This window comes from Rhinoderma darwinii, chromosome 13 (genome assembly GCF_050947455.1).
Source record: "Rhinoderma darwinii isolate aRhiDar2 chromosome 13, aRhiDar2.hap1, whole genome shotgun sequence".
Taxonomy (NCBI): Eukaryota; Metazoa; Chordata; class Amphibia; order Anura; family Rhinodermatidae; genus Rhinoderma; species Rhinoderma darwinii.
Genome location: NC_134699.1, coordinates 41055164 through 41127252, shown reverse-complemented (window position 1 = coordinate 41127252; position 72089 = coordinate 41055164). Strand labels below are relative to the sequence as shown.

General features: G+C 40.8%; 1 protein-coding gene across 1 annotated transcript; it reads right to left on the bottom strand.

Annotated features, from left to right (window-relative positions):
- Positions 1 to 25921: 25921 nt before the first annotated feature.
- Positions 25922 to 70973, bottom strand: LOC142665835 (bactericidal permeability-increasing protein-like). Its single transcript, XM_075845612.1, has 15 exons — positions 70859 to 70973; positions 70670 to 70778; positions 70458 to 70586; positions 67610 to 67765; positions 67237 to 67300; positions 66330 to 66390; positions 50360 to 50451; positions 49998 to 50174; positions 46874 to 46927; positions 39673 to 39840; positions 38417 to 38487; positions 35107 to 35149; positions 34758 to 34821; positions 34603 to 34679; positions 25922 to 26089 (listed from the first exon to the last, which is right to left on the bottom strand). Exons 1-15 carry the CDS (start codon positions 70956 to 70958, stop codon positions 26021 to 26023), a joined length of 1434 nt encoding a protein of 477 aa, XP_075701727.1. The 5' UTR covers positions 70959 to 70973; the 3' UTR covers positions 25922 to 26020.
- Between the last annotated feature and the right edge of the window lie 1116 nt (positions 70974 to 72089).

The following is a 72089-nucleotide window of genomic DNA, read 5'->3' as shown; positions in this document are numbered from 1 at the left end:
GAAAACACATAAACGTTCGCGTTGTCGTTCCCTGACACGTCGGTCAAGTCGTACCGCTAAAGCCATAACCTGGTCTAGGGAGTCAGAAGAGGGATAGCTAACTAGCAGGTCTTTCAGGGCATTCGACAGACCCAACCTAAACTGGCACCTTAAGGCAGGGTCATTCCACCGAGAAGCTACGCACCACTTCCTAAAGTCAGAGCAATACTCCTCAACAGGTCTCTTACCCTGACGTAAGGTCACCAGCTGACTCTCGGCAAAGGCAGTCTTGTCAGTCTCGTCATAAATGAGTCCGAGAGCAGAAAAGAAAACATCAACGGAGGAAAGTTCAGGGGCGTCAGGAGCCAAGGAGAAGGCCCATTCTTGGGGCCCGCCCTGGAGCCGGGACATAATTATACCCACTCGCTGGCTCTCAGAACCTGAGGAGTGGGGCTTTAAGCTAAAGTAAAGCCTGCAACTCTCCCGAAAGGAGAGAAAAGCCCTCCGGTCCCCTGAGAACCTGTCGGGCAACTTGAGGTGGGGTTCAGGAGTTGAGGTGAGGGGAACTACCAAGGTAGCCTCAGGCTGGTTGACCTTCTGAGCCAGGACCTGGACCTGTAGGGAGAGACCCTGCATTTGCTGAGCCAGGGTCTCAAGGGGGTCCATAGTAGTGTCAGGGACCAGGGTAGACTAGGTATATGGGCTTGTGATTATGTAATGATAGGGGTAGGGAAACGGACAAGTGAGCCCTAATCTACACGCCACTCTGTCCCTGCCTACTTGCAACGACCCGCCCTAGGCGACGGGGTACAACTGGGCGGCGGTCCCTACGCTCAGTAAGTGCACGAGACAAAACATACAAGGGAATATAAAGCAAAGGGAAAGGGGCAGTTGCCCACGGCAACACCGTGAGCAACAGAGTGGTGAACGAGCCATGTCAAACCAGGAGAGCACGAGGTACCAAACGCAGAGCAGAAGAGTAGTCAGAAAGCCAGGGTCAGAATGGAGCAGGATCAAATGGTTAGGAGCTGTAGCTGGGCCAGGAAACCACACGGAAAGAATCACAAGCAAGGAGGAACAGGAAAGGCAGGTATAAATAGACAGAGGGCGGGAGCTAGCTGAGTCTGGCCAGGCTGCGATAGCCTCTCCCACTGCTAAGCCTGCCAGCCTGAGTGGTGGAAGCTGGAGTCAGTCTCAGAGAGATAGACTCAGGTGAAGACTGATTACCTAAGGAAGTTAACCCCGAAGCTGTGCCTGGCAGATCCTTTACACTGAGATTCACAATCTCATGTAATACACATATTTGATAACATGTATATTTATACTCTGTTCACTTTATGACTATAATTATGTAATTACATGTCATATGCTGTCACGTTGGGTATGTGGACCTACTGGGCCGTATCGCCTTGACAGTATGGCAGCTGGCCAACAGGACACAGGTCACAGTCTATAGTTCATATAGTGTACCTGTGGTAGCTCCGACAGTAGCAAGACAGGCTCGGCTGGGTCTAGGCAGCAGGCAGGCGCCAGGTGTGGTGTAGCCGGACAGGCGTGGTACACAGCACAGCACGACTTCAGCTCAACACGGCACTTGACCAGGATAAGGATAATAAGATGGAGCAATCTGTTTCCAGCTCATAATACTGTTTGATATTGGTGCTGAAGATGGCAGATGATATCAGCTGACCGTGGTGGTGCCAGGTGTCTGAACCTCGCCAATCTAATATTGATGATGACTTCTCCTCCTAACTAAGGATAAGTCATCAATATCTAAAGTCTTGAAAACCCCTTTACTTATCTTTTTTTTTTTTAAATCTATTTATCTTTATTTTATATATGTGTGGTACTATCAAATGGAATTTTAAATATGTACAATAGTGCCCTATGTTTCTGATTTTGCATGGTATTGGTATGACTTTATAAAAGTATGTTGATTGTATAGTGAGACTGCACAGATCCTGTGCTACAGTATCCTTGTTGCTATCAAGCTTGAAAAAACTTTGAGAATTTGCATTATGTATTGAATATATGAATTGTATGTTTAGAGACATGTTGACCTATGTAAACATGGTAAGCACGGGATACAGGTTACAGGTAGCAGGAACAGTGAACACTGGGAACTGGAAAACACTTAGGAGACCATTTGCATAGACATACTAGGATAACGACAACAAGGCTCAGGCAAGGCAGGAAGGGGCAGAGCCCTTCTTATAGTCCAGGGTGCTCTGGGAGCAATCAGCTCAATCTCACACCTGTGTGCGCTCCAAGGCTGGACTGAGCTCGCGAGCACACCCTGGTGGTCACTGTGGAACAGGATGGATGCATGTGCAGACATCTCTGGGGAGAAGGGCGTCGACCAGATGGAAGGAGTTCGTGGTCAGCGACCACAGACGTTACATATGCTACATAAATCACATGATGCACATTGTTATTACTGCTTGAGAAAGACCCATGCTGGGGCTGAAATGTTGCACTGTCTATGGTGCATGAATAAACTGCATTTTTTTCACTTGAAGTCGCTTGGTGTGGAGTGCTTTGTATTTCTACAATTAATAAGCTAATCATCAGCCTCATCAGTCAGTATGCGTCTAAAATTATAGTTGCAAAGTTTACAGTGCATATGGTGTTAGCAGTAAAAGATGTACTCGTATATATGAAGCATACCAAATCTTAAATACATTTTCAAACCTACAATTTACACCTTCAATAATATGCACAAGCGCATGTTTCCAATGTAAAACATTTTATTCAAATAAATACTATGCATTTGGAAAATATGCCTATTAAACATGTAAAAGGAAGGGGGCGCGGCCTAGCGGCGAATGTAGGTGGACGGGTGCGGCCGGAGCTCCCGCTGTGCCCATACTGTAACACTCCGAACAACCCACTGAAGCGGCCAAAATCGTTGCTTCAATGGACATAAGGCTCGGGTAGTCTGTGCTGGAGTGCCTTACCGTGATGACCCGCTCCAAAAAATGCCACCGGCGAGTCCAAGATGGCGCTGGGGAGAAGGAGAGCTCGAACAGAGGCGTCCGGATGGATGCAGCAGAAATGCTGGAGATATTCACCCGAACACCACAGGCTGGCATTTCAGCAACACATAAGCCCGTATCGCCTCTGGGATCGATTGCTGACAGCACCTTGTATGGCTCATGCTATTCCATGCTGGAAGGTTACATGGAGAGTGAGGAGCAGGTAAGCGGGACCACGCAGGGGCAGTCACATAATGGTGGGATACAGAACAGCGGGAGAGGTAGAGCACTGGAACCTTCCCCGACAGAGATTCTAACTGGAGTAAAGAAGTATTCCTCAGTTCTCTCCAGTTAGAACCTGTCAGATAGGGGGGGTCTAAAGGATGACATTTTATTATTGAGGAATGGATGCAGAAGGTGGCAGAACATACCACAACAGTTGAAGGGAGAGTGTCAGATATGGGGGATGCTATCCCAACTATAAGGCAAACACATTCTCAAGCAGTTGCCGTATTACAAGCAAAGGCTGATGACATGGAAAATGCGACTAAATAATGTCCGCCTAGTGAGAGTACCAGAAAGGGTGGAGGGCAGTAACCCCAACGACTTCTTTGAATATTGGCTGATCGACACCGTCGGCCGGGACAAACTGACCCTTCTGTTTGCGGTAGAGAGGGCCCATAGGTTGCCTACCAGACCGGGCCCCCCCAGGAAGGCCACTGAGAGCAGTGCTGATTAAGATGATACACTATAAGGACATAGATCGGATACTACAGAAAGCGAGAGAACGTCGGGATATTTCCATTAATGGAGTGAGGGTAAACTTTTTCAAGAATTTTCTATGGATAAACAGAGGAAAAGGTTACAATTCCTTGATGTAAAAAAGCGCCTCAGGGCCTTGAACGTCCAATACTCTATGATGTATCCGGCGAAACTTCGGGTAGTCTCCCTAAGATCCACCTCTTTCTTCAAGACGCCTAGAGAGGCTGTGAGATGGCTGGACAGCCATGAAAGTCAACTACGCCAACCTGCAGGAGCTGATGGAGAGTGAGGACCTGCACGGAGACAGCCTCTGATGGAAATGCCGACACAGTGAGACTCTAGAACTTATTGTGATCTTCTGTAATTATTGCAATGGTTAATATCCACTCCATGTGGTTTTCTTTTTTTGTATCCTTACAGAGGACTGACAAACCGATTGGAAGGATACGGTTTTTGGTTCTTATATGTTCTATATGATGGTTAGTGGGATATGTTCATGGCAGCGGGATCAACTGCCTAATGGGAAAGGGATTTGTACAACACTGTTATGTTATGGATAAGCACAATATACGAGTTGAACAAAAGTCAAAGTGCACCTGCATTGGCTAGGGGGGACAGTATATGTCGCCCTGACCCTTCTAGAAGGAGAGGTTTATTTGATTGAGGGGGAGGGCGTGGTTGAGGGTGTTGCACAGCCTAATATCTCAGGGACCATAGCATAAATATGTTATCTTCTAGTACATGATGGGATCCCTTAATTGTATGTCCTGGAATGTCCAGGGACTGCGAGAAACTAGAAAACGCCATGCTGTATTTGAATGTATCAAGCAACAAGCTGCTTTGTTAATAGGGCTACAGGAGATGCATATGACTAGAGAATCAGTGTCCCTGATTCATAGAGTTTGGATTGGACACACTTTTCATATGACTTACTCCAGGGGAGTGAGCCCCATGATACATAGAGCGCTTCCATTTGTGTGTCATTCCTCCTTTACAGACAGAGAGGGATGGTACGTGGGAGTGCATAGTACTCTGTATTACTGGGAATGCATATTGGTGGTGGTGTACATTACTCCCCCTTATTCAAGTGGTCCTCTAAAGAAAGATTGTGGAAGACCTATCTAATTTACCTGATTTACCGCTGATTATGATGGGAGACTTTAACGCTGTGGTGGATGGAGGGTTGGATAAATTCCAAAGGGGGACTGTGGGAGGGGACAACAGCTTTTGGGAATCTCATTATGGAGAGAGGATTGAGCGATATATGTATGGAGGGACAAACATCCGGGAATAAGCCAATATTATGTGTTTCCTCCACATACCAGTCCCTCTCTCTAATAGACCTCGTTTTATGCTCCCCTACAGCTGTACCTTTGATTGCACGGATAGAATATCTACAAAGAGCATTGTCGGATCATTCCCCTACATTATTGAATTTAGTGGTAGGAGAGAGACCAGGAAGGGACCCGGGGAGCTGAAAATTAAATGCATTCTGGTTGAAATTGATCGATAGTAAGAAGGTACAAAATAAGATAAAAGAGCATTACCAGTTTAACATTAATACGGTACCAGAGGGGATCCTCTGGGATGCAATGAAGGCCTGGTTGAGGGGGATATTCATTCAGAACATAAAGACAATTAAAACGAAATATAAACAACTTGGGGATAGTGTTGTTAGACAGAGAGGTAGAAACCAAAAACAAACATGTGGAGGATAGCACGCCAGATTCCCTTAAGAGTTGGGTAGAGGCTCAGAAATTATTGAGGCGACATCAACTAGAAAGAGAGGATAACAAGAAAATGTTCCTTAAACAGTATTATAAGGAGGGGTAAATCACAGGAAGGTTACTAGCCAGAATGGCACAGGCCCGGAAGGGAAATAATTACATACATACTATAAGGGAGAGGGGGGACAGCAAGAGACAGACACGGGACAAATTCTGCAAGTGTACAAGAGGATTTATGCTAATCTGAATGCATCAAAAGTGCAGTACACCTAGCAGCAGCTTGAGGAGTACTTGGGAAGAATCCAACGCCCCAGACTGGGTCAAGAGGAGAGGAGTACGCTGGAGGAACTTATTTCCTTGGAAGAAATCACACTGGCAATAGGAAAACTGGCTAACGAAAAGGCTCCAGGGCTGGACGGCCTACCGGTGGAAATATTAATGAAATATGGGGAGGGGCTTGCTCCACAATTACTAGATACCCTAAGGCTATGTTCACACTGAGTTTTTGACGCGGAAACCGCTCCAAAAAACTCGTCAAAAACGGCCCGAAAATGCCTCCTATTGATTTAAATGGGAGGCGGAGGCATCTTTTTCCCGCGAACGGTAAAACCGCCTTGCAGGAGAAAGAAGCGACATGCCCTATCTTCGGGTGTTTACGCCTCTGACCTCCCATTGACTTCAATGGGAGGCAGAGAAAGCGTATTTCGCTGCGTTTTATGCCCGCAGCGCTCAATGGCCGCGGGCGAAAAACGCAGTGAAAAACGCCGCGAAAATCAGCGTGCAGGGAGAGGAAAATCTGCCTCAAACTTCCAAACAGAATTTTGAGGCAGAAATTACGCCTGCAAAAAACTCTTTGTGAAAATAGCCTTACAGATAGTTTTGAAAGGGGGAGACTTCCAGACTCTCTCTATGTAGCGACAATAGTGGTTCTGCCTGAGGAAGGTAAAGATATATAACTACCGGAATCTTATAGGCCGGTGTCTCTATTATCCTCTGATATTAAAATACTGCCAAAAGTACTGGCGCACAGATTAACTAAGGTAGTGAGTTTGGTAGTACACGGAAACCAATTGGGATTCATGTCCTCAAAAGCGACAGCTGTGAACCTAAGACGCCTTTTTCTGAATCTGCAAGTGATCCCGGATAACCCTATAGGAAGAGCTATCTTGACGCTAGATGCTGCTAAAGCATTCAATAGTGTTGAATGGGATTATCTGTGGACTATCCTGAGTAGAATGGGATTCGGACCTAATTACATAAAATGCATATAACTGTTATAAGTGGCCCCAACTGCTAGGATAAGAGCGAATGGAGCATTCTCCAGACAGTTCTCGCTAACTATGGGGAGGAGACATGGCTGCCCGCTATCACCACTGTGGTTTGCTCTGGCAGTGGAATCACTGACTTGTGCAGTGCGCCAACATGGTCAAGTACGGTTTCTGAGATATGGTACGGTGGAAGAACGCATAGCTCTATATGCAGATGACAAAATACCCTTCCGATAGTTATGGAAGCAATTAAAAGATTTGGTACATGCTCAGGATTATCGATAAACTGGACAAAATCAGCTATTATGCCAATAGACCCGGTTAGAATCCCCAATGATAGTGACGAAGCCCACATACCAGTCGCAACTGAATTTAAATACTAAATTAAGGGGGTTAAGGTGACTGCCAAGGTGTTATACTAATTGGCCCTTAATGTTTTACCAATGCTACCAAAAGATTAAAGCCAAGGTGGAGGCTCGGAATAAGCTGACCCTTTCTGCCTTGGGGAAAACCAATTTGATAAAAATTATTCTCATGCCCCAGGTTCTATATGTAGTTCACAATTCTCCATTATGGATTCCCAAATACTGGTTCAGAAGACTACATAACCTCTTAAGGGACTTGGAGTGGAGACGGGGAGTGCCTAGAAAAAAATTGGAAGCACATACCTACAGGAGGAATGCTAGTAACAAGCCAACGCTACTTTTAATGCACAAAGTGTGGTGGCAATGCAAGCAAATACTGGGGGGTGGGGGTATGTAATAAGTATACTCCGCTATGGAACAATCCATTTCTGTGGGAATTGTATCAATTGGAGGGCATGCATGGACGGGAGTAGAAGGGCATAATGAGGTTAAGACAACTATTTGATGAGACAACCCTGAAATCCTTACAGCAATTAAAGGACCAGTTTCAGTTGAACCAGAATATGTTTTACCAGTATCTGTAGATTCGCCATGCCGTACAGACACACTCGAACTCGGTGGATCTGACAATTAAGCCCTTGGGAGTGTTGAATTATATGGCATATAGAAGTATATTATCAAAATACCTAGGGGATCTCATGGAACCCATTAGAGATAAATTGGAGTGGGATGTAGGCCCCATACCCAAAGACCACTGGGAGGAAATTTTAGCGTCACCAGGCACGCTGTTCATAAATATTGCACAGAGAAGTTCACTACTTTTTCTGATACACAGGGTGCATAGGACTGCATGGGTTCTGAATAAATTTAGGGATCTGGGTTCTGAATTAATTTAGGAATCTGGGTTCTGAATTCATTTAGAGGTCTGGTCTGTGGTCTGAATTAATGTTGGTGTTTGGTTTTGAGTCTTCCCAGGTGATGTGGGTGCAGGATGTGAAGAGGAGATGGAGACTTTATTCAGGCGTGCTAGAGTGGGAGATTTTGGAGCCTGCAGGAGCCAGAGGCAGCAGCCAGCAGAGCATCTTGGTGAGTGACTGCTCTGTACCGGCAGCAGCATCAGTGCAATAATTTTTTTTTAAGGCAGTGTCAGTCTGCTCAGCAATGGCATGGGCTGTTCAGTGCAGATTGAAATATGCTGCACTGAACTAGACGGAGCTCTCCTTATCTGACAGGCTCCCTCCTCCTCCCTCTTTCCCTTTGATGCTCTTCTACTCTGCCCCAATGATGTGCAGCTTCTCTCCCCTGATGTGCCAAGCAAGTCTCCTCCTCCTGCTCTCTGGTCCGGTGATTCAGCGCAGACCAGCGTCCAGAGGATTTATAGTGTATGCAAGTTCAAATTGTGGACTTTCAAAGAGGTTCCCACTGAAAAAAGTGGTCTTTGGTCAGATTAGGGGGTGGTCTGCTTATAGGGGGTAGTTTCCATATGCTATAATGGTGGGAAAAATCGGTTACAGAAAAATTCGGTCTGGATGAGGGGTCTTCTCAAAGCGGTGCCTATATATATATATATATATATATATATGTGTGTGTGTGTGTGTGTGTGTGTGTGTTTGTTTATAAAATACATGCAGTATATATAAAATGGATAAAGCCTTTATCTACTTCACGCTTTATTAGTGAAAAGGGTTGGGTAGCATTCCATGGATCTTAAATAAAAGTCTCAAGCAAAATATTACTTGACAGGTTGTCATGGAAATGACTGGGGTGTGAACCAGAACCAAATTGCAGTGCCAAGCCTCACAGGTTAATGTGCTCGTAGCTTAAGGAGACACCCTACACCTACTATGACAATAGGTAGAAAGATGCAGACTTTATGTCCTTCTAATAAGGAAGCAATTATATAGTTAGTATTCTGAAGTGATGGTGCAATAGTTATTTACAACAATTAGCTGAAATGTCAAATTTTTTACTACTAATTTTACAGTCAGTTCATGCAATGCCTTATACTATAAGCCAAAGTTGGACAGTGGTCCCTTTGGCTCACCAGAAGAAATTATGGGCACCGTGCTACATAGGCATGATGACCCTGACATTAGAGGCTCAGAAAAAATGGGTTAAGCCAGTCAGGGAACATTTTGACTTACCTGGAATTGGCTGTAGTGTGGTCAGATGGACCCTTCCCTACTTTCTGGGAAAGGGGGAACATACCATAGTGGCAGACCATACAGTTGCTATTCGGCCCTTAGGGATCCCCGTGTCTGATAGGTTGTATGTAGAAAATAAAGAAATGGTCATTCACCCAATCTGTCCTACAAAAAAATAGATGAGTTTTAAAAATGCTGGCCACTCCTGTCTTGGGTTTATAGGGCAATGTCACTTGAACCAACACCAGCAAGAGTGATCTATTTTTATTTTGGGGCTTTGCTGGGTCTTATTTGCCCACACCCACAGTACGCTAATATCTCTATCGAACTATAGAACTCAACTATAGAATTGAACTATATTGAGATATTTTGAACTGGTTCATATCCAATTTTAATTCTTGCACACACAGGCAGGGGCGTAACTAGGAAAGACTGGGCCCCATAGCAAACTTTTGACTGGGGCCCCCCTCCCCTGGGTGTCACACAACCCGCCCCCCTTGTAGATAGTGCCTTTTTTACAGCCCCCCCTGTAGATAACGCCATACAGTCCCCCCTGTAGATAACGCCATACAGCCCCCCCTGTAGACTGTATGGCGTTATCTACAGGGGGGACTGTATGGCGTTATCTACAGAGGGGACTGTATGGCGTTATCTACAGAGGGGGACTGTATGGCGCTATCTACAGAGGGGGACTGTATGGCGTTATCTACAGAGGGGGACTGTATGGCGTTATCTACAGAGGGTGACTGTATGGCGTTATCTACAGAGGGGGACTGTATGGCGTTATCTACAGGGGGGACTGTGTGGCGTTATCTACAGGGGGGACTGTGTGGCATTATCTACAGGGGGTACTGTGTGGCATTATCTACAGGGGGACTGTATGGCGTTATCTACAGAGGGGGCTGTATGGCGCTAACGCCATACAGCCCCCACTGTAGAGAACGCCATACAGCCTCCCCTGCAGGGAACGCCATACAGCCCCCCCCTTCAGGGAACGCCATACAGCGCCCCCCCCTGCAGGGAACGCCATACAGCGCCCCCCCTGCAGGGAACGCCATACAGCGCCCCCCCTGCAGGGAACGCCATACAGCGCCCCTCCCCCTGCAGGGAACGCCATACAGTGCCCCTCCCCCTGCAGGGAACGCCATACAGCGTCCCCCCATCAGGGAACGCCATACAGCGCCCCCCCTGCAGGGAAGGCCATACAGCCCCCCATCCCAAAAAAAAATTTGACCTATAGTGTGTCCTACAAATAACATGCATCCCCTATCCACAGGACAGGGGATACATGTGTGATCGCTGGCAGCGATAGGGAGAACGGGGGACTGAAAGTCCCCTGAAGTTCTCCATGACTAACCTCTGACTTCCGGTGTCTGTGTCGGCAGCTCTGTAGAAATGAATGGAGCGCTGGTCACGCATGCGCACAAGCACGACCGGCGCTCCATTTATTTCTACGGAGCTGCCGGCACAGACCCCGGAAGTCCGAGGTTTGTGATGAAGAACTTCAGGGGACTTTTCAGTCTCCCATTCTCCCTATCAATGCCAGCGATCACACATGTATCCCCTATCCTGTGGAGAGGGGATACATGTCTTTTGTTTAATGGCAGAGTGGGGAGATACCTCCCTGCTCTGCCGTAGTGTTCAGTGGGGTCCCGCTGTAGCAGCCATAGCGGCTGCTAGTGGAGCCTGCGGCCATGGTGGGGGCCCGTGCCGGCGGGCGACACGGCCCCCTCATGCCGCGGGCCCCAAAGCAGTCGCTACGGCTGCTACGGCGGTAGTTACGCCACTGCACACAGGTGATATCATGAATAAAGGACTTATAACCTAAATACATAATTTTTGTGAAATTAGCAGGCCATGCCATTGTTATGGGGGCATGATCTTCAAACAAGTCTAAGATTATGCCTCGAAAGTTGAACTTAGATGCTGGATGTTTTGAAATGTAAGCCACCACTTGCTGCTTTGTGGCTGTTATGGGCACTAACTAGGGTGGGGGTGCAGGGATCAGCTGATACAGCAAATCGACGATAGGTTCGGGGTAAGGAGGTTGGTATGGCTGCTGGGTGGTATATCTGCAGAAAATGCACAGTGGAGTTTTCAGAGAGCAGACAAGGTCTTGTGGGGCCCAGTTTAATTTTGCCATGGGGTCCTTTTTCACGGTGTTTGACCCTGGTCTTCCTTTTGTAGCCCATAGCTCATTGTGTCACAGCTTTCTTTAAGAAGTGATGCAAGATGGTTGTGAAGAGGTGGTTGGGGTCACCCACACCACTGAGGCAATAAAACTATGAGGCCCATACTGGTAGAAATAATACTAATGGAGGTAATATACTAATGGCAGACTATGCATTGGACTTTAAGGCTACCCATGACAAGTAGCCTCTACTAAACATGTAAATTATGGAGTTTATTAAATTATAATTCCTGTAAATTACCTGCTAATATATTGGTAATTACCATGAATTTATCATTTCAGTAAAAATGTGAAAGTTATTGGGAATCTCAGACAATGAGAAAAAACACCCATCTGATTCAGCCTACACATTTCTGTCTGAGACCTTAACAAGCTAATAATGCCATTGTTCACACAGTATGGTCTGGGTGTAACGTATTGATGTATACCTCAGCTGGTCCTGCTGTGATCAAATTGCTTGTTAAGAAATTCATATTCAGAAATCAATGCATGTAAAAGCTGCTGACTGATGAAGTTGAAAATGGGATTACTAATTTTATTATTAAATGTTTTCCGTAATGAGGGAGTAAATGCTTCACTAGGACGCTTGACACACCTTTAACAAGCCGTTGCCAATGTCAGTGTCAGATGATAGGGGACCCAGCCTTGTAAAATGTCTCGGGGGTGGGGGTGTGAATCAGATTTAATTCACAAGTTTGACGTAAGGTCAGTCCAGACAGCATCCGGTACTAAAGAGCAGACTAGCTATCACATACTGTGATTGTCTGAGCACAAATTTGTCTATTAATAAGTCACCATATAGAAAAGGATTAGTTCTAAGGTAAAACTTTTGAAAGAGCTTTTACCCCTAAATCAGCTTCAGTTGTTAAACCAATATGGCTGCATTTACAGCTCCGAAAAGGGTTGTCGTTGAATGGAAAATTTTAGTCATGGAGCGATATGTGAACAGCATTATATCTCTGCATAACTGGAAATATTTCATATGAAGCTGTAATGGTGGCCATATTGGTTGTCCCTTTGATTACTTATAGACAGTAAGGCTTAATTCACATAATGTTTTTGCCTTCTGTCGGTGGTATACGCCAGGGGGACTCCTGATACCTCAGACGGAAGGCTGTAATGTATACGACTGTATTGGCATACAGTGCAATACGTCGGCAAAACCCCTTACGGGCAGAGCGCTACTTGAAGCTTTGAGTCCGGTGCAGCTCCTGACGTCACTGTCCATTTATGAACAGTGATGTCAGGAGCTACATTGCCAGAGTTTCACAAGCGCTCTGGCCGGGAACTCTGGCCCTGGGGAAACCCTTGATGTCACTATCCATATAAGGACAGTGATGTCAGGAGCTTTCCCAGTGCCAAAGTCTGTGGGTTTCTGATGCTCTGCCCAGGGACTCCGGCAATGGGAAGCTCCTGACCTCACTGTCAATATATGTTTAATGCATATCTGTGACTATCCTCCACTCATTATCTAAGATCCTATGGTACAAACATTTCAGGGATACTTCCCACCTTCTTACTGTATCCTGACACCCTCACTGGTCAAATAATGTTATGAACTGTTCAGTCAACAGTTAAAAAACATAACTAAATACTGCATCTCAAGGACCCAGAGCTCTAAATACTGGGAGAGGTTGGAGGGACTCTTGCTGTTACTGCCTGCTGAGGGAGGGGGTGGCCCTGCTGTGATTACTATTGGAAGGGGGAGCTTTTGTGACTACAGGGAAAGTGGAGGAAGCAGCTGGTACTACTGGAGAAGTGGGTAGGTTGGCTACTGTGACTTCTGGGGAAGTGTGATGGGGAGATGATATGATTATTTATTTATAGAGGGTAAGTGGGGGTACTTCTGTTACTCCCAAGGTGAGCTCTCTTCTACTACCTTAAGTGACATATAAGTACAGGATCGCACATCACTGGTTGCAGTGCGGACCTGGCCCTACAGCATATTATTGCTGACCCCTTAGGTTTTGGAGCTGGCTCCTAGAGCTGGATAAAATTTTCCCAGGCTTAACCTAGCACAAAGAATATTTCTATAACAGAACACAGGGCTGTTTATATGTACACTGCTATGGGAACGAGCTGCAAATGTGTCCTTTGTACACAATGTGTCATCTGTTATGTGTCATGTAAATTACTGCATCTGCAAAGAAATATGTTAAATCAGATATTAAAGGTTTCATCATTGAAATACCGAGCAACAAGTAGAGACTTATTACTTTTCCAAGAAACAAATTTACATTAAAGTAATCTGATTTTTATTTTAATGACATTTACCCTTTAGTTTCCATCTAGGTTAATTATACATTGTTTAGATATTTCACTCACCTACCATATGGTGAACCACTCAATAAGTAGTTGCCAACCTCTAATCATCAGTAATACTGGCATATAATCTGTAATTCTGCATTCTATTACTGATGATTGCATTCTGTAATCATCAGTAATACTGGCATAACATACTGTAAATTAGATATAACTGTATGTGGCCATATATCATGGTACAGGTTCATCCGCCTTTACACGCTTGTATTGTTCACATAGAAATTATGTAGTTCCGGTATCACACAAATGACCGTAATGTGCATACATTGTTTAAATAATATCTGTATTACTAGTGACTTATTAAGTCATTGTATGATAAAATAAGCATTCCAACTGTGGATGGCATGGCTTCGTTCACATCTGCGTCAGGGCTCCGTTCCGTCGGAGCTTTAAAAAAAATTACCTCAGATTTACGTGGTTTGGCGTCAGGATCTTGTCTTGATGGCTTGCAGCCAACCTAATCTCTTCCTGCTTGAGATCCTGGCGAGAGCCAGCCATACTATTTAAACTACGTTTGGAGTCGGGTTCAATAAAAATGAATCAAAGGACCGATTCCCAAATATAAAGATGAAATACCTGTGCTAGGCTGGGTTTCCTTATAACTGCTGTGTCCGGTAAGTTGTATTTTTGCCAGTCAGACACAACTAATGTCAAAGCTATGCACTTTGTGCACATGTTCGGCTTCCATGAGTCAGACAGACAAACGCTGCATGCCATTTTCTGCCGTAGAATCTGGATCAGGGAGATGTGAAGTGGCAAAACTGACATCACCAGACACAAAACTGACCCCATAGTAATCTATGGGATCAAGTTAGTCATCAGTTTCCCTCCAGCATTTTTGTACTTGTATGCAGGGGGGAAAAAGACGGGAATGTTGGAAAATTTACAAAAAGTTATAAACTTCAGCAATTTGTGATACATTCCACTGTCAACTCCAGAAAAGGTTGTTCACTGTGGGACCTCATGGGCCCCATTAGTACAAGGTTTCTAGTATCATGTGAGATACTGGATCCCCTATTAGAGCAAGTTAAAGATGCATATACAAATAAGCCTCATTTTCAGAAGTGAAAGAGACAAAAGAATCAGAAATCGGATCGAACATAGTATCAAATCAAAAACTCGAATGAAAATGTAAATGTAGCTATACCTCCCAACCATCCCGGATTCAGCGGAACAGTCCCAGATTCCTGGCGGTTTCCCACTGTCCTGGGTGGCCGGGGGTATGTCCTTCTGTCAACTGTATCTGCGTCCTCAGGACACAGATACAACAATGAAGCAGGGAACCATCAGCTCCCTGCTTCAGAATTAGTTCAGAGTGGAGGAGCAGAGGGAGCTCCTTCGCTCACCGAGGACTCCTTGGGCACAGCGCTACTTTAAGCGCTGTGCTCGGGGAAGCCCTTGACGTCGCTGTTCATGTATGGAAAGTGATATTAGTGACTATTGAATGAGCGGAATCCCCGTTGCCGATGATGGTCACTGAGGTCACTGTCCATATATGGAGATTGACGTCAGGGGCTCCTCCTATAGTGGAATCCCCAGCCAGAGTCGGCAACATGGATTCCGCTCAAAGAGGAGCCACTGATTTCACTGCCATATATGGACATTATACTGTATGGGGCAGCTAGCGGGCATTATACTGTATTTGGGTATCTGTGTGGACATTATACTGTAAGGGGGCATTATACTGTATGGGGCAGCTATGGGGGCATTATGCTGCATGGACACAGCTATGGGGCATTATGCTGTATGGGGGAATTTGTTTGAGCATTATACTGCATGGGGCATCTGTGTCGGGATTATACCATATGGGGGCATTTGTGTGGGCATTATACTCTATGGTGGCAGATAGAGGGCATCATACTGATAATACCATAGTGATAATTAAGACTGTGAAAACATCTTACTTCTAAGCAGGGGCATATCTATAGGGGCTGCAGAGGTAGCAGTTGCACTTAGGCCTTGGTGCCATAGAGGATACTATAAACTTTCTGCCACATAAGAAGATACCAGTATTATATATGGCACATGATAGTTGGGAGGAAGATATTATAAAACAGTTTTCCTACATTAGTACACATTAAAGGGTGTTCTTAAAGGAGTTTATTTTATTTTTTTACCTTAAATGCATTTCTTTGGTGTAATGTAATCTCTTCCTCTTGTTTTTTTTAAAATAATTTTCAGTTTTGATCTATGCTTTTCTCTCCAAGCGCTCACTGCCTGTAATGCATGTCATCTTCCAGTTTCTGAGCGGTCTTACAGCCCAGCGCACGCCAGTGAAAAATAATAAAAATTGTACCTACGTCATATGTCCTGTGTCACCTGACCTATCTCTTCCACCCACACTCTATACATATCTCCGCCCAATGTTACGTATTTGAACCCTCCCACCAGCACTGTCCCTACCTCTCCACCTCCTACTCCAACGTGTTTTGTCCTTCCTGTATTTATGCAAAGTTACAAGTCTGGTGTACAGGCTGTCAGCTACAGGGGCGGGCAAATTAGGAGCTGACCATCCCTCAGGCGTGACGTGTGTGAATGAGGTCACAGGACGGTGGGTGGAGTTTTACTTGTGCACGAGCCTGTGTTAACCAAGTGAATGAAATGCATGAAAACCAGAACTTCCGGCCGGGTGGCTCTTCTCAGAAAAAATATATAAGCGTACTGAAATGAAATTGATTATATATTAGCAAGTTACATAATTAATTGCATAGAGTTTAATGCTAAATATTTTCTGTCCCTGGAAAACCCCTTTCATTGTCATCAGGTAAGTCTCCCTTTAAATAACCTGTGCTGGTGCTCTTATTCTACGTCTTACAATGACTGGTGAAGATGGCACAAGAACAGATGATTAGCATTTCACTGTAGTGGTGTTGTTCTTCAATTTCACCTTCATTTACCTACATACTGTATATAAGGTGTCTGGGGCTGGGACTTAGGATGATCAGAAATACACTATATAGACAAAAGTATTTGAACACACCCCTTAACCCTTTCCTATCGCTAATCTGCGATTTATGTCATGAAAGGGTGTAACGTCCAGGGTCGCTGACCACGAACTCCTACCATCCAGTCGATGCCCTTCTCTCCAGAGATGTCTGCACATATGGCCATCCTGTTCCACAGTAACCAATAAGGTGCGCTCGCGAGCTCAGTCCAGACTTAAGAAGCCAAAGCGCACGCAGGGGGGAGATTGAGCTGATTGCTCCCAGAGCACCCTTGGATATAAGAAGGGCTGTGCCCCACCCTGAAATGCCTGAGCATTGTTTGTCGTATCCAAAGTTTGTCTATGCAAATGGTTTCCTAGTGTTTTCCAGCTCCCAGTGTTCCCCGTACCTGCATCCTGTATCCTGTGGTATCCTGGTCAAGTGCCGTGCTGAGCTGTAGTCATGCTGTGCTGTATTCCACACCTGTCCTGCTATTCGATGCCTGACGTCTACCTGATGCCTAGTCCCAGCCGAGCCTGCCTTGCTACTGTCCGAGCTGCCACAGGTACACTATACGAACTATAGACTGTGACCTGTGCCCTGTTGGCCAGCTGCCATACCGTCAAGGCGGTACGGCCCAGTGGGTCCACGAACCCAACGTGACAAAGGATATTTAAAAATGGCACCCCCTCACAAGCTAAGTGGGTGCCATAGCCACCGGGTCTCTGTTGAGTTACACAACAGGGACCCAGAGACATCTTTGATCGCAAGCATTTAACCCCTCAGATGCCGGGGGCAGATGTGGCCACCAGCATCTGATTTGTTTTTTACTTTACCTTTTACTTTGGGGCCGTTCACCGGGCCGCGTGGTGAGATTGCGGGAGACGGTGTATTCCTATAGCAGCTGGGAGCCTTGTGAATGCTCTGAGGCCTGCTAGTGGAAAACTTCAATTGATAGCAATGCACTGATTTTGCCAAAGACTGCAATACTGTGATATTGCAGTCTATGGCATAAGCGATCTAATGATCGCAGGTTTAAGTCCCCTAGGGGAGCTATAAAATAGTAATAAAAAAAAGTAGTAAAAAATATTTAGAAAAAATATATATAAAAATTCAAATCACCCCACTTTCCGTAGATCACATATAAAATAAATAAACAAATATAAACAAACACATTAGGTATCCCCACATCCAAAAATGCCCAAACTACAAAAATATTTATCCAATACGGTGAACGTCGCAGTGGGAAAAAAGATCAAAATGACCAAATGGCCTTTTTTTGCCACTTCAACCCCCAAAAAATTTTTTAGAAAAAGTGATTGAAATGCTCGAAATTCCCCAAAATGGTATTAATAAAAATGATATATTTCCACGTACAAAAAAATGCCTTACCCAGCTCTATTCACAGAAATATAATAAAGTTACGGTACTAAAACATAACAAAAACAATATATATCTGGCATCCCCGTGGTCGTACTGACCCACAGAATAAAGGTAACGTGTCATTTTCACCGTACAGTGAACACCCATAAGAAAATAGCAAAACTGCTGTTTTTTTCAAATTCCACCCCATTCTGATTTTTTTTTCCAGCTTCCCAGTACATCGCACATAATATTAAATAGTGCCATTAGAAAGTACAATTTGTCCCTTAAAAAATAAGCCCTGTGTCAATGAAAAAATAAAAAAGTTATGCTTTTTTTTAAAAGCGGGGAGGAAAATAAAAAAGCATAAAAAGGAAAATTAGTCTGGTCCTGATAGGGTTAACCCCTTAACTCCGGAATGCTTTCACCTATCCAAGCGATTCTGAGATTGTTTTCTCGTGACACATTGGACTTTAAGTTACTAGCAAAATTTGCTCGATATGTTCAGTATTTAATTGTGAAAAACACCAAAATTTAGCGAAAATTTGCAAAAATTAGCATTTTTCCCAATTTAAATGTATCTGCTTGTAAGACAGGCAGTTATACCACACAAAATTGTTGCTAATTAACATCCCCCATATGTCTACTTTAGATTGGCATCGTTTTTTTGAACATCCTTTTATTTTTCTATGACGTTACAAGGCTTAGAACTTTAGCAGCAATTTCTCACATTTGCAAGAAAATTTCAAAAGGCCATTTTTACAGGGGCCAGTTCAGTTGTGAAGTGGCTTTGAGGGCCTTATATATTAGAAACCCCCAAAAAGTCACCCCATTTTAAAAACTTCACCCCTCAAAGTATTCAAAACAGCATTTAGAAAATGTCTTAACCCTTTACACATGCCACAGGAATTAAAGCAAAGTAGAGGTGAAATTTCCAAATTTCATATTTTTTTGCAGAAATAAATTTTTAGTACAATTTTTTTTTATAACACAGAAGGTTTTACCAGAGAAATGCAACTCAATATTTGTTGCCCTGTTTCTGCAGTTTTAGGAAATATCCAACATGTGGCCCTAGTGTGCTACTGGACCGAAGCACCGGCCTCAGAAGCAAAGGAGCACCTAGTGGATTTTGGGGCCTTATTTTTGTTAGAATAAATTTTAGGCACCATGTCAGGTTTGAAGGGCTCTTGCAGTGCCAAAACAGTCAAAATCCCCCAAAAGTGACCCCATCTGGGAAACTACACACCTCAAGGAAATTATCTAGGGGTACAGTGAGCATTTTGACCGCACAGTTTTTTTACAGAAATTATTGTAAGTAGGCCGTGAAAATTAAAATCAACATTTCTTCAAAGAAAATGTAGGTTTAGCGATTTTTTTTCTCATTTCCACAAGGACTAAAGGAGAAAAAGCACCATAAAATTTGTAAAGCAATTTCTCCCAAGTAAAACAATACCCCCCCACATGTGGTAATAAACGGTTGTTTGGAGACACGGCAGGGCTGAGAAGGGAAAGAGCGCTATTTGGCTTTTGGAGCTCAAGTTTAGCAGGAATGGTTTGCGGAGGCCATGTCACATTTACAAAGCCCCTGAGGGGACAAAACAGTGGAAACCCCCCACAAGTGACCCCATTTTGGAATCTACACCCATTGAGGAAATTATCTAGGGGTATAGTGAGCGTTTTGACGCAACAGGTTTTTTGCATAAATTATTGGAAATAGGCCCTGAAAATGACAATCTAAATTTTTTCAAAGAAAATGTAGGTTTAGCTAATTTTTTCTCATTTCCACAAGGACTGAAGGAGAAAAAGCACCGTAAAATTTGTAAACCAATCTCTCCCGAGTAAAACAATACCCCACATGTGGTAATAAACGGTTGTTTGGAGACACGGCAGGGCTGAGAAGGGAAAGAGCGCTATTTGGCTTTTGGAGCTCAAGTTTAGCAGGAATGGTTTGTGGAGGCCATGTCACATTTACGAAGTCCCTGAGGAGACAAAACAGTGGAAACCCCCCACAAGTGACCCCATTTTGGAGACTACACCCATTGAGGAAATTATCTAGGGGTATAGTGAGCGATTTGACCCCACAGGTTTTTTGCAGAAATTATTGGAAGTAGGCCCTGAAAATAAAAATCAATGTAGGTTTAGCTTATTTTTACTCATTTCCACAAGGACTGAAAGAGAAAAAGCACCACAAAATTTGTAAAGCAATTTCTCCCGAGTAAAACAATGCCCCACATGTGGTAATAAACGGCTGTTTGGAGACACGGCTTGGCTTAGAAGGGAAAGAGCGCTATTTGGCTTTTGGAGATCACATTGAGCACGAATGGTTTGCGGAGGCCATGTCACATTTGCAAAGCCCCTGAGGGGAAAAAACAATGAAAACGCCCAAAAAGTGACACCATTTAGGAAACTACACCTCTTGAGGAATTCATCTAGGGGCGTAGTGAGAATTTTGACCCCACAGATGTTTCATAGAATTTATTAGAATTGGGCAGTGAAAATAAAAACAATCCTTTTTCTTCAATAAGACGTAGCTTTAGCGCAAATTTTTTCATTTTCGCAACAAATAAAGGAAAAAAAAGAACCCAACATTTGTAAAGCAATTTCTACCGAGTACGGCAATACCCCATATGTGGTCATAAACTGCTGTTTGGGCACACGGCAGGGCTCAGAAGGGAAGGACCGCCATTTGGAGTGCAGATGTTGCTGGATTGGTTTCTGGGCGCCTGTGGGCCCAAAATAGTGGAAACCCCCCAGAAGTGACCCAATTTTGGAAACTACACACCTCAATGCATTTACCTAGGGGTGTAGTGAGCATGTTAACCCTGCAGGTGTTTTGTAGAAATTAGTGTGAACTCGATGTTGCAGAGTGAAAATGGGATTTTTTCCACAGATATGTGGACAATATGTGGTGCCCGGCTTGTGCCACCATAACAAGACAGCTCTCTAATTATTATGCTGGGTTTCCTGGTTTTAGAAACACCCTACATGTGGCCCTAATCTCTTGCCTGGACAGTCGACCAGGCTCAGGAGTGAAAGCGTACCATGTAAAATTGAGGCCTAATTTGGCGATTTACAAAGTATTGGTTCACAACTGCAGAGGCTCAGATGTGAAATAATAAAAATAAACCCCTGAGAAGTGACCCTATTATGGAAACTGCACCCCTCAAGGCATTTATTAAGGGGTGTAGTGAGCATTTTCACCCCACAGGTCTTTTCCATAAATGAATGCGCTGTGGATGGTGCAAATTAAAAATTTATATTTTTCCCTAGATATGCCATTCAGTGGCAAATATGTCGTGCCCAGCTTATGCCACTGGAGACACACACCCCAAAAATTGCTAAAAGGGTTCTCCCGGGTATGACTGTGCCATATATGTGGAAGGAAACTGCTGTTTGGGCACGCTGTAGGGTTCAGATGGGAGGAAATGCCATTTGGCTTTTGGAGCGTGGATTTTGCTTGGTAGTAGTTTTGTTTGGAGTCTTACTGGTGTTTCCGTTTATAATGTAGGGCATATGTAAGCCGGGCGGAGTATATAAGGGGCATAGTCAGGTGGTATAATAATGGGGTAAAAAAAAACAATAAAATGATCCATAGATGTGTGTTACGCTGTGATCGATCCTTTCTTCACAGGCCGGTGTTGCACTGATATATGGCGTCCTTTATTATCCCCCTTTTGATCCACACTCCGCGCCTTTGTAGTTTGGGGAATGTTGCTAGGAAGTGTTGTCCTGGTATAATACGGGCACCGTCGCTTCCAGCGGATATGTTTGGGCTCTCCCTTTCCTGGTTCCCTAATTTTAGGTCCTTGATAAATCGCCTCTTCAAACAGAAGAAATGTTCCCCTCGGGCACAACTGCATATTTTTTTATTTCCTGACTTATTGGAGCCATAACTAATTTTATTTTTCATAGACGTAGCGGTATGAGGGCTGGTTTGTTGCGGGACGAGCTGTAGTTATTATTGGTACCATTTTGGGGTACATGCAACTTTTTGATCACCTTTTATCCTATTTTTTGGGATGCCAGGTAAACAAAAAAACGCAATTCTGGCACAGCTTTTTTTTTTTTTTTTTTTATACAGCGTTCACCACGCATTATAAACTACATGTTAACTTTATTCTGTGGGTCAGTACGATTCCGGCGATACCTAATTTATAGCACTTTTTTTTATGTTTTACAACTTTTTGCACAATAAAATTACTTTTGTAAAAAGAATGTATTTTTTCTGTCGCCAAGTTGTGAGAACCATAACTTTTTAATTTTTTTGTCGACGGAGGTGTATGAGGGCTTGTTTTTTGCGGGACGAGCTATAGTTTTATAGGTACCATTTTTGGATACGTGCGACTTTTTGATCACTTTTTATTCTAACATTTGTAGGGCAAAGTGACTAAAAAACAGAAACTCTGGTAACGTTTTTTACGTTTTTTTTACGCTGTTCACCGCGTGCAATAAATAATATAATATTTTGATACCTCCGGTCGTTACGGTCGCGGCGATACCAAATACATATGGTTTATTATTATTTTTCAATAATAAAGGACTTGATAAGAGTAAAAGGGGGAATGTGTTTTATTTGATTACTTGAAACTTTTATTGTTTTCAAACTTTTATTTTTTGCACTTTTTTTTACACTTTTTTATACTTTTTTTACACTTTTTCTCAAGTCCCACTAGGGGACTTGAAGGTCCAACGGTCAGATATTTTTTTTTTCTAATACATTGCACTACCTATGTAGTGCAATGTATTAGATCTGTCAGTCATTCACTGACAGCAAGCCGATTAGGCTTCGCCTCCCGGCGGGGCCTAAATCGGCTTCCGTAATGGCAGAGCAGGAGACCATTGTGTCTCCTGTTGCCATAACAGCAGTCGCCAGTCCTGATTGCCTGTCAGGGCTGGCGATCTGCTAGTAACCGCTACGATGCAGCAATCACTTTCGATTGCTGCATCGAAGGGGTTAATGGCAGGGATCAGAGCTAGCTCCGGTTCCTGCCGTTACAGGTGGATTTCAGCTGTACAGTACAGCTGACTTCCACCGCTGATGACGCCGGATCAGCTCCTGACCCAGCACCATCTTGCCGGCAGCTACGGAAGCCGATCAGGCTCCGCCGCCGGGCGGATCTTGACCAGCTTCGGTGCTAGGCAGACCGGGAGGCCAGTATTAGGCCTCCGGTTGCCATTGCAGCCACCGGAACCCCGGCAATTTCATTACTGGGGTTCCGATGAGCTGCAAACACCTTAAGTGCAGCGATCGCGTTTGAGCGCTGCACTTAAGGGGTTAATGGCGGGGATCGAAGCTAATTTCGGTCCCCGCCGTTACAGCCGGATGTCAGCTGTAAGATACAGCTGAGATCCGGTGATGATGGCACCGGCTCAGCTTCTGAGCCGGTCCCAAACATTCGGCGTACATGTACGGCAAGATGCGGGAAGTCAATGCTTTCGATGACGTACATGTACGGCAAATGTCGGGAAGGGGTTAAACCCCCCATCTGTGATCAAAAATAGATGCATGAGAGCAAAGGAGAAAAAGGTTGTTAAAACAGTGGCATAACAATTGCAGTCACAGGGGGGTGGGTTGACCTGGAATGGTCTACCTCTGCCCTATCCAGACACAGCAGTTGGCATCGCTGGGATCGCTCTTTATCGCTTTGGACCTTTAGCAATAATAAAAATTATTAAGTGAAAAAAATAAAAAAAAAAAATATATATATATATATATATGTATATATATATATATATATATATATATATAAACATTGTAAAGAGCTTCGTCATTAGTTCTACAGAGTTTTAAACATTAAGGTTAACGCTCATGACGTTGTGAGCTTGACGACAAGATGTGCTAGATTGCAGCATGGGACTGCTGAGCAGCTTAAATACACCCCAGCTAGACGCACACTGGAGCTGCTGTTTACTGGTTAAATTGCAACCATTCAGTCCAAAAAAAAACAACTAATTAAAAACTGCAAAATTATTGTTAACCTATCTGCTGGCCTCACTTGCTTGCTTCTGGCTCTGCTTCCTCATTGCGGTCCCCGTTTTCCAGAATCCAATATGGCTGATGCTGTCTCAGACTTGCATATAGAAAGCATTGCCTGCCAGTCTAAGACATGCCCTCCACCTCCTTCACTGCTCTCGGAAGGACAAGCACCGATGATGTCAGCGCTGTGTCCATCTCTTCTGACACTTCTCCTGCTGGGTTCTTGACAGGGGTTCCGGTTGCAGTAACATCCTCACTGACAGCGCGTCAGTGGAGGACGGAGGAAGAAAGGAAGACAGTGCCAGGGTTGTCATGAATCATCTTCTGTATGTAAGTATATCAAATTGTATGCTGGTAACGGTTTTATATGTTTTATTGTCTGTGGTTTTTTTAAAGGTTTCCGTGTCTTGGACTACGTAAGACCGGTGAAGGCCGTACAAACGAAATCTAAAAAACAATGGAGGAATCACAGTTTTTTCCAATTTCAGCCTGCAAAGAATTTCATTTTCAGTTTCCCAGTACGTTTTATGGTACTTTATGGTGTCAATAGAAACTACAACTCCTCCCGCAAAAAAATAGGCAGGGAGTGAAAAACAATGAATCTGCTGCAAAATTTGCATATGTGAGGGTTCAACTAGACGTGGAGGATTTCGCAGCTGACCTGCAAAGGCTGAATTGCGCACTGAAAACCTGCTGGAACAGACTGAGCATGCTGCGGAATGTAAATTCTGCACCGCAAGCTATTTTCCACACCGTTGTTTTCTGCAATGTCTGCACTAAGTAAACTAAAAAGTTCTAGAAATAAAAAACAAGAAAAGTCTGCTGCGGATTTCCACTGTAGCCTGTCTGCAGCGAAATTCTACAGCAAATCCACCATGTGTCCTTAGATGTCTGTATTTGTCAATCATTAAAAGGGTTGTCCTATCTGAACAACCCTTTGCATATTCCCTATATCGTTATATTCTAATGGGTTGTCTATGTCCAGATGGGACAACCCCTTTAACTTGATAACTTCTTCATGTACAAAATATGGCAAATAAATCAGTGTCCTTGATACGGGACCCCCAGGTCTGAAACGTTGCTTATGTTTACTGTGACATTGGACCTACCATAAAATTTGACGATTATCTGCATACAGCCGCCTGACTTCTAGAATAATTACTAATCTGTCTGGACAATATTGGATCCGTGGCAGAGGGTCCACCAGGATGTGCACCACCATTTACTCTATGAGTGATTGAGAGTGCCGCTCAGGGAAAATATTTACCAAAAGTTATTGGTTGAAATAGAGTTCAGCCACCAATAAACAATTTGGTGGTGTTTAATGGATTTGCTTAGTGCACAAAACTTCAACTGTTTTAAAATAATTCTCAGATATTTATAATTGAATGTTGGTGGCTTTCTATTCTACTATTTGCTTAGGTGTTTTAAAAGATGGATATAGTATAAAATTAAAGAGGACCTGTCACCAATCCTGTAATGTACGTTTTAGTAAAAAATTGTATTCCCCATAAAATAACAATTCTGAAGTATTTTTCTTTAGAACTCTACATTGTGCGCTGCCTCTGTTATTCCTCCTAGAAGTTTATGAATAAATTGACAACTAAATGTTACCAGTTGGGGGTGTGTCCCTACACAGACTGACATTGTCCAATCAGTGCTGACAGAGTGAGACTGTAGGGACACGCCATTTAACAAGGGGAATGGTAACACTCAGTTATCAATTTATTCATAAATTTCTAGGACAAATGGCACAACACAACTTTCTAAGAAAATATGCTCCAGAAGTATTATTTTATGGGAAATACAAGTATTTACTAAAATAGACATGTCAGATGAGGTGACAAGTCCTCTTTAACGCGCTATAATAGAAAGTATGGAATCGCAGTCTTTTACTACAGGTTACAGTATGAAAAAAAACTGTATTCATTGAAAGGTGTATATTAAAATGACACAAGCATTGTAATGTGTAGAAAACGTTTTCTTGTGCACTGGAGTAAGTGTCGACCATGTCATGACCCATGTTAAGGCAGAATGATCATCCGTTCTCTCCATGGTATGTAGTACATATCCATTGACATCAATAGGCAACCCTGAAATGAAATAACAGTGACAGTGTATTTGTACCCTTTTAGAAGTTAAAACCCCCTAACCAATACAGAATATACGGTATATAATGTATCCACCAACTGCTTCAGCAGAACTCCCTTTACAAACAGAGAATTTAACTTGTTAAACAATACAAATTATTTTATTAATGGAGAGGTTGTAATCCGGTGCAAAAATTGAATTTATAGGGCCCCGTAGCAAAGTCAGGAATGTGCCCCCACCTTGTTATCAGTAACCTAAACTGTAGTAATGCAGCAATTTTTACTTAGGAAGCAACCAAACGATGTATAGTAGTGTCATATATATTACACAAAAAAAAACACATAGTAGAGCTACACAAATAGAAAGTCATCACCGTATTTTTTCCCTACAATAAGGGACAACATTCAAAGGCATGTAATGTATGGGAGCGGGCCCTTGTATTAAGGAGGGGTGCCCTTGGCCCCGTGTCAGACGGTCACGAGAACAAGCCAGCTATCTTACCTGCCTGAATCGTAAGTAATGGAGGAGAGAGGTAGAAAATACAGATGATCGCCCTGGCGCAACTAACTTTGAGAAATTCTGATATCACAAAGCCTTTTCATCTGTTTCTACGGATATCAGAATTTCTCAAAGTTGGTTGCGCCACAGCGATCATCCGGATTTTCTGCCTCTCTCTTCTCCATGCTGATTCTGGACAAATTCCTGATCCAGACCGGAGCCTAGGCTGCAAATCACCAAAACCGGCAACTCATCGAGTTAATATACTCTCCGTCTCTTTGGATGTTGTGCTCCCAGATCAACACAACCAGGTCAGCAGATTTGACTACCCTTGAACACCTTCACCTTTGTATAGTTTGATGCGCTTTGTGCGCTTTGTGAATCGTAAGTAACACTGTGCTTCTCTGTAGTGAGAAGATTGTACATATTTTTTATTAAAAAAAAGTTTTTGTCCCTCCCAGTCTGGGAAGAAATCTACATAATATTTGTGGCCGCGTGTACCATCAACATCGGCAAAAGAATTGTATATATATTTTTAAATGCTAAGTAAAGTGTAAAGTTGGCACTCGGATGGTTAAAAGCTTATTGGTAGTATTCCTGGTATTGGTAATATCCCAAGTTGTCTAGAGTGGTTTAAGGCTTAATATCTAATCTTCCTGGTGGTCTAAGTTGGTGAAGCGGAAAACAGTGTTACCTGTGGTGGTCTAGGGTGGTTATTGACTAATACCGATAATCCCTGAAGGTCTGCTTTGTGCATTATTGTAAGTATTACAGCTGCAGCATGGAAAGTGTATGTATTGTCTCGCAGCTATCACCTGTTAATCTTATGTGTCATTCTATGCTTGTGTACTAGAATCAATGTTACACACGTGAGTAATTATTTAATAATAATAATACAAACACCACTTATGTTATTTTGGGTGGAGGTATCGGTTAGGTGTGATAACTCCCATTTAGATGTATTTATGCTTTGTATCATATTAAAGCAGACCATAATTAGACTGCACGCGTTGAAGATACGGTGACTTTTTATAATGATTAATAATTGTTAAATAATTTTTTTAGTTTTTTTTGTCTCACTTAGTTTCAATTGATTTAGATGGTACCTGTCACTAGGACATATCAATTTGAAGGGGCAAACAGGATTTTTAAAGAAGAGGGTGCCAACGGCAAAATACCTCCACTTTCCATCATAATGGCTTTGCCATCTTTCTATATGTACTAAATCACAAATTGTTTGAGGAGGCTAGATATATTTCCTATTAATATACCTGAAGGTCTAGAACAGGGGTCTCAAACATGCGGCCCGCGAGCCGCATGCGGCCCCTGAGGCTGTCAGCTGCAGCCCACAGAGAGGGGAAAGAGAGCAGACAGAAGGAGGAGTGCTCCAGTGCTCACTTATGATGTCAGTCCTTTTCCAGCGCTGCCGACGCAATGGTGGTATGTGAGAAGTGGCCCGAAAGTCCCTGTAGTGCAACCCTCCCCCTGTCGATAGCACCCCACACAACCCACTTTTGACAGCGCTACACCCCCCTCTTTGTAGATAGCTCCATTGGGACTCTCTCCAAGACTGGAATCCCGAGCCAGAGCGCTGCCGACACACTGGCCTGGGATTCCTCTGCTGTATATAGCGCCCCACACACCCCACCCTGTTGACAGCACTACAAACCAGTTAGCTCCATTAGAGCTCCCTCCTCGACCTGAATCCCCGGCCAAAGCAATGCCGGAGATTCTGGCCAGAGATTCCGCTCCTAGAGGTAGCCCCTGACGTCACTGTCCATAGATGAACAGTGATGACAGAGCCAGAGCATCGGCAATGATGTGGCTGGGGATTCCGGTCGAGGAGGTAGCCCCAATAGAGCTACCTACATGGAGGGTGTGTGTAGTGCGGTCAACAGGGTGGGGTGTGTGGGGCGCTATCTACAGCAGAGGAATCCCAGGCCAGTGCATCGGCAAAATCTGGCTGGGGATTCAACTCCTATGGGGGGGGATGTGGTAATATCTATAGTGTGTTTGTGTGTTTGTGCGTGTGTGTGTGTGTGGCATTATCTACAAAGGGGAGTGTGACAATATCTACAAAGGGTTGGTAGTGTGGAAGTATCTACAGAGGGCACTGTGGCAGTATCTACAGAGGGCACTGTGGCACTATCTACAGAAGGCACTGTGGCATTATCTACAGAGGGTGGTGTGGCAGTATCTATAGAAGGCACTGTGGAAGTATCTAAAAAGGGGCTACCCAATATTTTCATTGTCTGCCAAACGCTGCCAACTGAGCTGCCAGACGCATTTAGCGACACATAAACTGGAAAACTGGATTGTTAAAATAAGCACGTGGAGCAAACTTGCAAATTGCCTGTAAGTTTAAACTCAATGCTATTATTATAGTAATGAAGTATTATTACAGTAATGTAGTATTGTTATAGTAATGTAGTATTATAATATTGTAGTATTGTTATAGTAATGTAGTAGTATTGTTGTAATGTAGTATTGTTATAGTAATGTTGTAGAAGTAGTAGTAATAATAATAATAATAATAATCTTTATTTATATAGCGCCAACATATTACGCATCACTTTACAATTTAGAGGGAACATGAAACAAACAATATCAGACATTACATAGTGACAAAGTTAATTTACAATTCAAACCTGGAGAGTGAGGACCCTGCTCGCAAGAGCTTACAATCTATGAGGACATACAGTGAAGGAAATAAGTATTTGATCCCTTGCTGATTTTGTACGTTTGCCCACTGTCAAAGACATGAACAGTCTAGAATTTTTAGGCTAGGTTAATTTTACCAGTGAGAGATAGATTATATTTAAAAAAAAAAAGAAAATCACATTGTCAAAATTATATATATTTATTTGCATTGTGCACAGGGAAATAAGTATTTGATCCCTTTGGCAAACAAGACTTAATACTTGGTGGCAAAACCCTTGTTGGCAATCAGAGCAGTCAGACATTTTTTGTAGTTGATGATGAGGTTTGCACACATGTTAGATGGAATTTTGGCCAACTCCTCTTTGCAGATCATCTGTAAATCATTAATATTTCGAGGCTGTCGCTTGGCAACTCGGATCTTCAGCTCCCTCCATAAGTTTTCGATGGGATTAAGGTCTGGAGACTGGCTAGGCCACTCCATGACCTTAATGTGCTTGTTTTTGAGCCACTCCTTTGTTGCCTTGGCTGTATGTTTCGGGTCATTGTCGTGCTGGAAGACCCAGCCACGAGCCATTTTTAATGTCCTGGTGGAGGGAAGGAGGTTGTCACTCAGGATTTGACGGTACATGGCTCCATCCATTCTCCCATTGATGCGGTTAAGTAGTCCTGTGCCCTTAGCAGGGAGACACCCCCAAAACATAATGTTTCCACCTCCATGCTCGACAGTGGGGACGGTGTTCTTTGGGTCATAGGCAGCATTTCTCTTCCTCCAAACACCGCGAGTTGAGTTAATGCCAAAGAGCTCAATTTTAGTCTCATCTGACCACAGCACCTTCTCCCAATCACTCTCAGAATCATCCAGATGTTCATTTGCAAACATAAGACGGGCCTGTACATGTGCCTTCTTGAGCAGGGGGACCTTGCGGGCACTGCAGGATTTTAGTCCATTACGGCGTAATGTGTTACCAATGGTTTTCTTGGTGACTGTGGTCCCAGCTGCCTTGAGATCATTAACAAGTTCCCCCGTGTAGTTTTCGGCTGAGCTCTCACCTTCCTCAGGATCAAGGATACCCCACGAGGTGAGATTTTGCATGGAGCCCCAGATCGATGTCGATTGACAGTCATTTTGTATGTCTTCCATTTTCTTACTATTGCACCAACAGTTGTCTCCTTCTCACCCAGCGTCTTACTTATGGTTTTGTAGCCCATTCCAGCCTTGTGCAGGTCTATGATCTTGTCCCTGACATCCTTAGAAAGCTCTTTGATCTTGCCCATGTTGTAGAGGTTAGAGTCAGACTGATTAATTGAGTCTGTGGACAGGAGTCTTTTATACAGGTGACCATGTAAGACAGCTGTCTTTAATGCAGGCACCAAGTTGATTTGGAGCGTGTAACTGGTCTGGAGGAGGCTGAACTCTTAATGGTTGGTAGGGGATCAAATACTTATTTCTCTGTGCACAATGCAAATAAATATATATATAATTTTGACAATGTGATTCTCTGTTTTTTTTTTTATATAATCTATCTCTCACTGGTAAAATTAACCTAGCCTAAAAATTCTAGACTGTTCATGTCTTTGACAGTGGGCAAACTTACAAAATCAGCAAGGGATCAAATACTTATTTCCTTTACTGTAAGGGAGACACAAAGTGTAGCAGTGTTTGTTCTGTACAATGGTCCGGCCATTTTTATACACATGCGGTGGTGACATAAAGCTGCATGAGCCGGTCACCAGCCAGTATCCGTGTATGACGGACATGAAGAGAAGGAGTGTGAGGGAATCTTATTCTGATGACTAATCTAAAAGCAGTATGTCGTATTGTTATAGTAATGTAGTATTGTTATTATAGTAATGTCGTATTGTTATAGTAATGTAGTATTATTATAGTAATGTAGTGTTATAGTAATGTAGTGTTATAGTAATGTATTGTTGTTATAGTAATGTAGTATTATAGTAATGTAGTATTATTATAGTAATGTAGTATTATTATAGTAATGTAGTGTTATAGTAATGTAGTAGTGTTATAGTAATGTAGTATTATTATAGTAATGTAGTTATAGTAATGTAGTAGTGTTATAGTAATGTCGTGTTGTTCTAGTAATGTAGTATTATTATAGTAATGTAGTGTTATAGTAATGTAGTATTATAGTAATGTAGTGTTGTTATAGTAATGTAGTATTATAGTAATGTAGATTTGTTATAGTAATGTAGTGTTGTTATTGTAATGTAGTATTATAGTAATGTAGTGTTATAGTAATGTATTGTTATTATAGTAATGTAGTATTATAGTAATGTAGTATTATTATAGTAATGTAGTATTGTTATAGTAATGTAGTATTATTATAGTAATGTAGTATTATAGTAATGTAGTATTATAGTAATGGAGTAATGTTATAGTAATGTAGTATTATTATAGTAATGTAGTATTATTATAGTAATGTAGTGTTGTAGAATTATTATAGTAATGTAGTGTTATAGTAATGTAGTGTTATAGTAATGTAGTAGTGTTATAGTAATGTAGTATTATTATAGTAATGTAGTGTTATAGTAATGTGGTATTATAGTAATGTAGTGTTATTATAGTAATGTAGTTTTGTTATAGTAATGTAGTGTTGTTATAGTAAATGTAGTATTACAGTAATGTTGTGTTATAGTAATGTAGTGTTATAGTAATGTATTGTTGTTATAGTAATGTAGTATTATTATAGTAATGTAGTATTATTATAGTAATGTTATAGTAATGTAGTTTTATTATAGTAATGTAGTATTATTATAGTAATGTAGTAGTATAGTAATGTAGTATTGTTGTAGTAATGTAGTATTGTTATAGTAATGTAGTATTGTTATAGTAATATAGTATTATTATAGTAATGTAGTATTGTTATAGTAATGTAGTATTATTATAGTAATGTAGTAGTATAGTAATGTAGTATTATTATAGTAATGTAGTAATGTAGCATTATTATAATAATATAGTAATATAGTAATGTAGTATTAGAGTAATGTAGTATTATAGTAATTTAGTATTGTTATAGTAATGTAGTATTATAGTAATGTAGTATTATTATAGTAATGTAGTATTGTTATAGTAATGTAGTATTATTATAGTAATGTAGTATTATAGTAATTTAGTATTATAGTAATGCAGCATTATTATAGTAATGTAGTGTTATAGTAATGTAGCGTTGTTATAGTAATGTAGTATTATAGTAATGTAGTATTATTATAGTAATGTAGTAGTATAGTAATGTAGTATTATTATAGTAATGTAGTAATGTAGCATTATTATAATAATGTAGTGTTATAGTAATGTAGTATTAGAGTAATTTAGTATTATAGTAATTTAGTATTGTTATAGTAATGTAGTATTATAGTAATGTAGTATTATTATAGTAATGTAGTATTGTTATAGTAATTTAGTATTATAGTAATCGAGCATTATTATAGTAATGTAGTGTTATAGTAATGTAGTGTTATTATAGAAATGTAGTAGTATAGTAATGTAGTATTATTATAGTAATGTAGTAATGTAGCGTTATTATAATAATGTAGTGTTATAGTAATGTAGTATTAGAGTAATGTAGTATTATAGTAATTTAGTATTGTTATAGTAATGTAGTATTATTATAGTAATGTAGTATTGTTATAGTAATTTAGTATTATAGTAATGCAGCATTGTTATAGTAATGTAGTATTATTATAGTAATGTAGTGTTATAGTAATGTAGTTTTATTATAGTAATGTAGTCTTATTATAGTAATGTAGTATTATAGTAATGTAGTATTATTATAGTAATGTAGTGTTGTTATAGTAATTTAGTATTGTTATAGTAATGTGGTATTGTTATAGTAATGTAGTATTGTTATAGTAATGTGGTATTGTTATAGTAATGTAGTGTTATTATAGTAATGTAGTGTTGTTATAGTAATGTAGTATTGTTATAGTAATGTGGTATTGTTATAGTAATGTAGTATTATTATAGTAATGTATTATTGTAGTAATTTAGTATTGTTATAGTAGTTCAACTAGCTAATTCATTAACAATAATTTTGTATTGTATCAAATTTGAAAGTAATGCGGGCCGTAAAAAAAATTCTATGTGCGGCCCATTTACCCGCACGAGTTTGAGACCCCTGGTCTAGAGCGAATTAGTGACTGTTATTACTGGTGGTCTAAGATGGTAAAGGGTTTATTGGTAATATCTATTGTGATCTAGGGTGGTTAAGGGGTTAACACTTAGAGGCTTTGTACATCTTTGAACAATTTAAAAAAAAAAAAAAATCAATGCTATTAGTGATTTAAAACAACTTTTTAATTGACTTTAATTGAACATTTTCTTTACTTTATAAAATACAGCTTTTATATATTCTTTATACATAGAAGCTGGATCATTCCATCAAAGCCGATTTTGCCAGGTCAGCTGGACTGATGGCTCGACCAAAAGCTGTTTTTTAAATCAATGTTTTTAGTGATTTCAAATAATTTCACATTTAAAAAAAAATCTTTTTTTATCTGGGCCTGTGTGTCTTGCTGGATCCTGTGTGTCAGAAAGACACACAGGACCAGATAAAAAAAAGATTTTTTTTAAAAATTAGAATTTTTTTAAATCACTAAAAACATTTATTAAAAAACATTTTAGTCCACATAGCTTTTAAAGGGAATCTGTCAGATCATTTTGGCCTACCAAACTGGTATTAGCGTTTGGAAGGTCTTTTGAAACAAGTGCCCACATACCTTTTGGATTTCTTCGTATTACCTTATTCGCTGAGCTAATCGTCTTTATTGCAATATGCAAATTAGGGTGGAAGTGCTAATCGGGTGGTCCGATTCCCCGCAAGTGTTCCTTTTCTCGGCATCTAAGCCTGCTCAACACCTCGCCCTGCTTCATAATTGACGACGCCAAGCTATGCAAATGTAACATTTCTACTTATAGAAGTCTAACACATGCCCCGCTTGCATTATGCCCGACACATCAGCAGTATGCTATTCATTTCTTGTAACGCTGTCTAAAGGCGACTGACGTCAGCAGTATAGCCGGTAGAGCTCCGTCCGCTCCACTTTTCCGGCAGTCCAGTGAGTTGGCTCTTTCGGGTGTACTTCCGACGTGACGCATACACAGTTAGCCTTTAACGTTTCAAGAAATGAGGAGTGCTCTGGTGCCAAGGTGGGCCAAAGGCCCTTCTACCAGATAAGAAGAAACCAGTATTATAGATGGCATATGGTAGGCGGGAGCCCTGTTACATGTTTGGGCTCCAGGAGATTCAAGTTACGCAACAGGTTGTAAAACACAAAAAGCAAAATATTTTCTGTATGCTGTATACCTACATTAACTATAGAACATGCATAGTCATCTTACCGGTGTGATGGATATTGCGGATTCCTGCAGATTTACATTAGCAAGTGTAGGCATGGGAATACCACTACTCAATCCACCTGGAGGGGAGAGCCAGAACATTAGGTTCTACCACAAGTACACGAGTATATAGAGAATGAGGCAAGTATGTGACTTACTGTTAACCGCATGGACTATAGATTCTTGTAGCATGTGTCCTAGCGAATGCTCTAATTCTGAAACCTAGAGCAGTAAGATTGTACAGTATTATATACTAATGCAGTGCTTTCAGTACCTCATCCGTTGTGTGTCCAGGTCAGGATATGTTTTCAGCTTAGAAAAATATAAACAGTGTCTTTTTCCATTCACTAACAGCAAGCAATGATGAGGCGTTGAATAACTAAGCATAATAGAAAATGACATTACATTTTAGAGATGTAGACGGGATAACCCCTGTAATAGTAATCTTTTTTTTTTTTGCATAATATTTTTATAGTCGTCTTTTTCATCTTTATCCTGTATACTTACATCAACATGCCCAACAGAACTTCTGATGTCTCCAATGTGAAAACTAAGTTAGAAATAAAGACATGACCTGAAGCGTTAGACTGAATCCATGTGATGGGCATCATTACAGTATGATACTCAGGTAAGATAATATTTGCTAAAATATAATATATTTTTATCCTTATGTCTCTAGTGCAGTGATTTAATATATGAATAATTACACAGACCGCATACCTACCAACAACCCCGTCTACAGTCTTCACATAAGGGGTGGAATTTAGTCAAATATGCATCAAAGGAGCGTCTCTGGCAGGGGCAAGATTTACAGACGTCCCAAGATTTGGGATTCAAATATTCCCTTGCTCATGAATGATAAAGAACACAATAAGCATTTACCACCACCGCCAACTCAAACAAGCCATAGCCCCCCCCCCCCCCCCAGCGGCATGATCGGCCGGTTACAATGGTTGTTATGGCAGCCAGGGCTTCAAAGGAGACTGTCAGAATCACGATATACTGCAATACATTAGTATTGCAGTATATCATGAAGGCAACCCAACAATCGCTGGTTCAAGTCTCCTAGGGGGATTAATAACAAAAGTAAAAAACAGTTAAATAAAGGTTTTTTTTATGTTCCCAAAAAAAAAAAAAAATATCAAAAGTTCAAAAAGCCCCCCTTTCCACATTTTTCACATAAATCAATGTAAAAATAAAAAAAAGTTAACATAACTGGTATTGCCGCATCCGTAAAAGTCCGAACTATCACAATATAGCGTTGTTTAACCTGCTCGGTGAATTCCGTAAAAAATATATATATAAAACACGCAAATTGCTGGTTTTTGGTCACCTTAGTGCTCCAAAAAAATTAAATAAAAAGTGATCAAAAAGACGCATATACCCCAAAATGGTATCGGTGAAGACTACAGCTCGTCCTGCAAAATGTAAGCCTTCACATCGCTAAATTGATGGAAAAATGAAAAAGTTATGGCTCTCAGAACACGGCGACACAAAACATTTTTTAAATTGAGCAAATTGTTTTGTTTTTTTAAAGTGGTAAAACATAAAACAAAAAATATATATTTGGTATCGCCATAATCGTATCAACCTGTAGAATAAGGTGAACATGTAGTTTTTACCGCCTGACAGACACCATAAAAACAAAACCTCCCAAAAAAATGGCGCAATCGCTGTTTTTTGCCCATTTCACCCCACAAATAATTTTTTTTCAGCTTCCCAGTACATTATGCAGTACAATAAATGGTAACATGAAAAACTACAACTTGTCCCGCAAAAAACAAGCCCTCATATGGCTATATAGACGGAAAAATAAAAAAATTATAGCTTTTGGAAGGTGGGGAGGAAAAAACAAAAGTGAAAATCCGAAAAATGTCTGAGGAGGGAAGGGGTTAAAAAAATTGGTATTTCTGCAGTTTTCCTATATATTCTTAAAAGTTGCTCCAAGGCTCTGTTCATATTCATGTTTTTTCATTGATATTTGATGGCAATAATAGTGCAGTATGCAATGCTATTCTTACTGTCAAAAATATCAGAACCCTGACTGACCCCATTATAAGTCAATAGGAATTATCAGAATTCATTAAGATGATCTGTTTACAAACTGACTTGTTATACCGGTCATGGCTTTGTTCGGAACTGAAGCCATCACCCTAGTGTGAACAAAGCCAAAAACAGAAGCCACACATGAGTAGGGCTTCGTTCACATCTGCGTCGGGGCTCCATTCATGGGTTCCGTCTGAGCTTTCCATCAGGGGAACCCATGAACGGAATCCAAACTGAAATAAAGAGAAACCATAGGTTTCAGTTTGCATCACCATTGATTTCAATGGTGACGGATCCGGTGCAAATGGTTTCCGTTTTGACTAAATCAATACCGTAGTTGACTGCACCATTCATTCTGTCAAAATGACGGAACCCTAAGGGCATGACCAGACGTGGCGGAATTGCTCTGGAATTCCGCTGCGGACCGTTCGGAGCGGAAATCCGCAGCGTACACGTTTCTCCATTGCCTTCCACAGCTTTTTAGTAGGGTTCGTTTACACGTTGCGGACAATTCCGCTGCGGAGCATAGGCTGCGGTGCGGAATTTGGTGTCCGCGGCATACACTGGTTGTTGCGGACGTGTAGCGGACTTGTTGCAGACTCATTGCGGAATTTCTCCATTGACTTCAATGGAGAGTCAAAATTCCGCAATGAAGTCTGCAGATGTTGTGTGTGCTGCGGAGCGTATTAGTTTTACTAACATAACATTTCTTAATTCTGGCTGGACCTATGTATTTCTAGGTCTACAGCCAGACTAAGGAAGTCAATGGGGCTCCCGTAATTACGGTTTACTACGTGTGCACCCGTAATTATGGGAGCGTTGCTAGGCGACGTCAGTAAATAATCACTGTCCAGGGTGCTGAAAGAGTTAAACGATCGGCAGTAACTGTTTCAGCACCCTGGACAGTGACTTCCGATCACAATATACATCAACCTGTAAAAAAATAGAAGTTCATACTTACCGAGAACTCCCTGCTTCTTGCTCTAGTCCGGCCTCCCAGGATGACGTTTCAGTCCAAGTGACGGCTGCAGCCAATCACAGGCTGCAGCGGTCACAGGGACTGCCGCGTCATCCAGGGAGGTCGGGCTGGATGGCGAAAGAGGGACGCGTCACCAAGACAACGGCCGGGTAAGTATGAATTTATTTTTACTTTTACTAGGGAAAGGGCTGTCCCTTCTCTCTATCCTGCACTGATATAGAGAAGGGAAGCCCTCTTCCCCTCAATACGCAACGGCTAGTCCGCATCAATTTAATGCCCATTTTAGGCAAAGCCGCAACAGAATCTGCAACGCAGATTCTGTGCGGCATTGATGCGGACAGTCGCGGAAGAAATGTGCCACGTCTGGGCATACCCTTACACAACGGGGACAAATGGAAACCATTTGTACCGAATCCGTCACCATTGAAATCTATGGTGATGCAAACGGAAACCTATTTTTCCGTATGTTTCGGTTTGGATTCCATTCGTGGGTTTCCCTAATGGAAAGCTCTGACGGAACCCAGGAACGGAGTCCCGATGCAGATGTAAACGAAGCCTAACACATTTCTTTGTGAGATAGTATTGTATCATCTGTTAAAATGACATCCCAGGCAAAGCTGATACTGTGTTATGCCTAGGACAGGACCTGAAGGGGGCGGTGCATGACACATAGATTCTCATTTTGGTGTTCTTTGAGTCCCCATGCACCGACCCCTCAGACTGTGTAATAGGCATAACAAAGAGTACCCATTTTGTCTAATTTGCCTTTAAGATCAATTACAAGTGAATTACCTTTGAATAAAAAATGAGACTTTCAAGTTGAGGTTTGATATCCGCACCGTGTCAGCGATGAAAGTTGCTTGCTGTAAGAAAAACATCTCTTCTTAGCATGAAAAAATTTGCAAATGAACAAGGGACTGTTGATGGTCTGGTGATAAGAGATCTGAACTCACCGGTTATTAACCAATAAAAAAAATCTAACTAATATTTGCGCCATTACCACTCCCGAGGGATAGACCTTTTGTCTTTTTGCAGAATACTGAATGCCAAATCTTTCCAGTGACAGAATTGCTTCTTTAATTGGAGCTTTAAATTATGTCCTTGACTTTATCAAAGTCCTACACTGCATCTCGTCCAGCCCGGAGCCGTTGTAATAGTGGTTTGTGTTTACTCCATATTTTGTTTGCCAAAAGTGTGGTTACATCACAAAAGGACAAAAAGTGATCATTTTCCACAGTCCCAAGGTTACCCTAGGTCAGTATCTTTTTTTTTTTTTAGCAATAAGAGCAGTGACAGGCACAGTTCCTCAATGAGATGCTACCACATGATAGACAGCCACTGTTCCCCAGCTCAGTCAGCCATAGTACACCCCAAGTTTAAGCCACAGTGTCCCCCACAAGAGACGCTAAAGTGCACTTATATCTGAAAATCACAGTACAACCTATTAGGGATAGTCACAGTGCCCCCTGTAGACAGTGACAGGGGCTGCTGTGTTTCTACATGTATACACAGCAGCCATTATTACTATTAGGCTCTATTGGTCAAATGGCGTAATATTTTATGTGTAATTTAGGCTGGTACTAGATCAGGCCTGTCCCTTTAATATGCTGCCCCTGTAATATAATGACAGATCTGCTTTGAAAGACGACCTGTCTGCAATCATCATAAAATAATAATTCTGGAGCATCTCTTCTTAGAATTGTGTGTTGTGCCTTACCTCTGTTATTCCTCCTGGAAATGCATGAACACATTGATAACTGGGTGTTACCACCCCCCTTGACTATGGGGCATGTCCCTACATACCCTCAAATGGTCCAAGTAGCGCTGACAGTAAACAAGAAAAGATGCTTCAGAATTGTTATTTCATGGTGAATATGATTAGTAAGTAAAACAGACACGTCAGGAGAGCTGACGGCTCCTCCTAATACCCATGGGTGATTTGTGCACACAGAGATACGGCGAGAAACAAACTGAGTGGCAGGTTTTTAGTTGTTTTTTTTAATTCTGTAAATTTTGACTAGAATCGGACATCTTTTACCATTACTTACCACACTGGCTGCAAACAATTGCTCTGGGAAGACATACGGTAGCCCGACCAGCGCTTCCAGAATTCCTTCTATTTGCATTGTGATCTGAGATGTCAGGAGAATCACAGGTGGCTTGGTGGCTTTTATAGTGAGAATTACGGCGTGGGACTCCGGGTAATACTTCTTCATCTACAACAGATAAGATACAAAAGTTCTGTTTGGTAAACATTTGCAGCAGCTAACTCACACCAATGCATTATTAAGAAAACATCACTGAATATAGTCCAACTATTTATTTTCCCATACTAAAATGAACAATATACTATAAAATGTCATGATAATAAAACAAGATTAGATCAATAAAATCATCTGCTTTACATACTGTTGATATTTTTATATATTTTTTGTATACATTAAATTCTACATATTTTAATATTTGTTGGACTGCGCCTGTATAGACCTATGTGTTTCTCAGATTATTTACATTATTTAATTATAATTACCATCTCATGATATGATATTGTTTATATATTTTAGAGTGGGATATTACTTGGACCTGTTTTTATGGTGACCTTTTCTTTCTTCCTTTTTTCCCTCTTGTTTCTTCAAATTTTTTTTTTTTGTACTGTTTTTTTAATATATTTTTTTTATAGATTTCTTGTTGTTGACTTGGGGCTGACACTAATCCTGGTCTGTACTCCGTTTTGGTTGTTATTAACCCCTTAATGACCAGCCTATTTTAAGCCTTGACCAAGCAATTTTTTACGTTTTTCCATCGTCTCATTCAAAGAGCTATAACCTTTTTATTTTTGCGTTGACATAGCTGTATAAGGTCTTGTTTTTTGCGGTACAAGTTGTATTTTTTTAATAGTATCATTTTGGTGTACATATAATTTATTGATTAACTTTTATTAACTTTTTTTTGGGGGGAATAGAAAAAAACCCAGCAATTTCGCCACACTTTTTTGCGTCGTAAATTTACGCCGTTTACACTTTGGTAAAAATAACACAACAACTTTATTCAGCAGGTTGTTACTATTGCAACGATACCAAATTTGTCTCCATATTTCAAAAGCCATAACTTTCTTATTTTTCTGCCGATGCAGCTGTATGGCTTTTTTTTTTTCGGGACGACTTGTCGTTTTTATTGGTACCATTTTGGAGTAGATGTGACTTTTTGATCACTTTTTATCAAATTTTTTTTAAAGCAGGATTCACAGAAAACAGCAATTTTTGCATTGTTTTTTCTTTTTCTTTTTATGCCTTTCATGAATAATGTAATAACTGTATAGTTGGGGTTGTTTCCGACGCAGAGATACCAAATATGTGTAACTTTTTTTATAATAATAATAAAGCATTTTGTAAGGGGAAAAAGTGTGTTTTTCGAAAAAAAAATTCACATATTTTTTTTATTAACTTTATTAAACTTTGTTTTTTACTTTTTTACTAGTCCCACTAGGGGACTTCACTATTCGATCATCCGATCGCTTTTATAATACAATGTAATACTTTTGTATTGCAGTGTATTACTTGACTGTCGGTGTAAAACGGACAGGCATCCGCTAGGCCATGCCTCTGGCATGGCCTAGCAGGTATAAGCTAGTGGCAGTACAAATATGACTTTAATAGAAAAAATTAAAAAATACATAAAATCACAAATACAGTTAAAAATGAGAGAGCAAGGTATGACACAGAAAACAGGTGCCTATACAATATCCAGCACAGAATGAATATGTGCCTGAACCAAAATAAGCAAGGACAATGGATAATACCAAATATATAATATCCATACCCAAATAAGACATATATCAAAAAATGGAACAGAGCACTAATGCATACCAACAGATTACAGTGGGTGTAAAGCTGGGTATAGTGAGTGGGGGGGCCTTTCATGTTTTGCTTTGAGGAGTTTCTTTAAGTTGTGTATAGCTAGTGGCAGACCTGGGGGGCTTTATTAGGCACCCCCGATGCCATAGAAACAACCGACACCCTGTGATCTTACTCAGGGTGCTGGTGGGATGAGAGAGGGAGCTCCCTCCCTCTCCCAAAAACCACTCAGATGCGGTGCTCACTATTGAGCGCCGCATCTGAGGGGTTAAACGAGCGAGATCGATGCTGCCTCTGGTAGCTGAGAGCAGGGAGATTTAACAGCTCCCTGCTCTATTTATTTATTCCGATGCAGCGCCATAAAAAGGCAATTGCATAGGAATAAAGCCCATTAGTTGCCGTCGTAAAAACACTAATGGGTGGTCACTAAACTGTGTTTGTTGGTGAGCTCTCATTTTTCTGGTTTGCTTTAGACAGATAAAATATTTCCACATGGGGCATTATTATATTGATACACCACCATCTGGTGGCCACAATGAGAAAAGCAAGATGTTCTAATAAGGGCCTCCGTGTCTGCCTTGTACACAGTGGTGGATTAAGAAGACCATGGGCCCTGGGCTGTTACCCAAACTTGAGCCCCCCTTCTCCACCGCCACCCTGCCGCGCCGTAACTATTGCTAACACCACCTTTTTGCACAGTTTTTACTTACCCAGAATTCATTGCTTCTTCTCCAGTATGGACTCCCTGGATGACGTAGCAGGCCATGTGACCACTGCAGCCAATCACAGGCAGCAGTGGTCACATGGCCTGCAATGTCATCCAAGGAAGCTGGAGCGGAGGTCAGAGGAGGGAGGGGGTAAATATGTGCGTTTAATTATGCAGCAGAATTTACGCCCGAAAAAACGCACCACGGCGTGGTGCATGTTTTCGGACGGCATTCCCTGCGGTGTACAGGCCGGATATGCTCCGCAGCTTGACGCAGTGTATCCGCCTTGGATACATGGGTGTTCCTACCCTTAGTCCTTGTGGAAATTAAAAAATTCTACATTTTATTGGAAAAAATTAAATTTTTCATATTCACAGCCCAATTCTAATATAATCTATGAAACATCCGTGAGGTCAAAATGCTCACTACACACCTAGATAAATTGCTTGTGGTGTGTAGTTTCCAAAATGGGGAATTTTTGTGGGGTGTTTCCTTTGTTTTGGCACCACAAGACCTCTTGTATTTTTTAAATAAAAAAACTGTTTTTATTAAGGATTTTCAAAACGGTGTTGTCAGGGTCTTCCCCAAAGCGGAGCACTGGGCAGAGCACTAGTATAGGCTCTGCTCCGGGACTCTGTGGAATCCCCTGACATCGCTGCCCACATATGAACAGCGATGTCTAGGGCTTCCCCAGAGCTGGACAGTGATGTCAGGAGCACAGCTGGAGTCCCAGTAGGAGCGCTACTAGCGCTCTGCCTGGGACTCCAGCTCTGGGGTTGCCCCTGACATCTCTGTCCATATATGAACAGTGATGTCAGGAGCAGAGCTGGAATCCCAGGCAGAGTGCTAGAAGCGGCTCTGCTCTGGGACTCCAGCTCTGGGCAAGTCCCTGACATCACTGTCCATATATGGACACTGATGTCAGTGGCTTCCCCAGAGTTCCGGAGCAGAATCTATACTAGTGGTCCGCTCTGGGACACCGGCTCTGGGGTTGCCCCTGACATCACATTCCGGTTCAGGAGGATCCCCTGACGTCACTGTGTATGGAAAGTGACGTCAGGGGCTCCTCCAGCAGAGGAATCCCTGGCCAAAGCGTCGGCAACGCTCTGGCTGGGGATTCCACTCCTAGAGGGAGCCCCAATAGATCTATCTACTGGGGGTGTGTGTAGCACTATCTACAAGGGGTGTGTGTAGCATTATCTACAGAGGGCACTGTGGCAGCATCTGCAGAGGGCACTGTGGCAGCATCTACAGAGGGCACTGTGGCAGCATCTACAGAGGGCACTGTGGCAGCATCTACAGAGGGCACTGTGGCAGCATCTACAGAGGGCACTGTGGCAGCATCTACAGGGGGCACTGTGGCAGCATCTACAGAGGGCACTGTGGAACTATCTACAGAGGGCACTGAGGCATTATCTACGGGTGGGTGTGTGGAAGTATCTACAGAGGACACTGTGGCATTATCTACGGGTGTGTAGCATTATCTACAGAGGGCAATGTGGCATCTACAGAGGGCACAGTGGCATTATTTATAGAGGGCTCTGTGGCACTATCTTAAAAGGGGCTGCCCAATCTTAACATTTGTGTGTCTTCCAAACGCTGCCATCTGAGCCGCTGAACTGAATTTAGCGACACTTAAACTGAAAAACTGGATTGTTAAAATAAGCACGTTCAGAAATCTCGCAAATTTCTGTTAAGTTTAAACCTAGCACTATTATTATAGTAATGTAGTTTTGTTATAGTAATGTAGTATTATTATAGTAATGTAGTATTATAGTAACGTAGTATTGTTATAGTAATTTAGTATTGTAGTAATGTAATATTCTTATAGCAATGTAATATTATTATAGTAATGTAGTATTGTTATAGTAGTGTAGTATTATTATAGTAATATAGTATTATAGTAATGTAATATTGTTATAGTAATGTAGTATTGTTATAGTAATGTAGTATTATAGTAATGTATTATTGTTATAGTAAAGTAGTATTGGTATAGTAATGTAGTATTTTTATTATTGTAATGTAGTATTATTATAGTAATGTAGTATTGTTATTATAGTAATGTAGTATTGTTATAGTAATGTAGTATTATTATAGTAATGTAGTATTATTATAGTAGTTCAAATAACTAATTGATTAACAATAATTTTGTATTGTATAAAATTTGAAAGTAATGCGGACCGTTAACTTCACATTTTTTCTATATTTGGCCCACTTACCCGGCCGAATTTGAGACCCCTGTCACAGGGTAATCGGAAATAAGTAATGGTCTTATATCCTCATTAAAATATAGTGCTGGTCAATGGTACAATCAAATGTTATCAACAATAAGATACAGTAATCAAACAAGACCTCTTCTAACCTGACAGGGTGTCTAAAATATAATCTAACAAAAAGAAGGTCCCAAAGTCCTCTAGGTGCTTCATTGCTTCTGAGGCCAGTCCAGTAGCACACTAGGGTCACATGTGGGATATTTCTAAAAACTTCAGAATCTGGGTAATAAATTGTAGTTGTATTTTTCTGGTAAAACCTCTTATGTTACAGAAAAATTGGATTAAAAATTAATTTATGCAAAAAAAAATGAAATGTAAAAATATCCCCTCTACTTAGCTTTAATTCCTGTGAAGCGTCTAAAGGGTTAAGAAACATTCTAAATGCTGTTTTAAACGCTTTCACTTCACAACTGAACAGGTTTTCATAGAATGTTATAGTGCTGCTGGGGGACCAGAAATCTAGTTGCACAGCCTTCTTTAATGAGATAGTGTAATGTATTCTTGCAGCGATCAGAGCTGCAAGTCTTCAAGTCCCACAGTGGGACAAAAAAAAAAGTTGTAAAAATCTTTTATAAAAGTTATAAATGACAAAAACAAAAAATGCTTTTTTTCCTATAATAAGTATTTTATTATAGGAAAAATAAAGAATGTGTTAAAAAAAAAAGTACACATATTTGGTATCACCGCGTTCATAACGACCCAAACTATAAAACTATAAAATTATATTTCATGCACGGTGAACACCGGAAAAAAATAAGTGAAAAACAGTGCCAGAATCACTATTTTTTTGTCACCATCCAACCCAAAATATAGAATAAAAAGTGATCAAAAAGTCGCATGTATCCCAAAATAGTACCAATAAAAACTACAACCCATCCCGCAAAAACAAGTCCTTACACAGCTTTTTTGACTGAAAAATAAAAAAGTTATGGCTCTCAGAATACGGTGACACAGAAAATAAATTATTTTATAAACGTGATTTTATTGTGCAAACGCTGCAAAACATAAAAAAAACTGTATACATATGGTATCGCCGTGATCGTACCGACCCGCAGAATAAAGTAAAATTGTCATTTATAGCACAGGGTAAACGCAGTAAAAAAAAAAAAAGAATAAAAAATATTGACAGAATTGATGGTTTTTGTTCACCTTTACTTGCCAAAGAATTGAATGAAAAGTGATAAAAAAAACGAATGTACTCCAAAATTGTACCAATGAAAACTACAGATTGTCCCACAACAAATAGGCCCTCACACAGCTCCGGTGGAGAAAGAGAAAAAAGTTCTGGCTCTCAGAATATGGCGATGCAAAATGTGCAGAGCGTTCCAAAAGCGGATAAGATTGGGCACCATTTATCAGTGTGACACTGGCCACATATCTATGAATTATTTATTTACCCCATTATTATACCCTCTTATGCCCTGATGTACTCCGCACAGCTTACATATACCCTAATGTACCTTCAGTAAAAAAAATAGATTTTCATCTTCACAGACTAATTCCAATGAATTCAACAAAAGTGTCAAACTGCTAACTATACTCCTAGAAAAATTCCTTGAGGGGTGTAGTTTCCAAAATGGGGTCACTTTTTTTTTTTTCTGTTTTGGCACCATCAAACCTCTTCAAACCTGATATGGTGCCTAAAATCTATTCTAAAAAAAAGGCTTCTGAGGCCGGTGTTTCAGTGCATTACCGCACTAGGGCCACATGTGTTACAGAAAAAAATGTATTACAAATTAATTTTGGCAAAAAAAGAAATTTGTACATTTCACCTCTACTTTTCTTTAATTCCTGTGAAACACCTAAAGAGTTAAAACACTCTGCTGTTTTGAATACTTTGAGGGGTGCAATTTTCAAAATGGAGTGATTTATGGGGTCTATCTAATATATAAGACCCTCAAAGCCACTACTGAACTGAACTTGTCCCCGTAAAAAAAGCCTTTTTAAATTTCCTTGAAAATATGAGAAATTGCTGCTAAAGTACTAAGCCTTGTAACGTCCTGGAAAATAAAAGGATGTTCAAAAAACGATGCAAACATAAAGTAGACATATGGAATATGTGAAATAGTAACTATTTTGTGTGGTATTACTATCTGTTTTACAAGCAGATGCATTTAAATGTAGAAAAATGCTAATTTTTGCAAATTATCTCTACATTTTAGTGATTTTCCTCAAATAAATATTGAATTTATCAACCAAATTTTTTCACTAACATAAAGTACAATATGTCACGAGAAAACAGTCTCAGAATCACTTGGAAAGGTAAAAGCATTCCCAAGTTATTACCACATAAAGTGACACGTCAGATTTGAAAAAATCGGCTTCGTCCTCAAGGCCAAAACAGGCTCAGTCCTGAAGGGGTTAAAGATAGATTTTTGTTGTTGAAGAATAAGATACAGCTGGAAAATGACTTACCTCCGGAGTAATGGACCCATAGTCACCTGTTCTCAGCCAGAATGCATGTGGATACTGCAAATTTTAAGTAAATTATTAGTTATTAGTATTTATTTTATGTTATTTCCATACGTTACTGTGATCTAATTGATGTTCATAAAGCAATGATCACTGCGGAGCAATGTTTTCTGCTTCCCATGGCTGCGCTTGGCTTCTAGTAGGCTGTTCCATGTTGAACACATTGCTTTCCCACAATGTAAAACCATCTGTTGGATGTGAAGGGGCTATGATGTTTTTTCATGGTGTATTATATTATTGTTATTCTGTAAAAGATAAAATCACGCTACATACATGTTGTAGTGTGTAACTGTTACTAGTTGAGCCTCCTGACGAAGCCAGTCCGTGGCGAAACGCGCGTCGAGGCGTCTTTTCTCATGTGTCCCATCTCAGTTCTCTTCCATCATGTCCTTAGGTATGTGTTTTTTCCTTCATTATTAGGCTATCGTTAGATGTTGCTTTTACTGCCATTCCTTTGCTTGGTTCTCTTCATAGTTTTCCTTACATTCTCCAGATTATTGTTCTTTATACACTATGCAGTCTCCGTAGCATCTCTTGGTATATTTATTTCTACAACACATTCATTATTTATTTTCTATTTTGGGACTTGACTTTGGATGTTAGACTCTGAGCTGGGTCAGGTCTGTTAACCCTTTGGTACACTTATCAGTCTACCGTGCTGCTGCTCTCCATGTGTTTGTTTGTATGTTTATTGTATTTTATGTGATACCATGTATTGTTATTTATCAATAAAGATCTATATATTCTTTTACAATACGTGACTACTATATTTATAGTATCATCTATTGGGGTGTTTTGTCCCCTGTGCTTAATTGCTTCTAGGTTGTCTCTTAACTGTTACTAGTTACCAGATCATAAATATGATGGCACCATTTTTCTGGAGTATTGCTGTCATTTTAAGGCCCAGATTTAGGCTTTGTTTTGCACAAGGACGCATAACAAAAAAAAGTCTCTCAAAAAATTTTTTTTCAACATTTTTCCCTAATAAAGTCATTGTGGCAAAAAGTCATAAAGAATTGATGCAAAATACATGCTGTTACCTCGAAGAAATGTCAATTATATTCATGTAACAAATAAACACTGAATCTTTCAATCTGCTAAAAATAAACAGAGAAGCAAGAAATGACCAAGACCGACTTAGTGGAAGGCCCCTGTAATTAAATGCTGGTGGTGATGCATGGAATGAGGAGGGATCATTATAAGAATAATTTAATATTATTCATGCCAGTTGTACCCAAATTTCTGACCATAGTTGAACCTATGAAATATTTTCCGTGAGACCACTACTCCTACCCCTACAGTAAAAAAGATCTGGTTAAGATTTATTATCTGCTTTGCCTCCACACCTAATGCTGCGCATCTTTAAGCGGACTGAAATCCATTTGCAGTTGTTACTATATAAATGACAGATCTAGCAGCTGCAATCTTAAGAAAAAGCCCTGCCTAACCAGGTTCGAAAAACACCAGACTGTAAGAAACCTAGCTGGCCCTGCACCAGAGTTCTCCTATAGGATCAGCTCTGAGAATTATATTAGTCCCTTCCTGATATCTGCCATATATATACAGCGATCAGTTGTACCTTACAGCCGAAACTTCAGTGAAACAAGCGGAATCCTGCTCATTTAACCCATTAGATCCCGCGATCAATAGCGATCTCGGCATCTAAGTTACCATTGCATCGCCCTCTCCCGCGACGCGATTGCGGGGTGACAATGGTTGGCATGGCAGCCTGGGGGCCTGATAAATGCCCCCAGGTCTGCCATCTCTGTACTCCTGCTTTCAATCTACCAATCTAATAGAAAAAAGATTTTTCGAAGCAGACTACCTCGCCAATGGTCAGAGAGAGAGAGAGATGTTGGAAGGCGAGTGCTGCCAAACCAGCCAAAGTATAACAGCTATTATTTAAATATAGTTATCTCCATTTCTAGCATTTCTTGGACTTAAAGGGGTATTCCGGCCTTAAACATAAGGCATATCCCTCACCTTTTAAGAGAAGGGGTCCGATGACCCCTGTTTGCTGATTCATGACCACCGCAATCTCCACAGAATACTATTTAACTAGGCCGTTAATTGGTGAAAGGGGGTCACTGGACATCGTTACTCCAATGGATGATGGTCCCAGAGTTGGGCCTCCAACTATCAGGCATTTATGATGACATATCAGGTGGATATGCTATAAATGTTTAAGATGGAAATTTCCCTTTTCTGTACTGTCTTCTGTTTCTGTCCTACACTGTCCGATTGTTGTTGTTGATTCTCCATTTGCCTGACTATCATTCTGTCCTTAACCCTGATTTTATCTCCACCACCAATGACAACTAGACTTGAAGACTATCCTAAGGCTATGTTCACACAGGGTATTTTGCCGAGTTTTTTGACGCGGAAACCGCGTCGCAAAACTCGGCAGAAACGGCCCGAGAACGCCTCCCATTGATTTCAATGGGAGGCGTCGGCGTCTTTTTCCCGCGAGCAGTAAAACTGCCTCGCGGGAAAAAGAAGCGACATGCCCTATCTTCGGGCGCTTCCGCCTCTGACCTCCCATTGACTTCAATGGGAGGCAGGAGAAAGCGTATTTCTCGCTGTTTTATGCCCACGGCGTTCAATGGCCGCGGGCGAAAAACGGCGCGATAATTGCCGCGAAAATCGGCGTGCAGGGAGAGGAATATCTGCCTCAAAGTTCCAAACGCGATTTTGAGGCAGATATTCCTCCCCCAAAATACTCCGTGTGAACATAGCCTCTATTTTCTGCTCGGGACTCTTGCTCTGATGTGCCTTTCTCTTGGTTCCTTTCTATTTATTCAAGACATTAACCCCGGACAAATACTTTGCACTGAAGTCCTGCAATATCAGACACATCCTACACACAAAGTGGCGCTGTTTCTAGAAAAAAAACCAAAAAACTCTATTTTAATCTCATACAGACCCTTTAAGTACCATGAGAAACATATAATTTGTTTGATAAATATAAGACAGTTTTCCATGCGAGTTTTACAATCCATCCTGTTTTGTATTATTGAAAAACATTTCTACATATGCTATGTATTATATATATAAATTCGACTCTTACCTGCTCCTGTGTAAGTGTCAGTTTTATAATATCTGACATAAAATAGTTTTTCCCTACAGCGTTGAAAAAGTATTCAGACAATCCCACCAAAACCATTGACTGCGTTGTTTCAGGTAGGGTGAAGGGGGCTATATAAGCTTCTTGCTGTTCATGAGCTCCAGAATGGTGTATAGTCCCCTGTATATATTAAAACCTTCATAAATCATGGCAGAAAATCAGACATAAACACTGCATAATGACTACAAACGGATGTTTTCCTTGTTTTCAGAATTTCTTCTTCAGAAAGTGACTTAAAATAAAACTACAATATCAACTACCATATACGTGTGACTTATTTGTCTTTAAAGCCTTTGACTCATTACCTTTAGATCCAGATCAATGTGAGTTTTCTGCACTCGGGGAGGATTTATCAGAGCATAGTCAATTTTATTATTGGCATCAAGGTCTACAGTAACTGAAAAACAAAGAATAACCAGCTCAGAATACGGCAATTACTTTTGTTCTGTCTCAGAGAAAAATCATTGTTCTTTGCTGTAAAAAGGTATTTGCCTCCTTCCAGATGGCCACTGTTTTATATATATATATATATATATATATATATATATATATATATATATATATATATATATATATATATATATATATATATATATATGTCACACTGACCTTTTTAGGCACTGTGTCATCATTAAATGTCATAGTATTTAATCAGGATTTTATTGTAAATGTATATATTTTTTAAACGTTTTGTGTGTTTTTATGTGGGTGTAAGACTGTGGGAGTCACCCTTCAAGGCTATAAACACCTTTGAGGGCATTTTTTTTCTTTTAATAAATAGATTAATCAGTGTGTTTAGTGTAACTTTGTAATTAGTCTTTATTAAAAACTCATTTTACTTTCGGAGATACAGTTGCTCTGTCTTCTCTATATAGAACAGCTGTATCGCTCGCTTTACACTGAATCCGTCAGTCCTGCGAACCTGACGGGTTCAGTGTCGGTGGGTCAGACAAGCAGGATCCAACTGTAATCGATCACATCTAAGTTATGAACTTAGATGTGATCTATTTATTTTTAAAAAATGCCCTTAAAGGTTTACATAGCCTTTAACCCATTAATGACTAAGCTATTTTTTAAGTTTTTCCATCGTCTCATTCAAGGAGCTATAACTTTTTTATTTTTGCGTCGACATAGCAGTATAAGGTCTTGTTTTTTGCGGGACAAGTTGTATGTTTTAATAGCACTATTTTGGGGTACATAGAATTTATTAATTAACTTTTATTAACTTTGTTTTGGGGGGGGGGAATAGAAAAAAAACAGCAATTTTGCCGTGTGGTTTAAATAACACCATAACTTTATTCAGCGGGTTGTTGCGATTGCAAGGATACTAAATTTATATAGATTCTGTATGTTTTACTACTTTTACATAGTAAAAAGACTTTTGTTTCAAAAATTTTTGTTTTTGTGTCTCCATATTGCAAGAGCCCTAACTTTTTTATTTTTCTGCCGATGCAGTTGTATGAGGCCTTTTTTTTTGCGGGGACGACTTGTAGTTTTTATTGATACCATTTTGGAGTAGATGCCACATTTTGATCACTTTTTATCACATTTTTTTAAGGTAGGATCCACAGAAAACAGCAATTTGAATGAGATTTTAACGGCTCCCTGCTCTGTTTATTTATTCTGATGCAGCGCCGTGAAAAGACGTATGCATCGGAATAAAGCCCATTAGTGGCTGCCGTGAAAAGGTATATTGGCAGTCACTAACGGGTTAAGGGACCACCAGCATATTTACTTTTGCATTGTATGTAAACGGAAGTCACATGTAAAATGTACTGTTTCTTTAAACGCATTTTGTGGATTTCAATGGGCTTTTCTCCCCAGGGTGAGAGTTTTGAAGGAAGAAATGTTCCTGTTGTATTTTGCATAATTATTAGGCATTTGTACTGTAACCTAGTTCTGGTACAGCCAATGGCAGCTGCTTTAGGTATTTGGCGAAAGAAACGGCCCGACGCTATATTAGTTAAGATGTGTTTCCATAAATTACAGCATTAGCGATGTGACCCAGCATGGCTACACTGCGTCCTCACTCTGTGGGTGGTGCGTAATGCATAAAAGGAGGCTGTGTGCAGACTTTGACCAAACATCCAGCAGAGTAGTTGCTCAGTACTGCGTGGGAACTATACGGCACAAGTGAGGTCCCTGAGTTTTTGTGTGGATCTGTAATATCAGTGTGTGTTCTACTGTCGGTCGGGTGACAGACAGGAGCTTCCCCGTGGGAGACATCTTGTGATTAGTGGGTGGACAGACAGGAGCCTTCCCGCAAGCAAGTGAAATTTTATAGGTTGAAAGCCAGAAGGTCAAGTGAGGGCCTGTGTATCTAAAGAGGATGTACCACTGTATCAGGGAGGAGTGCCAAGATTTTGCCCTACAAATGAATGGTGACCTGAACCAAATTGTACCAAGTTGAACCACGTTGAAAATACATTTATCCTGAGAAGCGTTATGTGGCTGTCTGCTGTGGTTGTGTGTGAGCGCAGCACCAGCCTAATTAAAGTGACTGTTTATGTCATCTACTCCTTGTCTGTTTCATTTTTCCATGACCACCCTAAACCTGGGCCTAATACCACACCCACCGCCTTGCAATACATGACTATCAATAGAATTTTTTTTTGTAGCTCACTGTGGCTTACTTGTCAGCTTTGCTGTGTAGACTTGGACAATATGAGCAGAGTCAAATATCATCACTAGCGGACATGCTCTACTGTACTGCTAGATACGGCCGAGATACGACAGGACAGTAACACCATACACTCAGATAAGATTCTGTATGCATCTTCTCTGTCACTCTCTGGTCTCGGGGGGCTGTGCTCCATCATTTCCTGGAGATTGTAACAATTTTCCCTGTCAATTAAGTCCAATTCATTTCAGCTGCCATGAAGCAAACACACCCTATATAGGCAATGCAGAAAGGAAATTTGTGTCTCAAATATGGCCACCTGTAGGAAAGTTTTTTACAAATTAAAAATAGCTAAAAAAAAAAATTCTCTTATACAGACTTACATCTAATTAATAAAACTGAAAATAAATATAGAAGACGTTCCCTATAAACAAAATGTATTAACACCTAGGCACACCATGACGTAACTGTACATCCTTGTGGCCAGTGTCTTAGCGCATGAGAACGTACAGTTACTGCGCGGTTCCCGGTGCACACTGTCGGCAACATTTGGGGGCCAGCTGTCCCCGACAGCTGACACTCCACTGTTGCCGATCAGAGGCTTATTGCCGCTGATTTAGGCAATTAACCCCTTAAATGCGGCGATCGATTGCAATCAACGCATTTTAGGGGTTTCTAGCACATCGGCAGACCTCACAATGAAATCGCGAGGTTTGCCGATGGCTAGCATGGCGACCGGAGGCCAAACAATGGCCTCCGTGTCTGCCACGTACGGAAGCCTATCAGGGCCAGGCTCCTGATAAGCTTCCTGTCAGAGTGAAGTCACTGTGTCGTTCTTGATGCACACTGTCGGTGAATCCCAATGTTGCCGATTAGCGCCTCATTTTCACGACCTAATTCCACTAAATTCTGCAAACTATACCCCTAGACAAATTCCTTGAGGGGTGTAGTTTCCCAAATGGGGTCACTTTTGGGGGTTTCCACTGTTTTAGTCCCTCCAGTGCGTTGCAAACGCGACATGGCACTGTAAATCAATCCAGCAAAATCTGCGCTCCGAAATCCAAATGGCGCTCCTTCCCTTCTGAGCTCTTCTGTGTGTCCAAAGAGCAGTTTATTCCCTATATGGGGTATTTCTGTAATCGGAAGAAGATGCTTTACAAATGTTGGGGTGCATTTTCTTCTTTATTCCTTGTAAATATTAAAAATGTCTATGTTTTTTCAGAAGATTTTCATTTTCACAGGCTAACTACAATTAATATAGCAAAATACATGCGGGGTCAAAATGCTAACTATACCCCTAGATAAATTCCTTGAGGGGCGTAGTTTTCAAAATGGGGTCACTTTTGGGGGGTTTCCACTGTTTTGATACCACAAGACCTCTACAAACCTGACATGGCACCTAAAATATAATCTAAAAAATAGAAGGCCCCAAAATCCACTAGGTGCTCCTTTGCTTCTGAGGCCTGTGTTTCAGTGTGTTACAGAAAGAAATGTACTGCAAATGAATTTCGGCAAAAAAAATGAAATTTGTAAATTTCACCTCTACTTTGCTTAAATTCCTGTGAAACTTTGCATTGAAACTTTCTGAATACTGTTTTGAATACTTTTAGAGGGGCAGTTTTTAAAATGTGGTGATTTATGGGGACTTTCTAATATTTATTTATTTCAGTTACTTATATAGTGCTAACATATTACACAGTGCTGTACAGAGGTCCTCTTTTACTGTCCCCATTAGGGCTCACAATCTAAATTCTCTATTGGTATGTTTTTTTTAGGGTGTGGGAGAAGACCCATTCAAACACAGAGAGAACATACAAACTCCATGCAGATGATGTCCTTGGTTAGATTTGAACCCAGGACCCCAGTGCTGCAAGCCAACTGTGCTAACCACTGAGCCACCGTGCTAAGGCCCTTAAAACCACTTCAAAACTAAACTGGTCCTTGTAAAAATAGCCTTTTGAAATTTTCTTGAAAATGTGATAAATTACTGCTAAAGTTCAAAACGTTATATTGTAATTGTTCAGACTTTTACGGATGCAGCGATAGCTATTTTTTTTTATTTGTTTTTTTACATTGTGCTTGGGGAAAATTGGAAAAGTGTTTTTTTTTTACTTTCAATATTTTTAAAAAAAATGTACACTCCTAAAAATGTATTTAACTTTTTTTACACATTTTATTGTTTTATTATTAAGTCCCTGTAGGACTTGAACCAGTGATCGTTAGATCGCTGGTACAATACACTGCCATACAAATGTATTGCGGTATATTGTCATTTTTAAAGGCTTCTGCTAAGCCCTGCCACAGGCAGGGCTTAGCAGAGGTAGACAGAAGGCAGATCTAGTGGCCTTCAATGGGCCCCAGTGCTGCCATGACAACCATCTGGGCCCCCCGATCGCGTTGCAGGGGGGACGTTGGGCTGTCGGAGTGGGCCGTCCCCCTCCCATTGGTTTAAATGCCACGGTCGCTATTGACCGTGGCATTTAACCAGTTAAATAGCCAGGAACAGTGCGATCGCTGTTCCTGGCCGTTAGAGCAGCTTGTCAGCTGTAAAACACAGCTGACACCTGCAGTGTATGGAGCGGGCTCAGCGTGTGAGCCCGCTCCAAACATCAACCCCCCACTCCATGACGTGCCTGCACGTCATGAGTCGGGATGGGGTGAAGGAAGTGGTCAGGGGGGTCTGGTGCAGTCGGGCCCCTTTTTATTTTATTTATTCTTGCTAACAAGTGTGTCTTATAGTCCCAAAAATACGGTAGTTATCCAACAACTCCTATCTATATTTTGTTATGGTGTATTGGCACATTGGACCTGTGCTTAACCATCATACCAGCCCCTTTGCAGACAGCTCCATTTAACAAGTACTACTAAATCGACTCTCTATTCCCAACAACTGTATTTTACATCATTGTCACCTCTTTTCCCCTTTCTACTCCTAAATTAAAGATGCAAAGAAGCGGAGGCAGCTATAGGGGTGGGTTTACATTATTCTGTCTTTTAAGACAGTACAACTTTAATCTGTTACCAATGATTAAAATGATGACAACTAATTTTGATCTCAATGTTCAATCCATTGGGTGCTTAAAAATGGATGCTAAGAGTCTCATGTAATGGGAGGAATCATGATAGACAGAGAACGGATGTATATACCCAAAACTGCCCCTGCTAATATTTATCGACATGGAATACAAATGTGTCAACTGATCTCTAAACCCAACATATCCCAATAAGTATGGCGCAGGATGGTAAACAAACATGTCAGAATTAGCATACCTCTGACGGATGTCTCCGACAGATGCCATCCGTCAGCCATAAGTTGCCCATAGACTCCTATGTTAAAAAACGTATACATTTAACGTGTACTTTATTTACTGGATGGCTGTGACAGATGCCTCTGACAGATGTCATCGGTCGCTCATCCGTTGCCCATCGACTATCATGATAAAAAAAATATATGTTTTACGTTTATGTGTGTAACTAAAATGCTTGAGAAAGACATTATTATTATTATTATAGGTCAAAACATTGCTTTTTGGCTATGGCTGTTTGACTAATAAAAGCCTTTTAGAGTACATTGGAAATGTGAGCTTTTGTCCACAAGTTTTGTAACAGTTACATAACTTAACACAATTGAAGAACAGTTAAGGGTGGAAACATCTATGCTAAAAATAATACATTTCCTGTTTTAATAAATCATAAAAAAAGTCTAACTTTTTTTGGAAATAAGTTCATATCACCAAGAGATGGCGCTGTTGGTTACAGAATGTTACGTGGCAGATATCTACCTAATTACTGTATTCTTATTAGTTATATAGCAGCACCACTGAGCAGTACAGCGAAAGCATGCAGGTTGGCTCTCCATCCAGTGGAACTTGCAAATTTCCTGTTGTTAGACCTAAGTTTTTAGAGGATATGGTCGAAACAAGCTTCCATGTTGTCCTGCTCAGTTTTGACTCTATGGTTCAGCAATACGCATTAGATGTTTTTTTAATTTTATATATATATAAATATATATATATATATATATATATATATATATATATATATGTATATATATATATATATATATATATATATATATATATATACACTGTAGAAAAACTCCAGTTGTCATCCACCTTCATCTGACTATTTTATTACCTTTTATAGATTATGCTAAATTAGAGCTAAGTGTCTATGTAATTGTACTTTATATTGTTGGCAATGATGTATTTTAAAGTTTTAAGGTACGGCCCAACGTGGCGGTGGCCGCATGCAGCCGAAAAACCCGCTCAACTGCAGTGGCTAATGACCGCACGATTACAGGCAAAATCTTGCGGCCATTAGCTACCTCAAGTGAGCAGAGTTGCCACATGTGGAAACCAAAACGTCGGACCATACTCGTAGGCTCTGTTCACAATTTGCCAAAGGCTAATCCATCGTGGATTTTTTTTTTTAAATCATCGGTAGAAATCCATACACACATTATTGTGACATAGTAACAGTAGAGTATAACTTATAAAAACTAACATACCATATAACATATTGTAATATCCCCAAAAAGTACAGTATACATATAATATATTACAGACTATAAATATCCCTGTGCGCACACACTGCGGTGGCATCATAACAACAGAGTGCTGCCTAGTGATGCACATGCAACTATTACTATTAAATAAATACACATAGACCTATTACTGTGAAACCAACAAAATAGAGAGAATACACTCGATTTTGAGATCATCACAATAGGGAGCAGATTCTAAATACAGGAACACAATTATGTCACCATCACAACAGAGCACAGCCTGTAAATACACATACATACTACTAAGAAAGAATAATAATAGAGCACAGTCTATTAATACACTATTGCGACATCATCACAACAGAACATAGCCTGTCCAAAAAAAGAGTAAATGGACCTCAGCATGCCATTAAACATACATTATACTTTATGCATCCATATGTATTATAGCACACCCAGCTGTTTAATGGCATTCTGATGTCCTTTTACTCTTTTTTGGACATTCTATTGTGGGGTGTGAACTGACCCCCTGGAATTAAATTAGGTTAGACAATTTTATTAATCCCAACAGGGAAATTTATGCATCACAACAGCTCAATAAAACAAAACTATATTAAAACACACAACATAACCATAAACACATCACATACAATAACACACTAAACATACCTATAATAAGAAACATCCCAATAACAATAATGTAAATAAATTACCCTAGAGAGCCAATAATTGTAATGCCTTATTGTATGCCCCAATCGCTATAGGCACAAAAGGTTTCCTAAACCTATCTTTGTTACACTTCAATTGAATAAAACGATTACTAAAAGTGCTCTGCTGTTTTATAAAGAAATTATGTAATGGATGAGTTATATTTCCCTAAATCGCGGTACACTTATTCAACCCCTTGGCGACATGTCACGTACTATTACGTTGCTGTCGCCAAGGTCTTAAGGCAAAGCTACGTAATAGTACGTGATGATGATGGTGTGGGCTCAGAAGTGTATTACAGCTGTCACCCTGCTGCATGTCCAGGACCGGAGCTAGCCTCCGATCGGGCCGATTAACCCATTAAATGCAGCACTCAAAAGCGAGCACTGCATCTATGGGATTTTACTAGCAGATCGGAACCCAGTGATGTAATCGCGGGGTTCCGATTGCTGCTTTGGCAGACCGGAGGCCTAACAATGGCCTCCTGTCTGCCAAGTACGGAAACCTGTTAGGTCCCACTCTGAGGCGGGGCCTAAAAAGCTTCCGTCCTCAGAAACAAGATGGCGCAGACTCATAAGCTGAGCCTGCGACATCAGCCGCCGGTGTCCGCTGTATGTTACGTTCTAGGTAATGAAAGGGAAAGGAGCTAGCTCCAATCCCTGCCATTAACCCCTTAGGAGCTGCGATCAAAAGTGGTCGCGGCATCTTAGTGATTTGAAGCCAACCGGCATCGCAGTGTTGCTGATCGTTGCTATGGCAACCGGAGGCCTAACAATGGCCTCCTGGTCTGCCACATATGAAAGCCCATCAGGCCCCACCCGGAGGAGAGGCCTTATAGGCTTGCTGTCAGTGAATGACTGACAGCTCTAATGCATTGCACTACGTGGGTAGTGCATTGCATTAGAGTAAATATCAGAGGTGCAGGCCTTCAAGTCCCCTAGTGGGACAAAAAAGTTAATTAAAAATGTTGAATAAGTGTGTAAAAATAAAAAGTTTCAAGTTAAAAAAAACAAACCCTGCCTTTTTTCCTATAATAAGACTTTTATTCTAGGAAAAAAAATGAAAACGTAAAAAAAATACACACATAGTTGGTATCACCGCGTCCAGAACGACCCAAACTGTAAAACTACAATCGTATTTTTCACGCACGGTAAACACCACAAAAAAAATAAGTGCCAGAATTGCTATTCTTTGGTCACCACCCCTCACAAAACATAGAATAAAAAGTGTTCAAAAAGTCGCATCTAGCCCAAAATACCAAAGTACCAATAAAAACTACAACCCGTCCCGCAAAAAAAAACAGCCCTTGCACAGCATTTTTGATGAAAAATAAAACAGTTATGGCTATCACAATATGGTGACACAAAAAAAAATTATTAACAAAAAGAAGTGATTTTATTGTGCAACGCTGAAAAATATAAAGAAACTATATACATATGGTATCGCCGTAATCATATCGACCTGCATAATAAAGTAAAATGTCATTTATAGCCCACGGTGAACACAGTAAAAAAAAGAATAAAAAACTGTCAGAATTGCTTGTTTTTAGTCACCTTGCTTGCCAAAAAATGGAATAAAAACTGATCAAAAAAATTGCATGTACCCCAAAGTGCTACCAATGTAAACTACAGATTGTCCCGCAACAAATAAGCTCTCACACAGCTCCGGTGGAGAAAAAAATAAAAAAGCTCTGGCTCTCAGAATATGCAAAATGTGTTTCAAAAGCGGATAAGATTGGGCACCATTTATCAGTGTGACACTGGCCACACATCTATGAATTATTATTTATTTACCGGATTTTTATACCATCTTATTATGCCCCGATGTATTCCGAACAGCTTACATATGCCCCACATTATAAACTGAAACACCAGTAAAACCCCAAACAGAAAAACTACCAAGCAAAATCTGCGCTCCAAAAGCCAAATGGTGCTCCCTTCCTCCTTAGCCCTACAGTGTGCCCAACCAACAGTTCACGTCCACATATATGGCATTGCCATACCCGGGAGAACCCGTTTAACATTTTATGTGGTATTCATTGTCTTCAGTGGCACAAACTGGGCACAACATATTGTGCACTAAAATGGCATATCAGTGTAAATTTGCAATTTTGACTTTGCACCATCCGCTACAAATTCATTTCTAATGAAAAAACACATGGGGTGAAAATTCAGACTACACCCCTTAATATGCCCTACGGGGTGTAGTTTCCATGATCTGTAGTTTCCACTGTATTCTGGTACCTCAGAAAATGTCTGAATACTGTTTTGAATACTTTTAGAGGGGTGCAGTTTTTAAAATGGGGTGATTTATGGGGACTTTTTAATATATAAGGCCATCAAAGTCACTTCAGAACTGAACAGATCCCTAAAAAAAATTGCCTTTTGAAATTTTCTTGAAAATGTGAGAAATTGTCGCTAGAGTTATAAGGCTTGTAACGTCCTAGAAAAATAAAAGGATGTTAAAAAAACAATGCAAACATAAAGTACTGTAGACATATGAGAAATGTAAACTAGTAAGTATTTTGTGTGGTATTACGATCTGTCTTACAAGCAGATACATTTAAATTTAGAAAAATGCTAATTTTTAACATTTTTCTTTCAATTTTGGTGTTTTTCACAAATAAATATTGAATTTATCGATCACATTTTTTCACTAACATAAAGTACAATTTGTCACGAGAAAACAATCTCACAATCGCTTGGATAAGTAAAAGCATTCCCATGTTATTACCACATAAAGTGACACGTCAGATTTGAAAAAATAGGCTATATCCACAAGGCCAAAACTGGCTGTGTCTCCAAGGGGTTAATATTCTCCGGTCAAAGTATTCTCTGAAAAACGATCCAATGGACATCCCGCAACCAAGCTTGCTTTCTTAATGAGGTTATTCAAATTGCTAGCATCCACATTCCAGACACCACCTTTCCTTTCCGATTACAAATAGAACAGTCAAAATAAATCCCTGGATCAACAACCCATCTCCAGTAATCTAGTAAATATAACTTGTAATATTATTACACTCGAGAAAGGCATCCAGCCCATTTTGAAACTCTTTCAATGAATTAACCATGACAACTTTTTTCTGGCAGTGTGTTCCATAGTCTTACTGATCTTACAGTAAATAAACCCTTTCTGAACAAACCGTATGTCTTTTAGAAATAGTGGCTACCCCCTTGTTCTAGTTACATGTACACACTATTTTGAAATCATTATAGGAGAGCAAAGTCTATAAATAAAACACACTATTCTGACATCATTGGAATAGACCTCAACCTTTTAAAAATACACCATCACAAGAATGGTGTATGGGGGCACAGTGTGTGTGTGTGTATGGGACACAGTGTATGGTGCTATTATAATTAGAGGTACAGTGTATGGTGCTATTATATTTAGGGGCGTAGTGTGTGGTATAATGAGAACTTTATCTTTATTTATAGGTGTAGAAATGTTGGAAAAGTGAGAAGCTGAAGACATCTGAGCGGCAAACTGCAGAAATGGGCTGTGACCGGGAGAAGTCATCACAGAGGTCTGGACCGGATGGAGAAAAAGAACTAGAATCTGAGACGTCACCGGTGAGTCACTTAATGTAAATGTTTATTCTGTCTCTAATCAGTACTGTAGTCGCTGTATGATCTGCAGCGAGATGATTGTGATATGATTTATTTTTTGTGAAACAGCAACTCCCAGCATATCCTTACCATTGTTCGGGCCATGCTGTGAACTGTAGTTTTACGCCGTACATACCTATACGGCAGGGGTTGCACTAAATTGAGTTGTATTTGTGCTGGTGCTGTATTTATGTACTGGGCTTGGTTCTGGTGTTGTGTATAGAACTATATTGCTTCTAAAATGTACAAATGTTTTTATGCTCGAGTTACATAAAAAGAAATGTGGAAAAGAAATGACACGTCATTGATTGGTAGAGAAAACAAACACGGCGAGGGGGAAGGAGATGTCGGGAAAGAGGTTGGGGGGGGCGCCAAACTGAATATTTGCCCCGGGTGCTGGAGAACCTAGCTACGCCTCTTGGTTTACTATACTATGCTAAGACATACGCTACGCTATTGATTTCGTCAAAATGACAGAACCCTTGCACAACGGAGACAAACAGAAACCATTGGTGCCGGATCCGTCACCATTGAAATCAATGGTAATGGAAACGGAAACATTTGGTTTCCGTTTGTGTTAATCAGGGTGCCATTCCGAAGGACATCTCAGACGGAACGGGACCCTAGCGCGGATGTGAACGAAGCTTTAGACTATTGTGACGCTTGTTCTTTCTTCATGCCCCTGTAAGAACATACACACACACACACACAGACACACACACACACACACTCACACACACAAAGATACATATGAACAATTATACATAACACACACAGATCATATAGTATGCACATTCATACATAACAGAAACACACACAGATACATGTGTGTTCTCATACATAATATAAACACACAACTACAGATCCATATGCAAATTAATTCTTACACACACACACACACACACACACACACACACACACACACACACACACAAACTGTTCTATGGGTGGGTAACAATTTTTCCCATGAAATCAGTCACACTTGAACTCATTATTATTGTCTTCTGCAGTGAGTCATCAAATATATTCACAATAGATTAGGTTTTGTCCCTTGCCTCCACTTGCTTACGGCATGAATTTAGTCACGCCACATGACATGTTCCTGCTTGTTTCAGAAATGACAAGGCTATGAAATGGTTATACATTGTGACCTGCTAACCAACCCTCTACAACAGCTGCGACCCACCTCAAAGCTGAACCCATGTCCATTATAAATGGGTAAGCTGTATACTAGAGATAAGTTTAATGGAAGTTCCTTAAAGGGGTTTTCCCATGAGGGCCAATTATGACTCAGGATATGTCGTAAATGTCAGATAGGTGCGGGCCCGCATCTCTAGAACGGGGCCCCCTAAAACCTGTTCTACCTTTTTCTGCTCTCACTGCCACCCGGCCCCTTCCTAGTTATATGGTCGGGAGTTACGAAAACAGCATAGCTCGCTGAACTACGCTGTTTCCATAAGTCGTCCCATAGTAATGAATGGCAGTTACAGAGGCAGCGTCGCACGTGAGCTACGCTGTTTCTGTAACGAGTATTCAGCTCTATGGCACTTATGAAAACAGCATAGCTCATAATTTTTTTCAAAACGATGTGGGTTTCCCCCCCATTTTTCATAATCAGGCAGATACAACATAGCAACAGCAGGCTAGCATTAAAAGGGTGGGATGGTTTTTGGCCTTTCCCAGTCTAATAATACCAGCCTGTGACCGCTATCAGACAAAACTAGGCCAATAAACTTAGGTAACCGACCGCCACGTGATGTCAACTAACCAATGACAGCTTAGAGCGGTAACTGCTTAGTTTACTGAGCCCTGTAAGTGGCACAGGATCACCCGTGATGCACCAGAATTTTGTTGCATCTCAGGAGCGTGTGCTGGACTCCTTTAGATATAAAGGAATCCGTTGTGCCATAGATCCGCCATTCCGCTCAGCACGGTCCAGAAATGGCTGCAGTGCTACTTAAACTTTGAGTCTGAGCAGGGCCGGCCTTAGGTTGGATGGCAGCCTGTGCAGAACTCTCTATTGCTGCCCTCCACATACCAAAAATTAACTACATATATACTATACATACATAAAGGCACATATTTAGACATAAAGACACACACACACACACACACACATATATATACATATATATATATATATATATATATATATATATATATATATATATATATACCCATACACACACATAGGCACATATATACATGCACATACTGGAACATATACAAATACATAAAGGCACATATATAGACACACAGGCACATGTATACACCGATAATGTAGTAGACGTTACCTGCAGTGCTATGTGCAACCAGATATAACACATAGTGATAACTCTGAGTACAGATAATGTAGTGCATGCTATCTACAGTCATATGTAACACCACAGATAACACAGTGATAACTCTCTGGGTACAGATAATGTAGTAGATGCTACCTGAAGTCCTATGTAACCACAGATGACACACACTGATAACTCTATGAGTACAGATAATGTAGTAGATGCACACACACAGAAACATATACCGACACAGGTATAGGCACTTAGGCACACAAATACATGCACAGAGACGCATATACAAACATATTGGAACATATACACATACAAACACATGTATACACATACACAGAGACATATAGAGGCACAAACAGCAGACAGATTCTCCATTGGGCACTCACCATCTCCCTTCTTCACAGGCTTTTTGCAGGGCGGGCTGTGGGCGGTGCTACATCCTCTCCTCTTTAGTCTTCTGCTCCTGTCTCCTCCTTGCGCGGGCCCTGAGTCTGAGACACTCAAACTGTTTCTGGATTGGCTACAGCTGCTCATGTGAGCAGTTCTGTCCAATCCACGAACAGAGGGCGTGTCTTAGAAGTGCTGGTGTAGCCACCACCCCTCCCTGTGAGTGACCTGACCGCTGGTCGGCAGGTCACAAAGTACATTTTTTTAGAAAAAAATAGAAAAATAAATGATCCTGCAGCCGCCCACTCCATGCTGGACGCACTAGGCATTGCACCCCCGGTGGCAAATACGGGCCTGCATACAGTACCAACTACGGAAGTAACTTTGTCTAGTCTAGGTAATTGGTGGTTAAATCTGGTACTCAAGCTCTACCAACTGAGTAACCTGTATGAGAGAACAGCACTAGTGATCTCAGTTGTGAGTGTGTGAAGAGAACTGAAAAGCATGCACTGTTAGTAGATTGTGAGAAGTGGAGTTTGGCTGAAAATAGCCTGGGTGGCGCTGGTTGCTGCACAAATCCTCCTAACAAGGCTTCACACACAAAAAAAACCTGTAGGTCCCTATATGATAATCAGAATTTAGGTTGACCATAACAAGCAATGAGATCACTGCTTTTATTTTAGAACCTCCTCAGGAAATATATAGACTGGATTCTCCCTTTCAGTACCTGTTTATGTTTCAAGGTGTAAGATTGAAAAGGCCCACCAGAAGACCAGAGGATCCTACAAGCAAGACAAAGTTTTAAAGATGACATGTCAACTCTCCTGACATGTCTATTTTAGTAAATGATTGTATTCCCCATGAAATAACAATTCTGGAAAATACTTTCTTAGTACTCTACGTTGTACCATTTCTCTGTTATTCCTCCTAGAAATGTATGAATAAATTGACAACTGGGTGTTACCATTTCCCTTGTCAAAGGGGCGTGTCCTTACAGTCTCACTCTGTTAGCACTAATTGGACATTATCAGTCTGTGTAAGGACACGCCCCCAACTGGTAACGCCCAGTTGTCAATTTATTCATTAATTTCTAGAAGAAATAACAGAGGAATGGCACAAAGTAGAGTTCTAAGAAAAGATGCTCCAGAATTGATATTTCATGGGGAATACAATTATTTACTAAAACAGACATCTCAGGAGACGTGACAGGTCCTCCTTACTGGGCCCCATTGCAAAACAGGGCTCCCACCTACTATATATTATTTATAATACTGGTGTCTTCTTATGCGGCTGAGGGACTTTTGGGCTCCCTCAGGCTCCAGGGCCCGGGTGTGACTGCTACCCCTGCACCCCCTATAGCTACGCCTATGCTTGTGAGGTCAGCACAGTAGGAGTTGATCTCATCTGAAGCTGGCAGGGGAGGGTTACATAATGCAGATGGTTTTTTTTTCTCCTATGAATGATTGTGTGCAATGATGATAACAGAGTTTAACATGCCTCTGTTTTGTGGAAGTGCAGAGGGGCAGATCAGAATTATTTCCCTTGGTGAGCCCAATGTACCCCAGTCCAACATTCGAGATATTGCATTATATGCCCATTTTTCAGATATTACAAATAAAAATATAATGTTGTGACACATACCTTGTTTTTTTTTGGTGCTTGTATCACATAGGGGAGTGAAAGATAATAGAATTGTCTCAGGGACTATGTGTATTAAATTACGTATGACCAGTGGACAACTGCTTTTCAAACAACCCCAAGCTGGATCCATACAGAGACATAAATAGCGCATCCAAAAATCACACCTGACCTACTGTACTACTGTCTCTATACCCAAGACTGAAAGCTTGTATGAACTCTGGGCTCTTTTCTACTTTGCCTTGCTTCTGGTGTGCTTGAAACCTCTTGTCTTGATAATTGCACTTTATTATATTTGTGTTTTTATGTTCTCACCCGTTTTCTACCATATTGTTCACACCATAGAAGATCATAGTGCTAAGTAAAGTAGCAATAACAATAAAAACATATTTTAACAGTATCACAAATACAATTATTTTTTTTAAATTAAACTTCAAGCTAATTGTGAGTTATTCAGATGTTATTAAAGCATATAACATTTATAAGAGAAAAAAGTTATTTAAAGCCCACCTTGATATGTGGCCAGCTCCTTCTGTAGAATTTTAATTACTTCATTCACTCTTGGACAGAGCTGAGAAACATACCAACAAGGTTAATAGTTAGGATTTAGTATAGACCATCTTGCACTGAATATTTAGTTTTATCACAAATATAGTGCCTGCAGAACGCTGACCGGACAGGCCACATGATTGCTCTGGTAGGATAGGTCATCAATATGTGATATGTCGGGGTTCAACACCCGCATCGATAAGCTTTTTCGGCTGCCTCCGGGCACCTGAAGTTATGCAGCGGTTGGTGCCTTAAGCAGAAGGCTCCGTACACTGTATAGCGGCCCTACTGGGTTACTGCAGCTCTGCTCATATTCACTTGAATAGGAGCAGAGCTTCAGTAATTCTATACTGTAACCAAAGCCATCTGCTTCTGGCACGACCACTGCATAACTTCCCAGTATCTGGAGGCAGCCGGAACAGCTGATCGGTGCAGGGTCCGGGTGTTGAACCTCAGCGATCATATACTGATGACCTATCCTGTGGATAGGTCATCAGTATGAAAAAAACGCTCCCAGCCTGGACAACCCCTTTAAGTTATACTATTTGTCATGATACCAATTCAATACAATCCAGTAAAAAAAACATATACTTTTTTTTTAACATGGGAGTCTATGGGTATCCGTTCATAGGTATTTAGATGATTGTTTTTTAGCATCTTGGGAGACGTTGGGTTTAGAGATAAGTTAGAGATAAGTTAACACTTGTTTATTGCCAAATAACACCTGATGAGATACGAACTCTGAATGAAGCCTTATGATATCCAGTTTCCAGCTGGTATACTAAGGCCATAGAAAAGTATGTTCCTATAGTTATGTTCATTTCCTATAAGCCTTTCATTGTGATTGACTTAACTTTCCTCATATTACCTTACTATTCAGGTTATCTCCGATGGGCTTCTCCAGAAAACCAGTGAAGAGATTGTACAACCAGCTGTAAGACGTAAGAGCAGGTTAAGTAACATCAGGATTAAATCATATATATATATATATATATATATATATAAAGTTTACTAATCAGAGGAGATTTGTGAAGCGGACAGCTCATCCTTGTTAAACAGGTTTTTTTTGTGAACACATTGTTTTCATCCAGTGACAGATTATGTTTTTGGGAACACTTCTAGCTCCTGTATGAGGTAGGACTTGGTAAATGTGCTTTTGTGAAATATGAGGCTCATACAGTATTTCCTTGGAACAGAGGAGATAAGAATAATTCCAAATAATATCTAAACTGTTTATCTACCTGGCTCCTCCGGAAAGGTGCACTTTGGCATTTTTCACCTCCGAATGGCATGAAGAAAGAGATACAGATGGACGGGCAGCTGAGTCTTTGAAGGTAGTAAACTGAGCCTTTAATGTTACACCAGAGATCCGGAGAGAAAAATTTCCATTGTCATTTCTGTTATAGCAGAATACAAAAGTGCAAATCATAAACCTACAGCAAAAAAAAAAAAAAAGATTTATGGTACACTGCATATGCAAAGATCCTGTTACCAATCTGTATGATGCCCTTTAAAAACTGAATTAGTGGGCACAATGCATCCTCTAAAGCAGGGGTCTCAAACACGGGGCCTGTGGGCCGCAAGCGGCCCATGAAGCTGTCATCTGTGGCCTGCGAGGCCCCGTAGCTCCCTCGGGAGATGAAAGAGAAGGCCGAAGGAAGAATGCGCCGGCGCTCCTTCATGACATCATGAAGAAGTGCAGTCCGTTGTTGGTAGGTCAGTGACATCAGGGGTTCCCTCTAAGAGCGGAATCACCGGACTTTGCTCTGGCTGGGGATTTCACTCCTAGAGGGAGTCCCAATGGTGCTATCTAGGGGGGGGGGGGTAGCACTATATTCAAGGGGATGTGGCAGTATCTACAGAGGACACTGTGGAGCTATCTACAGAGGGTACTGTGGCATTATCTACAGAGGGCACTATGGCATTATCTACAGAGGGCAGTGTGGCATTATCTACAGAGGGCAGTGTAGCAATATCTACAGAGGGAAAAGTGGCACTATCTACAGAGGGCAGTATGGCATTATCTACAGAGGGCAGTGTGGCATTATCTACAGATTGCAGTGTGGCAGTATCTACAGAGGGCACTGTGGAAGTATCTACAGAGGTCAGTGTGGCATTAGCTAAAGAGGGCACTGTGATATTATCTACAGAGGGCACTGTGGCATTATCTACAGAGGGCACTGTGGCATTATCTACAGAGGGCACTGTGGCATTATCTACAGAGGGCACTGTGGCATTATCTACAGAGGGCACTGTGGCATTATCTACAGAGGGCACTGTGGCATTATCCACAGAGGAGACTGTGGCATTATCTACAGAGGGCACTGTGGCATTATCTACAGAGGGCAGTGTGGCAGTATCTACAAAGGGCACTGTGGTGCTATCTACAGAGGGCACTGTGGCGCTATCTACAGAGGGCAATGTGGCATTATCTACAGAGGGCACTGTGGCGTTATCTAAAGAGGGGACTGTGGCATTATCTACAGAGGGCAGTGTGGCATTATCTACAGAGAGCACTGTGGCATTATCTACAGAGGGAGGTGTGGCAGTATCTACAGAGGGAGCTGTGGTAGTATCTACAGAGTGTACTGTGGCAGTATCTACAGAGGGCAGTGTGGCATTTTCTACAGAGGGCAGTGTAGCATTATCTACAGAGGGCACTGTGGCATTACCTACAGAGGGCAGTGTGGCATTATCTACAGAGGGCAGTGTGGCATTATCTACAGAGGATACTGTGGCATTATCTACAGAGTGCAGTGTGGCAGTATCTACAGAGGGTACTGTGGCAGTATCTACAGAGGGCAATGTGGCAGTATCTACAGAGGGCAGTGTGCCATTATCTACAGAGGGGAGTGTGGCATTATCTACAGAGGGCACTGTGGCATTCGACTGCGCTATTGATTCCGTCAAAACAACGGAACCCTGTCACAACGATGACAAACGGAAACCTTTAGCAACGTTTCCGTCACCATTAAGATCAATAGTGATGCAAACGGAAGACAAGGTTTCCGTTTGCCTTCCCTTGAGGGGTTAACCTGACGGAAACCTCCGACGGAACCACTCAACCAAAGGGCAAGACTGATATGAACAGGCCCAAACAATAATTTTGTACTGGATCAAATTTAAAAGTAATACGGCCCGTCAACTTCACATTTTTTCTATGTGCGGCCCATTTACCCGGCTGAGTTTGAGACCCCTTCTCTAAATTGACTTTTGAATGCCAATTATGGGCCCAAATGAAGTATGCTCAAACCCTGAGGCTAACAAACAGGGTCCACTTTAATATCCGTTAGGGGCGCAGAGAAATATGTAAGATGACCCATCTCACCTCTGCTTATTGGCTCACGAAGTGGAGCTGCATATTAAGCCAGCTATTCCTATTACTTTGGGTGACTGATCAGTAGGCACAATTATACGCTATTCAGGTCAATGGGAGCCATATTGAAGTGAATACAGAGTATCCCCTTAGCAGCAAAAACAGCATGAGATTTTAAAATGCATGCAGGAAGGCAATGAAACATTCCTCCTGGAAATGTATTAATAAATTGACAACTGGGTTTTGCGTTTCCCCTTGTCATTGCAACGTGCCGCTTCATACTCTGACCCTGTACTATTAGTACAGTATTGTACTGCAATTGTAATGCCCAGTTGTCAATTTATTCATACAATTCCAGGAGGAATAAGCTTTAGCAATGTTATTTCATTAGGAATAGAATTATTTACTAAAACAGACATTTAAGTAGCGCTAACAAATTCTCTTTAAAGAAACAGGCAAACATTGTATTGTGAAGATGCCTCTGAGGTAATTTATCAGCATATCTTATATATTCATTATAGCGGGAGTCGCTCTTCAGTATAAATCAGGGCCGTTTACAGTAATAGTAAAGGGGTCACAATGTTGACTAATGTCTACTTATATGCATTTATTTTGTTGATTGGTCGAGTAGGCAGCCCATGAAACCACCATGAAGTAGTGACCCTGCCTGATTGTCTTGATGTGGCCTGATTCAGATTCATGAACCCACAGTCCTCTCTTGAATCTGACAAATTAGTTTCATCATCTGTACAGAATGAGAATTGCATACTTACATTAACCAATGTTTTACCCTCCACTGCCCAAATACTTTGGCCATGGCACCGTCAACATTTAACTGAATGTCTGTAGGGGGTGTTAGGACAGCCACAGTATGAGAAGTGTCAAACTCCTCGACACATATTCTGTTAGATAAAAGAATAAAATATCAATATTGTAAAAAAATGCAAATTGTGGATGGCTGTCATTTTTTGTAAACATTTCTTACCCTGTAATTGCATAGTCAACCATACCAAATACACGTGTAGACCCAGTAATATTTGGAAGACGGTCATGTTGAAGTATGTGGCGAAAAATTTCTGTTCCTTCTGATAAAACTAAGGACACAGCATGTCAATATTAAACCACAGTCCAGGATCATTTACAGGACAACTGCTTCGTAGGTTTGGTCACTTACTGTAGTCCATCCATTTCTGAGTAACCCGCATAACAACACCAGGACTACAGTGTCCACACAACGAGAGACAACTCCACCAGAGCAGCCATACTGGCTTCATTCTCACTAAAAATAAAGAAGTCAGATATGTGAATATATATAAAGGAGTTCTTAACCATTTATTGGTCCACGGATCCCTGTGGTGGTTTGATGAAGCCCATAGATCCATTCTCACGATAAATATTTTAGTATTTAAACAATGTTGAGCAAATTATTTTGAGTAAATGGCATTTTAAAATATCTGAAATAACTGTAGACCCCCAAAGTCTATTCATGAACCTTTTGAGGTTCCATTGATCGCAGGTTAAGAGCCCTTGATTTAAAGGTTCATCGAATGACAAAGAGACTTAAACAATATACAAGGGAGAAATAGTGAGCATATGATTTTTATACTTGCGAGCCCAACACCCTGGTCAAGATTTTTCAATTAAGACTAAACTAACCTACTAATAATTACCTACTAGACTTTACAGATGTAGCAGTTTAACTTGACTGATAACTTGCTGCAGCGTGATATCACACAACATAGGCCATTGAAAAAAATCAAGTTAAAGTTTCTTGACACTGTGTATTTAATGCGTTAAAAGTCAAGATAAATATGACTACATCTGTACATCTGGAGATTGTCACAGATGAATCATGTATTTGACATGTCAATATACATAAGAATATATAGATTTCTCTCTTTAGAAAGTATAGAATATGTACCCTCTTGCTGACACAATGTTAACTTATTGGTTCTGACATATACTTCTGCCTATGTCCTGAAGGGTGTTGGCACTTGGATGTGTTTGAACATTGTCTGTCCTTTTCCACGTGGATAAGTGAATGGTTGTGTTTAGTTTCTCCTGTCAATGGTCACTGACTTCATCATCACCATTATTATCACTGGTTGATACTTTTAGGTAATTATTTCCTATGCAGAAATGTGAACATGACATGCCTGCTCTTTACTCTGGCCAACTCTGCCAACCAGTATGCCAACTCAGTTGTTTCATTGCCTCCATTTCTGTGAGTACATGATAAAATTGTCCAGACTGCTGAATATTTGCCATCATTAACATGGCTAGGGAAGTAAAATTGTCACACCCTCTTAAATACATTCATTAATTTATTCATTCATTCATTCATTCATTCATTCTGGTCAAGACATACTGTAACTACCTTGGGTACTAGTCATTCATTCTTCCCT

Bases quoted from the DNA above. Each gene is read 5' to 3' on its own strand.
- LOC142665835 (XM_075845612.1), bottom strand. From the start codon at position 70,958: ATGAAGCCAGTATGGCTGCTCTGGTGGAGTTGTCTCTCGTTGTGTGGA. The intron at 67,301-67,609 runs GTAGATAAACAG...TACGTCTTACAG, and splicing joins CACCTTTCCGGAGGAGCCAG to CTGGTTGTACAATCTCTTCA. The intron at 39,841-46,873 runs GTAAGTCATTTT...TATCTGTTGTAG, and splicing joins ATGGGTCCATTACTCCGGAG to ATGAAGAAGTATTACCCGGA.